At 39.1% G+C, this 60948-nt stretch overlaps 2 protein-coding genes across 6 annotated transcripts; one reads left to right on the top strand and one right to left on the bottom strand.

Moving 5' to 3' along the window:
• Positions 1 to 969: 969 nt before the first annotated feature.
• Positions 970 to 5733, bottom strand: ENY2 (ENY2 transcription and export complex 2 subunit). 4 transcript variants are annotated; one of them, XM_032182023.1, is made up of 5 exons: positions 5670 to 5733; positions 5239 to 5320; positions 4425 to 4495; positions 2468 to 2542; positions 970 to 1229 (listed from the first exon to the last, which is right to left on the bottom strand). In XM_032182023.1, the coding sequence occupies exons 2-5, from the start codon at positions 5304 to 5306 to the stop codon at positions 1153 to 1155; spliced, it is 291 nt and encodes a 96-aa protein (XP_032037914.1). In that variant the 5' UTR covers positions 5307 to 5320; positions 5670 to 5733; the 3' UTR covers positions 970 to 1152. The 4 variants fall into 4 exon arrangements, with proteins under 4 accessions (XP_032037914.1, XP_032037915.1, XP_032037917.1 ...); XM_032182024.1 differs by having other exon boundaries at positions 5649 to 5721; XM_032182026.1 differs by lacking the exon at positions 5670 to 5733 and adding an exon at positions 5644 to 5658.
• Positions 5734 to 5858: 125 nt separating this feature from the next.
• On the top strand, positions 5859 to 42657 carry NUDCD1 (NudC domain containing 1). 2 transcript variants are annotated; one of them, XM_032181418.1, is made up of 10 exons: positions 5859 to 5989; positions 14115 to 14269; positions 20796 to 20981; positions 24729 to 24912; positions 26542 to 26727; positions 30847 to 31054; positions 33840 to 33972; positions 35249 to 35374; positions 37335 to 37494; positions 39845 to 42657. In XM_032181418.1, exons 1-10 carry the CDS (start codon positions 5872 to 5874, stop codon positions 40135 to 40137), a joined length of 1749 nt encoding a protein of 582 aa, XP_032037309.1. In that variant the 5' UTR covers positions 5859 to 5871; the 3' UTR covers positions 40138 to 42657. The 2 variants fall into 2 exon arrangements, with proteins under 2 accessions (XP_032037309.1, XP_032037310.1); XM_032181419.1 differs by lacking the exon at positions 5859 to 5989 and adding an exon at positions 8628 to 8709 and having other exon boundaries at positions 39845 to 42656.
• The last annotated feature ends 18291 nt before the right edge of the window (positions 42658 to 60948 follow it).

Raw genomic sequence — 60948 nt, 5'->3', positions numbered from 1 at the left:
GTGCCACCTCCTGGGCTTCTCCTGCAACCTCTCCTCGGCAATCAGCAAGGCAAAAACCCCGCTGCAACAGGCACACTCGTCTAAGCAACTGCGTGTCGCAACAGCTCTGAGTGGTAGCTTTTCGAGTATTCTTCTAATTAGGAGTATCAAGATTTAGGTTCAGTCAATTCATTATTCATCGCAGCCAAGTCAGTAGCATACAATTGCTCAGTTTCTGCTTATGCTTTCTACAATTCATAACCTATTAAGACACTTACCTCACGTTGAGGTTCCCTCAAACTAAGTATTCTCACTTCAAAGCCAGTTTCCATATCCTCTGTTCATCATTATTCTCTGCATTATTTATAGACTTGGCTGATACTGCTGTTACAGATGCAAGTTTAAAATCTATCATCTTGAAACTTATGTTGCCATATTACTGAATCACACTTAAGTTTCAAAAGGCCCAAACATCCACAAAATTAAAAATTACCAGTGATGTGGCAAAGCTAGAAAAGACATTTTCGTGGATCAGAATAGTGAGTCTTTGTAATTAAAGTAAATGTGAGAAGAATTACTGATGAAAGATAAAAATGCCTTTGTTTGAATAATTCAACCTTTGACCAGTTACTGAGGATGTGCAACATAGGTTAGAGACTTCTAACCACTCGTTCCCCAGCAACAAAGCACTAAAGAGGAAGGGCACCAGGAGCTTCATACAGGCTTTTAATTTCTTCATGCTATCAGGGTACTTAGGGAAAATGAGAAAGACTGTGCTCATTAGCACGTCATATCCCATCTTCCACCAAATTCTTTCCCCTTCCGCATTTTTCGTTAAACATGTTTTTTTTGTTGTGTTTTTGCTGTGTGTGTGTGAGGAGAACCTGAACAGCTCTACACAACTGTACAGTACTGGATTATTAAAAACTAAAAAGTGAAATAGATGATACTGTGTTACAGTATATTGATCAGGAGCCATAGAACCACAAGTCCACTTTTTTTTTTTTTTATTAAAATAACACCAAGAAATTGATTCAGTGCAAGGAAATTTCAACTCATACAAAAAAAAAAAGAAACAAATTTCGATCATTAAGCATGGAAACTGAGTTCCAATCCTGACACAACTGACATAATGCAGAAACAGTAATACTGTATCCAAGACGACTGCTGTAGTTAAAGGTTGGCATGCTGAGCGAGGAAGGTTCTTATTCTTTGTAAGAGTTCTTTCTTCACACTGTCTGGTACCAAGGCTGAAATACATAAGAAAGCAAGAAATTAAAAAGACAAAAGGGAAAATATGCTAATACCAAGCAGGTTTCTGTATGACCATAGTCAAGAAAATTTGAGAACTTGAGGAAAAGGATTATTCAACAGTAGCAAGGACATAATGACCAGAAACTGCTTTGATCATCCTGGATACTTCTTTCATTCAGAAATTTAAGAGCAAAGATCTCAGCCATGACCACTGAGTGAAGGTATTAAGCACATTACCTTGAATATCTACTTTTTAAGACTGAATGAAGTTTCACCCATTAAAACCAAAGCTTATTAGAGAGTCCAAGAAAAACTATATAAAGAAATGTGTTTCCTGGATCTATGTCCCAGTGGAGGCTGGTAATGACTATTTGCTGGTGTCCCTCAGGGGTCTGTCCTGGGACCAGTACTGTTTAATGTCTTCATCAATGACGCAGACAGTGGGATTGAGTGCACCCTCAGCAAGTTTGCAGACAACACCAAGCTGCGTGGTGCAGCTGATACACCCGAAGGAAGGGATGCCATCCAAAGGGACCTGGGCAAGCTGGAGAATTGGCCCCATGAGAGCCTAACGAGGTTCAGCAAGGCCAAATGCAAGGTGCTGCACCTGGCTCAGGGCAATCCCAGAGAGCAGCGCAGACTGGGAAAACTCACTGAGAGTTCTCATTGCAGCCTTTCAGAACTTAAAGGAGGCTTATGGAAAAGATGGAGAGTGACTTACATTTACATAGGCAGATAATGATAGGACAAGGGGGAATGGTTTTAAACTAAAAGAGGGGAGATTTAGATTAGATGATAGGAGGAAATTCTTTACTATGAGGGTGGTGAGGCGTTGGAACAGATTGCCCTTGGAAGTTGTGGATCCCTTATCTCTGGGGGTGTTCAAGGTCAAGATGGATGGGGCTTTGGGAAACAGAAGACATCTTTATAAGACATTTTAATACATCTTTACCTCATACCCAAAATTTTGTTGGGAGCACCAAATCAATCATCAAGTTGAATACAGACTCATGACTAAATAACATAATCTGCAGAAGTAAACACACAGCTCATTACAACTTTTGAATGGCTATTACACAACACCCATTTACATGTCTTATTCATAATTAAAATCAAGGTATTAATGTTTTTCCTTGCATCCAACACAGACAAGTTCATAGTTTCCATATATAATACATTAATGAACATACCTACCTGTACTGCAAGAATAACACCCATTCTTGTGTTTTCTTACCTCTGCCTTTTGGAGTGATTTCTGCCACCAGGTCGTCAACAGTGACATGCTCTAATCCTTTTTCTTTGATGACATCTGGGGAAGACCAAGACAGACATCTGAAGTCTTAATTCATTCAGTAGAAGACAAAACCTCTGTCAATGATTAAGATATAAAGCCTGCAGGTATCAGAGCAGCCTAGAGATTCTGACCTAGATGTAGGTTATTAACTCACTACCTACTACATTGCTCAGTGGATTTAGTCTCCAATTTGTGCCATAGGCTTCAGGATGGAAGCTTACTACTACTGATGTATCTCAGCCAGCTCATAGTTTAAAATCAAATATTGGAAGGTTTAAGTTTATCTGAGCATTACCAGATGATGTGCACATTACTAGAGCATTTTGGAGTTTGCAAGCTAGCCTAAACATCTCTTCAAAATCATTATTTACATTACAGTGAGAAAGATGCAACTGGAAAAAGTTTTTTACTGCACAGAGGCAGTAAACACTTACAACTCTTCCTAAATAGATTATAGAGCTATGTTGCTTAAACTTCAGGACAGTAAAAAAAAACAAGTTTGAAAGGTATAAATCTGCCACAAAATAAAAGCAATGCTTAAGACATCCCATATACACATACCTGCATTTTAACAAATTGCCTACTTATACTACCTAGAGGGCTACTGAAAAAAATGCAGAAGTCAATGCTGAAAAGCCTCAATTCAGAAGCACAAACCCAACACATTTTGTTTAAACATGCACGTTTTAACTGTATGTCAGTATTTTTGAGAAATGGAGAATCCTAGTCTCCAAGGTACCAAATATATTTTCTGAACTGACATCATGATTTGTCAACTATTTTGGGGCGTTAAATTCCTAAAGAAATTTATTTTGGATTGCTCAATTATTGGCCCTTATCCACACAGGTGAGAAGTTGTGGATGCCCCTCCTGGAAAGCGTTCTAAGCCAGGCTGGATGGGACTTAGCAACCTGGTCTGGTGGGAGGTGTCCCTATACCATTCCATGATATAGATCAAGCTACTGAAAACAGACAAACAAAACCCCTCTGTTTTCTACTGGAGGTTATTATGCCCTTAGTAAGGACAACTGAACTTACATCTGCCTTCTCAGCAGCTGCAGTTACAGTTCAAAATACAAACATAAATTCAGTAATTCCAAATAACTTTACTACAGCAGATTACAAAACGTATAGTTGAAAAGGCATATATACATTCCCTTTATTATCCGTACTATTGAAATGAGTAATCTGTGGCACTGGCATCAGGCAGACAGCCATTTCAGCCTTCTCTGCAACTTCACCTATGAAAACAATTTGTCATACACAGCCCCATAAAAATTTCGGCTGATAGACCAAATCAGAATTAAAACGAAAGCTCAAAGGATATGTTATTTACACTAAGCAAATTTGACCATGTAGTAATACTTCTGGAGGCTGAAATACTATTTATAAAATAACAGTTTCATACAAGTCAGTAAACTGTAAAAATGATAGTTAATTCAACGCTGAAATTGTGGGTATGCAGAAGTTCATCAGCTTGTTTTCTCTCAGTTAGGCAGATGATCTTACTTTCATGAATTGTATTCAGAAGTAGTAAAAATGCACATTTTTCACTCCTGTATGCAAATGACACAATTCTTTTATATTTTTAAATTGTGTAAGAAATTGTCTTTCTCAAAAGAAAATGCTGTATGGTCATGAAAATTTAGGGAACTGATTTCATTTTTTTTTTTTCCTCAGGCACTTATTGAATTTCAGATCAGAGAAGAGTTTCAAGATTTTTTTTGGCAAAGATGGCAAGATGCTTTCTTGCACATGAAAACAACTGCCAGGGATATTTTGCTTCCCTAAATACAATTTAAATCAACTGTTAGACAGTAAAAGTTTTCACATGGGACCTTTATTTGACCACAACCTCAGTTGACTACAAAGGATTATTTATTTGACCACCAATTACCTTTGCAATGTGCCTTCAACTGATCCTTCCAGCCACATTCAATTAACTTGGCTCTCAGCAAATCTTTAAGGCTATTAAGACAATAAACAAAATTATTAGGAACAGCACACATTCCCAGCAAGCTCAAATATGCTTCAGCATGAAAAGTAAGCCCACAGTTACTACTCATAGTAGAATTTCCAGACCAGCAGCAGAAATGGTTGAATGGCATGTGAATCCCACCCTGAACGGGTACCAATTTCAGTGTACTATGAGAAGGAGTTGGTTCAGAAGCTATCTTAACTCAATCTTTCTTAAGGTAGCACTGATGCTGCAACCCCAGAGAAGAGGTAGAAGCTCACAAATCACGTGAACTACCTGAGACTACTCTGTTGCAAATGTATGCTGACATTCAAAGCTGGAACATTTAGTTTAAACAAGGCTTTCAACATAAATAAAACCTTCTCCCATCCTTTCTGAAACAACAATTTTGTGCTACTTTTGTCTTCAGCTGTCTCCCCAAATTGGAGCTGAGAAACCTGACCAATTAAACAACAGAAATCTACTTGTTATATATAAGGAATCTTTTCTACTTAATTTTATCAATTAAACTGAAACAAGTTTTGCATGAGCCAGGAGTTCCCCAACACAACCTACCAGACAAAGAAGCTTTGGAGTTCTCAGGCCAACCACCCCATCCTTTATTTGAAGGGTAAAATCAGAAAAGCGGTCAGACGATAATATTTTTATTCAGCCATTTAAAATTTCGGTGTTTTCGTGGTGTTCTGACCAAGGCACCACTCCCGTCTGGCAGCAGCGCCCAACGCCCACTTACCGCTCCCGCTCCCCCGTTTCGATCAGCTTCTGGTTAATGGTGGCTCTCATCTGGGCGTCCTTATTCATGGTGCAAAGCTGACCTAGGCGGGGAAGCAGAAAGTTACGAGGCTACCGACACCGACAGGGCTGCGAGAAGACAACGGGGGGGACACGGGCGGGGGCTGCCCCGAGGAGCTGTGGCTGCCCCATCCCTGATGGGAGGGCAGGCTGGATGGGGCTGTGGGCACCCTGGGCAGGCAGGAGGTGTCCCTGCCCACGGCAGGGCTGGAGTTAGGGCTCGGGTCCCTTCCCACCAGGCCATTTTGTGGCTCCACGCCCGCCCCCTGCCACCGCTCACCCGCAGCCCCCCCCTCCCAGCGCCCCGGCCCCCTCAGCCCCTACCCCGCCCCCCCCACGGCCGGACCGAACCGAGCCGGGCCGGGCGCTCACCACCCGCTCCCTCCTCGCAGGGCCCGCTGGGAAATGTAGTTAGCGCGGCCACGCTGAGCTGGGCGCCCACAGCTCCCGGCGTGCTCCAGGGCTGAGGGCTCCTCCCGGCAGCAGCCTTCGGGGCGGAACTACAGCTCCCAGCGTGCCCCGCGGCGGCGTTGGAGTTGGCGGGCGGTGCTGAGGGGCCCCGCGCAGCCCCGGCATGGCGGCCGCCACCAGCTGCTCGCTGCGCGCCAAGCGGCTGCTGCTGGAGCCCCGCTTCGAGGGCTACAAGCTGTCCCTGGAGCCGCTGGCCTGCTACCGCCTCGGGCTGGCCGACGGTGAGCGGCGGCGCTGCGGGCGGGCGGCCCCTGCCCTCCCCTGGCCTGCCCGGCCCTCCCCTCCGCGCTGTGACAGGGCCCCGGCATGGCGGCCGGCCCCGTCCCGCTCGCTTGGCGGACACGGAGCCGCCCGGACCCGCTGGGGGCTGTGGGGAGGGCCGGGGCCGGGGGTGGGTCGGAGGGATCTGGGGTGTTGTGCCCGGTTCTGGCTCAAAAAGGACGGGGAGATGCTGGAGAGCCCAGGGCAGAGCCACGAGGGGGATGAAGTGAGTAGGGTATCTCCTTTACGAGGAGAGGCTGAGGGAGCTGGGTCTGTTCAGCCTGGGGAAGAGGAGACCGAGGGGAGGCCTTATTAATGTTTATAACATGTGAAGGGTGAGCGTTAGGAGAGCAGAGGCAGGCTCTTCTCAGTGACATCTAATGATAGGACAAGGGGCAATGGGTGCATGCTGGACCATAAGGAGTTTCCACTTAAATGTGAGAAGAAACTTTTCACAGTGAGGGTGATTGAGCACTGGAGCAGGCTGCCCAGGGGGGCTGTGGAGTCTCCTCTGGAGACATTCAAAACCCGCCTGCACGTGTTCTTGCGTGAGCTGATCTACATGCTCCTGCTGCAGCAGGGGGATTGGACTAGGTGATCTTTCGAGGTCCCTTCCAACACCTAACATTCTGTGATTCAGTTAGCGTAGTCTTACACAGTCTTTTGCAAACTGCCATTTTCCTTTGCTTGTTGTTCACAGGTGGATGGTCAGGCTCTTCACTCCATGCTCTGTTTCTTCTACTAAGCAATATCAGTGTTTAAGGTGCTGCTCTGCCAGTGGGTTAATTACCACAGTCCTCAATTTGCTGAGCCATATGGGGTATGGGCCCACATACATACCCATGCCCCCCTGAAATTGCTCAGCATTCTAGCTTTATTGATGTGTGAAATTTGAGTCTGTTGTAAGGTACATGAAGTATCTACTTTTCTTCTTTTTATTTCCTTTCTTTTTTTTTTTAAGGACCAGACAGTAACGTACTATTTGGGCAAGCTGACCTTGTCTGTACATGTACCAGGCAATACACCAGTCTTCCGAGTTATCCATTAAGAATTGCTTTTACTTTTGTCTTAAGTACTTTATTTTAATAGCGGGGCACAAGATGTGTTGTATGTGAATTGTGTATCAAAGGATGAGTGAATGAAAGTTAGACAATACTATATGTAGACCTATGATAGGACTGAAAAACTTAATGACAGTGCCATTTTTGTTATGTAGTTTAACATTTCCACTCTAAGGCTTTACTCTATGGTGTAGGTGCTGCCTTTTAAAATACCATTCAAATGTAAAATTGTGTGTGTGTGTTAGGAGCGTGTTACAGCTCTATCAGCAGTAGCAAGAACTCATGTAATGTAAGTACAGCTTCTTAGTTCTGTGTCTTGGTTTCGAGATTAAAGTTTTGCAAAGCTGGTTTTTAAGATATTTTTGGACTGTCTTGCTAAAATACAAATGTTCTTTTTGAACAAGTGAGGTGTTTCATGTAGAAATTAAGTTGTCCATTTTAATTATATACAAACATATATAAGTATATATAGTTTTATCCTTACTATGATGTTCTGTCTGTAAAAAGGTCAAACAAGCTGTGTGGTTCTCAGATAAGTCTACTGCATACCTGCTCTACACAGATGAGGATTATAGAATTTGATTAGAACATGTGACTGATGGGAGTTCCTAATGGATCTCTCCATTGAGATGTTTTCCATAATAGTTGCAGTAACCTGTGTGATAGAAGTCAGTGTGTTCTTTTTTTTATCTGCTTCCCACAGCACAAAGACCCTGATTTATTTTCAGTTCAACTTATATGGCTGTCCTGCTGAATCATTAATACTAAATTGCTGTCATTAATCATTAATACTACATTCTGATGTGTTTGTGTGTGTGTACAGCTATCAGTCTACTGGAGAATAGAAACCCATTTTCTTTTTTTCTTTTTTTCTTTTTTTCTTTTTTTCTTTTTTTCTTTTTTTCTTTTTTTCTTTTTTTCTTTTTTTCTTTTTTTCTTTTTTTCTTTTTTTCTTTTTTTCTTTTTTTCTTTTCCCCCTTTTAATTAGTAATCTGAAATCTAAACCAATCCAGGCTCTGTATGTGTCTTCTAGATGTTTTGTTTGTCTCATTCAGCCTGTCCTTGGGCCATGCACTGGTTCTTTCTCCCTTTTGTTTTTTTTTCTGCTTACTTCATGGTAGTTTCCTTATACTACAGAGATGGTCTGTACCTGGACTTTGTATTTCCTGCTCTCTGTGGTCTCCATTTGTGTTATACTGAGGGTATCTTCCCATAGCTGGGCTTGCATGTTGGGCAGAAGTAATGGGGTGAGTTGTAAAGACCAGGTATGGCCTGTAGGCCCTGGCTTTTTCGATTCACTGCACGAATCAATTAACACGCAAATTGACATTGTGTGAGAGGGACAGGGAGTTTTATTTCCTCGAATTGGGAGTGAATAATAAAAGATAATAGCTGAAGAAAATGCCAAATAATTAAGAATGCTGTCAGCATGACTAATTTATGATTTTATTTACAATTGTGCGCAGAGATAGGATGGTAGAATCTGGAAGATTAATGGAAAATGGATGCTGAATTTTGTCTTTGTTTTCCAGGAAAGAGCTTCAGCTTGCCTCAAATGACCAGGGATTTGGACTTCTGCCTCTGTGGCATCCCAAATTTCATGGCAGTGAGATGAGCATGTAGGTTTTGGAGCTACTTGGAATATGTGACAATAAATAGGTCTTGTTCTTAAGCAGAACTGAATTACCCCTTCTGTAGCTGACATATGTGCAGTCTTATGACAAACTTGAGCATTAACCATTACCTTCTTTGCTCATTAAAAGAAGTATTTTTTTATTTCTTTGCTCATAAAAAGAATGTCACATTTGCTGTTTTTAAGTTGATCTGTCTTATGAATTTAACTGCCACCTTTACAATCAAATGAGAAAAAACCTTGTTGTATGGAATCAATGCAGATTTGTACTCGTGGAGCAGGTGGCCAGCAGCATGTGGTGTTGCTGGGCACCTTATAGTGTTGTGCTTGTGGCTACAGCAATTTTCAGTATCTGACCATCGTGTCAAACTGAGTTGCAGGTAGACTAGCAGTGAATACTGTCAGGCTCTGGTTGCCGTGAATTTGCTGGTCAGATGTGCAGCTGAAGCTGAAAGAAATGTAAAACCTTGGTTTATTCATTGGATCTAATGGGAGAGCGAAATTTAATTGTGAATTTCTTAAATATATGCTCACAGTGGAAAAGAATGGTGAAATTTCGTTACAAGACATTCCCCTTTAAATACTCTGATGAGTGTGTTCTTTGTCTTCCTTACTGGCCACCCCTTCTGTCTAGTTCATCTCAACTTTCACTGGCTGTTGTCTTTCTTCACCTCACCCTGATAATATGTTTCAACTAGGAATGAGTCACACAGTGGTATGCCTTTAATGCCCAACTCTTCATGCTAAATTTTGTGTATTTTTCTCCTTATTCTCTCTAGTTTGTGTCCATAACTTTTATTCAGGTGCTACCCTTGCACTGAGTTTTGTAATGGCCTTTTGCATTCTTGAACAATGGTGTTAATAAGGTACTGCTCTGCTTGCAGTCTGCTTAGACTAGAAGTTCTGTGCTTCAGTGAAAAGTAGTTCCCCATTCACTGAATTTCACTGGAAAGTACCTGCCCCTTAGCAATGCTACAAGGCAAAATGCATTTGTGTCTTATGGAGACAAGGAAACTGATGGTTTCAAACTTTTATGGAGGTTTCCTTTTGTAGTATATTAGAAAACTGAAAAATTACATGTAGAAAAAAGAACATCTTTAAAGTCATGTTTGGGAAGTAAAGTGTGAAGAAGAAAGTGCGAGGCATGGTTTCCCCAGGCTTTTTACAACTGTAGATCAGAAATCTAGGTTTAGATCTCAGGGATGTGTGACTGTTCTTATGTTTTACTTTAATTTGTTGAGAAAGAAAAAGATAACGTACAGGTGAGTTCTGCTGTACAGCTGCTGTTAATGGAAATGGTTCTCACAATTGGCACGAGTCAGCTTATAAATGAAGGTGTGTTGCCAAAGTGACACTTTGACAAGTGCCTTGCTAGTTTTTGCAGCTTCTTCAGTTTTTATGTTCATTTGAGTGTGCAGTAGAGCACATACATTCCATACCTGTGCAAGTAATTTGATCTGATGAAAATACCTCCTGACAATGACCTATAATGAAAACATGCATGTTTTCAGCGAGCTGTATGCTTGTTAAACAGTAAGCTTGTGTGTTCTGACTATTAACATTTACTACAGTAGACAAAGCAAGCTTTTTACTCAGCAACAACACAATGATGCTGCCATTAACAATAAAAACAGTTTTGTTAATGTTAAAAGAAAAATAACTGATGATGGGTTAGAAAGATCTCTGATAGATCTCTGAAAGATCACTGATACTAGAAAATAAATGAATATTTTCCATCGGTATGAAGTGTATATGAAATACTAAATTGCTTCCACTGGGTGGCACTGCAAAACAAAGAATGACATGGAAGCATGTATGTAGTATTTGATGCCCCAAACGATATGTTAGTATAATTATTTTACAGATTTTCCAGTATTTTAAAGTCATTGTGATGTATTCAGCAATGAACAGTGTGGATTTCACACATTTTCTTCACTTTGTTTTTTCAAATTTGCTTTATGGTGTTTAATGACAGATGCAAGACTCAAGTATTCAGACAAAGTATGATAGTGTTGATATCCTTGATAGTGTTTTTTATTCAGAGGAGATATTTTGCGGTACAGAGGAATAATTATAAGGTGATCTCATTAGGATAGGAAAATCTTGCTGCTTTTGACTCTTATGAGTTGCTTTGTGTTAGTGCTTCTGCTTTTAGGTAAATTAGATATTAGTGATAATCTTGGCTTAATTAGTTTGGACATATTTTGAGTCAAATTACTTTTTTTAAACATTGTGTTGGAAACATACAGTTCTAGACGAGTGGTGTAATTTTCTTCAAGCCAGCCTGAACTGTGACACCTCACTGCAGTTGTATAATAATATTGAAAGCTGAGATTTAACGTATACATTCTGTACATTCTTTCTCATTACTGATGTGACAGTTTGAATTGATGTTCTTGGGTTTCAGCAGTGCAGATTTGGCTATCAGAAACTTAAGTAAGACTGTGTATCATTCTGTGGGAATAGCTGTCATAAACTGCTGCTTGGCAATTGGACCTCAAAGGTTGGTGCTATTGAATCAGTCCATGTTCTTGATCCAGTTCCTTAAGGCTCTTTTTCCTATGTAACTGAATCAGATGATGATCCAATTGAAATAATTATTTTCCCTTTATATTAGCTTCTATTTTGCTGGATTTTTATTTATTTTTTAATTCTTATTTTTTTTCATCTTGTACTTTACTTTTGCACTCTGCTCTGCTGGCTTTCTCCTCATTTTTTCCAAGGACCATCAGGAAAGTTGAACTTGGAAGGCCCTAGAAAGGAAAGAATGTAACTTCATCCTAGTATGAAATCTATAAACTGCCTGAGCACGTGGTATGTGATAGCAGATGGCATTTGTGTGCAGGTTTCACTTGATCACAGAATGAGTTTCAATTAATTAAGGCCAGAATAGTTGCTCTAATTATTTCTTCTTGGCACAGGGATGTATACACAGGGTACATTCTGTGAGCATTTGATAACTGTATTTGAAGCGTTATGTGACAGGACAGTACACACTTGCTTGATTTCCTGGTTTAAAATCACACATTGTATAGTTTCTGACTTGTATTTATGAAGAATTAATTACATAAGGCATCTTAAGGGATTTGGATCTCCTTTAACTGATGTCTTTATTCAGGGCTTGTCAAAACTGCAGCTGGAAAACTTCATCTTCTTTCAGCTTTTGCAAAGCTTATAGCCTCACAATCAGCTAATCAATGGTACATTGTTCCAAAGTTTCTTTTGAAAGTTATAAATTTGTTTAGGAAGCTTTTGATTTGGACTATTTTCAACATGTGTGTATATTTTAGTTAAAATTATGCCCATAACAATGTGCTTAGGGGGGTAGAGGGGAGAAGCGGAGAAACACTTTTTGTAAAGTTCTTTACAAAATGAGCCAGTTTTAGCTTTTCTGTGCTGAAAACGCTTTACATGCTTCAGTGTGTGAGTCGTAATTTCAGAAGATCAGGGAATGGATCTACATAGAAAGTAGGTGATAACTACTTGGTTTTGCTGAAAATAATTGTCTTGAATTAGGTTTGTTTTTGTCTTTGTTTACAGAATATTCATGTCACCTCTTGTCGTGCTGGGAAATATATCTCTGTGATAAAGCTTGATTGTCCAAATGACTTTAAAAGGCATTTTCACAACGCAGCCTTTTAATTTCTTTTACAGTGTCATTTATGGTGAAACATTCAAATTAGTTAAAGCAGAAATCAGAATGGGTAGCATCTTCCCCATTATGAGGTTTTCTTCCTGCTCCTTTTTTTTTTTGCTATTCCAGCTCTTTGTGGAGGGCCGTGCTTCATAGAACAGCAAGCTATGAATTGCAGAGGTGCTGAAATCTCTCCAGTGTGGTGGATGTGAATAATGATGTGAGCTGAGTGGAATTAATGCTGTCGGTTTGCAAATATCAGCAGTGATTAGGAAACTAATTGTACCGTCATTTTACAAACGTTTTCTATTCTGTGACTGGATTTTTTTTTTTTTTTAATCAGGCAGGATATGTTGCATAGTTTCCTATGGAAAAAAATAACTGCTGCTTCAGTAGGCTTTAAATAGATGCTAACGAAAAGTGTAAGAAATCTTGGTTTAAAAAGTGTAAGGTGAGGACTGCTGGATGGAGTTGTGAATGGTCCTTGCTCTGGTAAAGACAGAAGTGAAACTGGCAATTACTTCACTCTTTTTTTTTTGAGCTGAAAAGAGAAGAAAGTGTGGAAACTGGAGAAGTAGAAACTAGAATAACTATTGGGATGGGTTCACTTTGTTAGCCTTGAGGTGCTCTTCCCATGCTGGAGATTTGAAGCCTTTTCATCATGGGCTGACAGAGTTCCCATCTCCTAACTTTCTGAAGGACTTTTCTTGGCATATGAAGGGTGAGAGAGACTTCCCGCAGGGAAATGGAGGATCCTGGGCTGACTGTGGGGGCGGCTGAGCAGTTGCAATCTGTCTGAGACTATTTGGGAAGGATGGGCTAGACGCTTGCTCACGTCTTTGCTAGAACTTGAAGATTTTCTGCACTTGGATACATTGGGAGCAGAGCTGTTCAGTCTCCATATAGACGTGGGATAGCAGGAAGGAGCTGCAGCTAGGTTAAACTAGGTTAGTCTTGCAAAGATAATTCCAGCTGAGATTACTGGTAGCTGAGGGGAGGTTTTTAGTTGGAAACATGTTGCTCAAGGATGCTTTTAAGTAGCACAATTCCTGTCCTCAAGGAGGCATCATTATTAGTGAGCAGCTGTTCTTTGCAGCCTCCTTCAGACAAAACTTACACTGTAATTTTGATGGTGGTATCCTGGAGATTTCTGAAGATTTCTTCAACCTCAGTGGAAGTGCTAGGAACATATTGTTTCAGTAATGACCATGTGCTAATTCTGCTCTGTACTGTATTAATCTTTTGCTTTGCAAGTGTTGGTAGTTTGGTTCAGAATTTGAGATTATAAAATTCACATAGTTGGATGTTTTTTTTTTGTTGTTGTTGTTTGTTGTTTTCTTTGAGTTACAGTAGAGCAGGATTGTTTTCCTTTACTGTAATACCATGTGTTTATCAAGAATGATTTTTCCTCTTTACAAGTAGACTTAAAAGTGAGTTTTACTCGGTGGTTTCTTGGGTATTTCCATGTTGTGAGGATTATTGACAAACTGGAGAGATCCAACACGTGTTGGAATAGGCAGTGTGGGACACCTTTAGTGGTGGTAGTTGATCCATTATCACAGTGAGTGATTGTGGTGACCTTTGGTGTGGATGGCTTGCTTTCCAAATTTATGGTGAAATTTTAAACTATACATAATGTATTTTTCTTCAAATAAACCAAGGCTGTGGGCTAAGGATGGACAAATTATTTTTAAATTCTTAATTGGAACTTTAAATTATTCAATTTTCAATTTTAAAACGTTGTTCTTTTTTCACAGCTGTAGCAGAAGTGAAACTCCGTGATGATCAATATACCCTTGACCACATGCGTGCTTTTGGCATGTATAATTACCTTCACCTTGACTCCTGGTCCCAGGATAATGTCTACTATGTTGATCAGTCTGGAAGGGTTATGAATTTGTCAGTGACTCTGGTAAGAACAAACTTATTTTTAAAATAACTGAATTTGAAATGGTAGGGGTAGAAAAATCAAGTAGAAAATACTTGTCAAGGAGAATCTGGATGCAAAATCAGAGGGAAAGCTAATGCCAGATAGAGAGGTAGATCAGACAAGAATGGTGTTTACCAGGAAGGATGAAGGGGGTTAAGTGAAATTTCTGACATCTTTCATTAAAGGTACTTTACTAGCATTGCGCTGCGTTGGTATTGCAGTCGTACGGCATCGTACTCCGTGATGGGGAAGGCAGACATATGGTGACAAGCTGAAGAAGAGAGCAGACGCTGCTTTTCCAGTTGCCAGCTGTTCCTCCTCTGTTTTTTTTGGATGTTTGTCTGTCTGCTAATGTGCAAATCCAGTCCTTGTAGATATAATTCTAAACTGCACAGCTTCTTTCTCCCTTTATAAATAAAAGCGTGCATAGGCTAATAACTTGATCTGGGCATCACTCATTGCAGGCAAAAAGATGCCAGTGGCCTTGGGCAAACATGAAACAGTGTAAGCTAGACCAAGTCTGGAAAACAGGACAGTTCTTTGTTGTTATATTGATGTTCTTACACAATTGTAAATTGTTTTCCATTTTTTTGAGGCATTTTGATGCATAGATATGCTAATTCTACTGCAAAGACATTCTTTATTCTGAAGGGACATATGGACACTAGGTTTCTGGTATGTGCAGTGGTAGTACTTGTTTATTAAGGGATAAGAGACTTACTGGTGGTGACTTTGGAGCTATCACAATGTCTTGGAGTGTATAATTTAGAGTAAGATTGTATCTCTGACGATTATGACTTGTACCCTGTTAAAGGTGTGCTTACAGTTTTTCATTAGAAAGTAGGGTTTTGTTTGTTTTTGTGACGATTTTGACTCAATCCTTCTGACTCACCAAGTATAGCTTCTTAAATAATCATCTATGCAGAAAGGAAAGTAAAAAGTCCATAATTGTAGACACTTGTTAGCTAATTTGAATAACAATATTTCATTCATCACCAGTTATTTGGTTAACATTTTATGTTGAGAAAGGTCATAACGTGTAGGTACTTCCATTCTCATCCTAAGATGTGTTCTGGCACTAATTGATTCAGAGCTGCTGTTTGATTTTTTATGTTTAAAAAAACTAATTTTATATAACAAGTCAGTTGAGATCTGCTATGGGTTTAATATAATTCTAGAAAATACAGCGTGCATCACATTAGTACTTCCCTCCTTCATAAAGCTGTTCCTGTTTCATTCATGTATGTTGGTGGGGCAGCCTCTTCCAGTTTCTGGATTCTGACTTTTGGAATCATGTTGGTTGACATAAAATTAAATAGATTGTGAGAGTGTGAAATAGAAGGTATCTTTACATCAGTTAGGAGGAGGAGAACATATTTAACCTCTTGTTAATTCACAGTAGTGGTATACTGCTGTGTTGTTTAAGTTTGTGGAGTCTGTTCATGTGGTTCTCTCTAGACTCCACAGAACAGTTTGCTTTGTGTCGTGACCTAAGCTTACTTCCTTGCTGTAGTTGGCTATATGTAATTTTCACATTTGGAAAGGAAAATATCCATTGTCATGCTACCCAGGAGTTTGAGTGTAACTCTGTGGGACAAAAGAAAACCCACGATACTGCCTGGTTTTTAAGAGAACATGGCTTGTTCTGTGCAGGGCCCTAGGGGAAGAATTACAAGGTCAAGGCTAAGCTGAAAGAAATCCTGAGATGGTGGTTGTAGAGTTGGTGGGAAATACAGGTTTTCAGAGTATGGTGGGCTGAGAACTGGAGCTGCAAAATAGCTCCTTCACTTTTCAGAGAATGTACAAGCAGTCTGTGTGTTTGGCAGACTCTCATTGAGATAAAATAATAGAGGACTTCTTCCAAATCTTTGGAAATCATCTGGATTCCCAGCAGAACATCCAAAAGAAAGAAGTTTATCAGGGAAAACCTCCTGTGATCAGTGCCTTGTCACAATCTCATTTTTTGTGCTTTTTTCCCCGTGGTTGGCTAACCTCAACTGGCTGCCATGTGCCCACTGCACTACCCTCTCACTTCTCAGCAGGCCAGGGGAAGAAAGTAAGATGGAAAAGCTCATCGGGTGATGGGCTTCGTGGGCTGCAGGGGGAGAGCCTGCTTCACCATGGTCTCCTCCCCGAGCTGTGTGGGCATCTGTGCTCTGGTGCCTGGAGCACCTCCTCTCCCTTCTTCACTGACCTGCAGGGCTGTTTCACAATGTTCTCACCTCCTCTCTGTCACTGTGCAACACCTTTTTACTACTTCCCAAGTATGTTTTCCCAGAGGTGCCACCAGCCTGAGTGATGGGCTCAGCTGTGTCCTGTGGGGGTTTGTTACACAGCCAGCTGGAACCCGCTGTCCCTGACGTGGGGCACCCTGGCCTTTTCTCACAGAGCCCACCCCACCTGCTGCCAACACCTGCATGTATAAACCCAGCACATCCCGTTACTAGGAGGGAGCTGCATCTGTGCATTTCATTCGTAGCAGATAAACCCAGGTAAAGGATTTTACAACAGGCAACAACTTGCATTTATATGTGCGATACCTTTAAATAGATATTCTTGAAGCTAAAAATCCCTTGGACTGGTGTGTCCCTTGAAGTCTTCAAGGAAATGGCATTTTATTAATATAGTACAGTAGGTTTTAGTTATAGCAGACTGTCAAATTGCCACTGTCTTTTGTCCTAATATGCAGCGAAGTGCTGTTTTGCAGAGCCTATGTATTTGCATATGTATAAAGAGGAACTTGTGTTCAGAAACATCAACAAGGTCTCTCATTACAAATGTGCCTGCCCATATATTAGTCAAATGTATATCATAAATCTCATTACAGCCAAGCGTAGCTTACAAGTGAGCAAAGGCCACAATTCAACTGAATTTCAGTATTTTCTTTAACAGAAGATTCACCGTGTTAGCATGCTTATGCTAAATTCTTACCCAAAGAACGTGTGGGCTTTTTAACAAGTAATTATTTATAGTTCTGATTCCTATTTCTGTTGCAACTTCAGTTTTTGTTTGGAGGCGTGTTGCACTTACCCTTAGATGACAAATTATCCCTGCAACTGAAGTGTTTAGAAAGATGTCATCGCTCAATGCAGGAGGTACAGATAAGACTGTCACTTGCTCAAAATCAAACATAAATTGAAAAAAAAAAAAGTGAGGAACATGAGCAGATTTTGTAAGTTGATGAATGAGTATTCAGATGTTATTTATACCAAGTTGAGAAAGTTGTTACCCTAACTCAGCTAGAAATATATTTTTGGCATTAACACTCATCTGTTGCAGCTATCAAGACTGTCACTCAGTAAGCCAGTATCGATGCTTTGATTTAAAGACCTAATGGCTAGTGCAGTGACAGAATTAGTGAGCTTGGGGAGGTTTGTTTGTTTTTGTTGGCTTTTTGTTTGTTTTTGCATCTGACTTTGCAAACATCACACAACTTAAAAACTGGAATTGAGCTGGAAAATAGTTCAGAGTTTTCTCCTATAGCAGGTAAATGTTTGGAGTTGTTTTCTTGACTGTCAGCTCTTCTTCCAAGGGAGACTTTTTATGTCAATAGAATGGAATTGAGATACTGTAGCAACAGTAACTCCTAATGGCACTCCTAAATCATGGAATGGTTTGGGTTGGAGGATACCTTAAAGTCCATCCAGCTCCACCCCCCTGCCCTGGGCAAGGACACCTCCCACCAGCCCAGGTTGCCCAAAGCCCCATCCAGCCTGGCCTTGAGCACCTGCAGGGATGGGGCATCCACAGCTTCTCTGGGCAGCCTGTGCCAGTGCATCACCACCCTTTGAGCGAAGAATTTCCTCCTAACATCTAATCTAAACCTACTCTCTTTTATTTTAAAGCAATTTCCCCTCGCCCTACCACTATACCCCCTGACCAAGAGTCCCTCCTCAGCTTTCCTGTAGGCCCCTTTAGGCACTGGAAGGCCACTAAAAGGTCTACCTGGAGACTTCTCTTCTCCAGGCTGAACAGCCCCAGCTCCCTCAGCCTGTAGGAGAGGTGCTCCAGCCCCTTATTCATCTTCATGGCCTCCTCTGGACTGACTCCAACAGGTCCATGTACTTTTTGTGCTGGGGGCTCCAGAGCTGAACGCAGCACGCCAGGTGGGGTCTCACAAGAGCAGACTAGAGGGGGAGAATCACAGTATAACTCAGGGCTGATTTTTGTCACTTCTTTTTGTTATGTTTTATGCAATATTGTTTATTTTTACATTATGGGAATTGTTGATAACAATGTGACTTCTTCATAAAACTTACAGAATTTAAATCTTACAGGCATGCTGACAACCCTACATACAATTTCACTGCGTGACTGTATGAGCTGGCATATGCTCATTTAAGTGGAGCCTGGGTGGGGAGGCGTCAGGAAGAGTAGAGGGAATTTTTTAGCTTGTATTTTATAGTTCTTTCTTAAAGGAACTGTTTGTTGATGTTTAAACCTAATTCCAGTGAGTACATCTGACTAGTATCTCAGCATCCCCTCCTACTTCTGAAGCAGGGAATCTAATACATTCCTAAATTTAAATTGCTGAACAGCAAATGAAGAATATTATAAGAGCATTTCCTTTCTTGACTTCTGAGGGGAGGCTTTGTGATTTAAAGATATATATTTTTTTTAAATTTTCCAGATATATTGAGTCCTGACATTCTTCCTTAGTGCTGATAACCTAATGTGAGCTTTAGAGAATTAAATGGCTGATAGCTGATAGTTTTTAAAAACAGAATTGCATCCAGGACTATTTGAAGCTTATTGTCATGATTCGCTTGAAGGCTGACAAAAGCATGGTCCTCTGTAGTGTTACATAGTACAGCCCTGTAAATCACTATTCCAGCGCTGATGCTTTTTGTCTGTGATTTAGTTTCTTTTTCCTAGACGCAATGCTCATACAACTTGTTAGTTACAGTGGAACACCTCTATTGCAGAAAATACTGCCTTTCAGTAAAGCCTTTAAGAAATTGAGTAAAAGATGAGGATGCCTAGAGGTTTTGTTCCTAGTGTTTTGGTTTGGGGTAGCTTTTGTTTGTTTGTTTGTTTTTAATTTTCATCCTCTCCTCCTGAATGTGTTCTAAATTAGTCGAATAGTTGAAGGAGTATTGTGATACAACTGAATCTAGAGAGTGAACCTGAATGCTTCTGGTAATTAAAAATCTAATTTGCATCTTTTCCATTGCAGGTTTCATAATTGCCCTTGTGCCTTCTTGTAGTGCAACTGTAATCTCTGATATGAATTCAAGTAGGCGCAGAAGGCAAGCAGGCTCTCTGTTTGTCATCTGCTCTTTTTTGCTCTTGCTTATTAAAGTGGTACTTACCCAAATCCAGTTTATCTTGCCTGCTTTTGAACATGTTCTAAATACACATGTGATTTTAATAACATCTGGAAAAATATGAAGGATTCAAGATTGTCTTAAATACAGTATTATTAAAAAATGAGGCTTATTTGTACTGCAAATGTGCACTTTCTGTGTTACATATACATGCACAAGTGCAAAGAACTATTCTAAAGATGTTGCTTTGTATTTTTCAGTGCCTTATTTCATGTACAAGAAGGAGTGGGTTTCTTTGGCTAGAAGTAGACATGTACATGCATGATCTCCCCCCTGCCTCTGTTGTGTGCTGCCCATTGCTTAAGTGAAGGCAGAGGGACAGCAGATGCTTAGAACATTTTGTGGCTGAAATTCCAGAGTCTGTAACGAGATGCTGTTTTAATCTGATGTTTTTCCACTGCTGTTTTTTAGTCCCTTTCTCACACTGTAACAGAAGGTGCGTTTGGTATGGCACATAATAGGTAGGTAGTTGGTTCCCTTCCCAGGTTTTCAATATTGGCATAAAAGAAAAAAATAAAGTTGCAGTGTGCCGCTGACATGGTATGCTAAATAAATGTATCTATCCTGATGCACTGTGTAATCATAATGTGATAGAAAAGTTATTTGCAAATATGATGTGAATACAGTTTTTTTTTCTAACTGATCACAATCATTACTTCTCTAATTTTCCGAGTGAGCTAACCACTCTAGGAAAGCTGAGAAATGTTTTATCGACTCAAATGTGCCAGTTGAGTAAGAGTGGGGTAAAATTTGTTTTAATTAGGAGTGAGTGCAAGTGAACAATTCTCTGGTTTTCATTTCACGTACAGTCTTGAGGATTTTATTGGGGCTGGAATTATTTGAGGGAAATGTTTGATTATACAGGAATGCTTGGGGAAAAGAAGTGAAAACCTTTTTTTAATGCAAAACATAACTAGTGCTATAAAATCAAAGAAAAAAATGGAATGCTGAAATACCAATTACAAGACACTTCTGTTTTCAGTAAACAAACTCAATCTGTACTGAAATTCCCTCACCTTTTCCACGTATGTGGAAGTGATTCTTGCTACCCACTTATTTCGGAATATGCTCAACTGCAACAAACAGGGGAATTGCCATTGAGATTTGTTATTCTTAATTTGTCTGTAATACTTGAATTGATAAGTACTTCCTAAAGTCTTGATTCATGACTTTGCTTACAGGACACTTCTCTACAAAAGCCAAGAGAAGTTTTCAGGCTCCCTGCAGACTTGACAGCTTGTGATAATCGCCTTTGTGCCTCTATATACTTCCCATCTTCCACGTGGGTTACCCTTTCTGATGGAACAGGAAGACTCTATTTAATCAAAACAGGCAAGCGTGGAGACAGTGCATCAGAAAAGTGGGAGGTAAGTCTTAAAGAATCATAGAATATCCTGAGTTGGAAGGGACCCATAAGGATCATCAAGTCCAACTCCTGGCACTGCACAGGTCTACCCAAAAGTTTAGACCATGTGACTAAGTGCACAGTCCAATTGCTTTTTAAATTCAGACAGGCTTGGTGCAGTGACTCCATCCCTGGGGAGTCTGTTCCAGTGTGCAACCACCCTCTTGGTGAAGAACCTCTTCCTGATGTCCAGCCTAAACTTCCCCTGCCTCAGCTTAACACCATTCTTGTGGGTCCTATCACTGGTGTTTACAGAGAATAGGTCACCTGCCTCTCCACTCCGCCTCGCGAGGAAGTTGTAGACTGCGATGAGGCCCCCCCTCAGCCTTCTCTTCTCCAGGCTGAACAGGCCCAGTGCGCTCAGCTGCTCCTCATATGTCTTCCCCTCTAGGCCTTTCACCAACTTCATCGCCCTCCTCTGGACACTCTCCAACAGTTTAATGTCCTTTTTGTACTCTGGTGCCCAGAACTTCACACAGTGCTCGAGGTGAGGCCACACCAGAGCAGAGCAGGACAATCACCTCCCTCGACTGACTAGCAATGCCGTGCTTGATGCATCCCAGGATACGGTTGGTCCTCCTGGCTGCCAGGGCACACTGCTGGCTCACATTCAACTTGCAGTCGACCACAACCCCCAGATCCCTCTCTGTGGGGCTGCTCTCCAGCGTCTCATCGCCCAGCCTGTATGTAAAGCCAGGGTTGCCCTGTCCCAGGTGCAGAACCCTGCACTTGCCTTTGTTAACATTGTGGTACAATATGGTAACAATGTGGTAACATTGTTGTACAGTAACATTTTATGAATTTTACAAATACAAAGTAATTCTTATTCTTACCTTTCTTATAATTATTAAAAATTAATCTTTAAATCTGAACTCTATACTGTTGATAAATGGTTGTGTCCAAGCATAAAAATCATTCTACTGATTTCTTTATATGCAAAATATTTATAAAATTAAAATGGTTGAATGGGAACAGCTTCTTGACGGAAAAAGAATCTGTCTAAATAAAAGTGAGTGTTTCTAAATGGGTGGCTTAGTGCTTGTCAAGCTGAACTTCCAAGAACCATTTCCCCTTTGCAATTCATATGGATCTGCCTAGGTTTTTTTCCCACCATCATTTATTGTTTGTTTTTTCAACTGACCTGTGGAATAATAAATATTTTTTTAAGTCCAAAATTACCATCAGTCAAGCTAATAGCTGCTTTTGTTTTTAAGTTAAGAGACTTCTGAATTGCTTGTGCTGATGTAATTCTGCTTGAAATATTCACCATTTAATTTGCCCCATCATAAAAGTGTGTCCATGGAGACTAGAATAAAACTTATACAAAATTGCTCATTAAAAAGCTTTGATAAGTAGCCCTGTGGGTTACCTGCAGAGTAGATACAGTGCAAACAGTAATGTTTCCACATCTCTGGTAGAGAAAAACTTCACATTGTGCACTTAGCTCTGGCAAATATTGGTGCTTAATATTTTTTACTTTAAATTGTTGGTTGTAACTGAAGTTTGTTTTTGTGTTTCTCATGATGAAATAGTTTACAAAATGGATTATTTTAAGAAGCCTTGATAAGGTGCATTTTTTGTATCCACATCAATGTGGTGTTACAATACTAATACTCGTATCAGTTATCTTGCTTGGACACCATGAATGTAGTTGTTACTTTTCTACCTCAGCTGCTGTGAGCTCATTAGTTTGTCTTCTCTTAGTGTGAGAATATTGATCCATAAATAAGTTGCATCAGAGTTGTACTAAAACATCAAATTTTTATGCTGTCACCATTTAAATTCACCTTTTGAGTGTTTAGAACACCCAGTGGTTTACAGTGACTTTAACATCTCAACCTCACAAATCCTTAAACATTATCAGGTTTCAGTAACAACTAGATTGAGCCTATGCTCATTTATCCACTGCAGCTTAAATTCATTTTCCTTTATTCTCTGTGGCTGGCTGAATGGCAGAGCTCAGAGGGCTATGATCAGCGGCACAGTCTGTTTGGAAGCCTTTAGCTAGTGGTGTCCCTTGGGGTCAATACTGGGCCCAGTCTTGTTCAACTTACTCATCAGTGACCTGGTTGAAGGGACACAGCGCACTCTCAGCAAGTCTGCAGGTGACACAAAATGGGGAGGAGTGGCTGATCCACCAGAAAGCTGTGCTGTCATTCAGAGAGATCTGGACAGGCTGGAGAGTTGGGCTGAGAGGAATCTCATGAAGTTCAACAAGGGCAAGTGCAGGGTCCTGCAGCTAGGGAGGAATAACCCCAAACACCAGTACAGGCTGAGTGGTGACCTGCTGGAGAGCAGCTCTGCGGAGAGGGAACATGGGGGTCCTGGTGGACAACAGGCTGACCATGAGCCAGCAGTGTGCCCTTGTGGCCAAGAAGGCCAGTGGGATCTTGGGGTGCATTATGGAGAGCATTTCCAGCAGGTCAAGGGAGGTGATCCTGCCGCTCTACTCAGCCCTGGTGAGATCTTACCTGCAGTGCTGTATCCAGGTCTGGGCTCCCCATTACAGGAGAGACCTGGAGCTCCTGGAGTGAGTCCAGTGTAGGGCTGCAAAGATGATCGGAGGACTGGAGCATCTCTTTTGTGAGAAAAGGCTGAGAGGGCTGGGCATGTTTAGGTGATCCTCCTGGAGTAGGGCAGTTGGACTAGATGATCTTTAGAGGTCTCTTCCAACATCAACCACTCTGTGTCTGTGACTTTGATTTTAATGTATTAATGTTCTAGAAAATAAAGGATGTTTTATTTCTTATTTGCTCTTTGGATTTATTTTGTTTTTCAGCTTCTTGTGATTTATGCTGAATAAGCACCTTTTAAGAAAAAAAGCTGAAACACATAGTCTCTAGAATTAAAACTTCTTGCTGTAGGTAGTTACTTCTAAATGTCTCAAGGTTCGAGATATGCAGGCCTTCGGTATGACATTATTTCATGATTACAGTGATCCTGCCTAGTCACATAAAAATATAGATGGACTTTGCCAAACCCTATAAATAAAAAGTCAGAAAGTTCTGACTTAAACCCCTAATAAATGTGAATATTATACTTCATTTAATGGTAGGTTCTCTGTTTCTTATTCTTATTAGAGAATATTCCTATTAGCAAATAAGAAGTAAATCTCTTATAGTAATCAAATGAAGAGAGCCGCCTCTCTCAGCTTTGGTTGATGATGAAACACTGATAGCAATGTACTGGATCTTTTATCTTCTTGTTTGCATGTGCCAAGGTCCACGATGATTTTTGGGATCTTGGATTGCTTAGGAGAGCAGTGAGGGTATTGGTGAAATGCCTGCATTTTCATCTTGTATGAGACTTTCTTCCCCAGTTGGTATGCCGTGCTTATGGATCCTGTTCTGTATGCTTATTTACTTTAGTACTAAACAGCTGCGATGTAGACACTTTTGTAGATCTTTGTGCTTTGTCTAATGGGCCATTTCAGTGATTCTGTAATAGAAACAACAATAACAAAAAACATTTCAGAACAGTTTATTGATAGCCAAAGAAGGAAGAGCCAGAAATAGAACAGAATAGAATAGTTCAGTTGGAAGGGACCTTTAGGGATCATCTAGTCCAACTGCCTGACTGCTTCAGGGCTATCCAAAAGTTAAAGCAGTTTGTGGCAAGCAAAAATTAACTGATGTTCGATGAAGCCTTTCGCTGCTTTCTGAGGCTGGGTTTTAACTGACTGACTTTTTGCCAATATTGTGTCTTCTAGATTGTGTTTAATGAAGAACTAGGCAGTCCATTTATTGTAGCACACAGTGTTTCATTTGTAAAATCTGGTACTCATTCAGTAGCTGTGCTGCTGCTTAGGGTAGAAAAAGATGAATTGGACACAAAAGGAAGTGGATTTCATGTTACCTTGGAATGGGTTACAATTGCAGAGATGAGCAAAGAGGGTAAGTGTTTTACATTTATGTTACTAGTGGTTAAGGAGAACTAAAACAAACAAAAACTGAAAACAAACAAACAAACAAAAAAACAGCTGTCATGCTTTCATTCTTTGTTTTATAAGTTTATTTTTCTTCCGTTTCTGATATGTCCTTCCCACAAAAGCTCTACTCAGATAGGTAATTTTCTTTTGTTTTCAGATGAAGGTCTCAGTTTTAGACCTTAATTATGACAAATATTTGGAAGATAGGAAGAAGTAGACTTATACATGTGTGGCTAAAGTGATTAGAAAACAAACTAAGAACTTTACTTTGTGACATTATGAAATGAAGTTCCTTTAGCTTGGTCCAGTAAAATCAAGGTTCAAGATACCTATTTCTAATAAATATCTGTTGTACTTCTCATAATGTTGTATGAGTTATTACCTTCCCAGTACAGCACTCCTATTTGTCATCTGTATAGTCTGAGGTGATCTGTTTAAGGATGCTCCCTTGTTGCCTGGGGTTTTCTGAATGCATAGGTCTCTGACTCTGTTTCTGTTTAAAATGGCTATGTCTAGTCCATTAATACCCCTCTGCCCACACTCAAAAAAGGAGGGAGGGGGGCTTTAATTAACACCCCCAAGTACCAGAATTACATTGTAGTCTGGTTATTGTTTTTTATTCCACTTCTGAACTAACTTTTAGCAAGCACAAGTATGATAACTAGTTAAACCAGATCTAATTTGGGTCCCCTTATCTGTTATTCTCTGTATTCTGTGACTGTGATGTTTCCCTAAATGTAGCACTGATGTCAACCTGTCAACCAGGAACACATTAGACTGGAGTGGTATAGATGATTTTTACCTTCATGATGTGGTCTTGTCTAACGTCTCTGCTAATAAGTTCCTTTTTTTTTTTTTTTTTTGGCTGTTGTTGGTTTTCAAGTACAACAATTTCTTATAAAAAAGAGTTGAAGCATAGATGTGAAAAATCAAACAATTCTTGAGGATAATTTTAGCACCTGTGAGAATTTTATGAAGTTATTGGTTAATTCCTAAAAATCCGCTTGCACTATCTATTATTATTCAGAAGTCAATCAAATACTTAGGCATCTGAATCCAGGTAAATTTAAATGGAGGAAGAACACTAGAATGTATCGCCTTACCTGTGTTTTAAGTCATCGTTAGTCATGTGTTTGGGAGCACAGTAGGGAATGGTGTGGTCCTTGGTGCCAGTAGTTAACAATTAGGACCTCCTCAACTCTTGTAAAACACTAGTCATCAACAGGGAAGGTAGGCATTTTCCATCATGAATTGTTGTCACAAGCTATTTCGTTGTTACTCAATTTTTTTTAGCACCTCAAAAATATTTAGAAGAATTATTTGTGCAGAGACTGAGAGTGGTTTTCTGAATTGCCAGGCTAGCTGTGATCAAAGAAGTCATCATAAGGAAAAAAGAGCGATGTTAGATTAATTTTAGGATCTATATGTGTAATAAAATCATTGAAAAACAAAAGAGAAATTTCCTTTGAATCCATAGTACTGTTATTTAACCAGTAGAATTATGTAATGTTTTTAGGTGTAATGAGGTTCTTGAATGAGATTTTGCGCTGTAGAAAAATAGTACTGCTCAGATTTTTTTTTCTTCATTTTACAGGTGATCATCAATATGAAATCTGCAGAAAGAGAGTTTTACAAGGCAAATCAGTCCCCCATTATGCAGCAATAGAGCCAAGTGGGGATGGTCTAATGATTCTTTCCTACAAACCATTCAAATCTATACAACAAGAAGAAGAAAAGTTAGTAGAAAACGATGATGCAAAAACAGCAAATGAAAAGACAGGTAAAACTTAACTGTCAGGTTATGACAGACTGCTCTTTGTTTTGTCAAAGAAAAGAGCTTGTCAGTTTAGAATCTGTTTGGAAACTCCAGCAGTAAATGTTTGTCTTTAATATCTGCCTTCCAGGTTGTTTTTTTTTTTTTTTTTGTAAAGACAGATAGGCTTTTTTTAACGTATTTGTTTTCTTCCTAGGAAGTTGTGTTGGGTATAAACCTATATGAGAAGTCTTTTTGGATAGGAAGCACTTAAAGAATTTCCTTGTCTCAAGAAAAAGAATATTCTGCAAACAACTGTACTCATTATTTGCTAACAGTTAAGACAACAGTTAAGTTACCTAAATGCAGGTATCTAGCTGAAGTGTTCAAATCCAGAAGCTAGATTTAGGTGAGAGAATGGAGCATGACACCCAAACAGTTGTTCAGCAGAAAGGTATCTCTGATATGGAAATCACTCCCGCCTTTCAAACAACAAAAAAAGTTGTTTTTTTTTTTTTTTTTTTTTTTTTTTAAGATGAAAATCTAGTAAAAGACTCCAGTAAGAAAGTAGTTTAGAGGAAAAAAGAATCAACTTCATCAAAATACACTCATACTTTTCTACTTTTCTTCTAGGAGATCAAAGCAAAATGAAGTATATGAACCCCTACTAAGTATTAATCCTAAATGTCACAGAGTTCACAATATGTATATTTATGTAGCTATATTGTGTTATTTAAGATTTGATTTTTGCTTCTGAATATGAGAGAGAGGCTAATGAACCTATCTTAACTGAATGATACTAGCACAATTTTTTCAGCAGTGCAGAAATCTATTAGCCTAACCTGGGCTATAATTTTGGTTCCATGGCTATATGAAATTGCAGGCATAGCAGATACCAAATAGCAAAACAAGATGTGCTGGCAATAATGCTCTAATTTTTATATGAGATTACAACAATACATGAGGAAACATTAAGGTGGTTATGTTGCTTATTGGTATTTTGGCTTTTTCTTTGTCCTTTCAGATTCTACTCCATACATACTTGACAACTAATAAGGTAGTCTAGAAGATAGTGTAGAAAAGAAGGGCCGAAGGTATTTTTGGGTCTCATTCTGTTGTCTTACAAATTAGGACTTTAATATCAGATACAGTCTGTGTCACAATTTAGAATTTTGATGGCCGTTGCATCTCATATAATAATAGTTCTTGGGAAGTGTATTTGTAGCATCTGTGACTGATCCTGTAGCAAACAGGAAACTCACAGTACCAGGCAACAGTGTAAGAGTCCTTCCAGAGTTACAGTTGGTGAGATGATCAGCTAAATCTTGTACTATGACACCTTGAGAGCTTTCAAACCGTTCCAGAGAATGAGCCTGTCCATGCTTTGCTTTCCATCTAACTAGGAAGGTAACATGTAAAAGAAAATGAATACATCTGTGGTTACATTTTCTGTGACCAGCTGTGCGCTACCCAGTCATGCTGTCATAGCCTTTAGATTTTTTTAGATTTAGATTCTCTCCTTGTAGAATAACTTAGCTTCAGTTGTGAGGGAAATACAAAGATCAAGTCCAACTGTCAAGACTACCCTGGGGCTGATGCAAAGCTAGAACATATAGTAAAGAGCATTATCCAAATGCCTCCTAAAAATTGACAGACGTGGGCCATCAACATCCTCTAGGAAGCTGTGGTGGTTTTACCCTGCATGGCAACCAAACTCCGCCACAACCATTCTCTCACTCACCCTCTTCAAAGGAAAGAGGGGAGAAAATATGATGAAAAGGGCTCAAGGGTTGAGATGTGGACAGGGAGATAACAATTATTGTCATGGGCAAAACAGACTCAGCATATGGAGATTAAAATTAAATTATTGCTTGTCACTAGCAGACTAGACTACTGAAAAACTAAAAGCAAAACAAAAACAGCTCCCCCCCCCCATCTACCCTCTTCTGTGTCCTCCCACTGAGCAGGACAGGGGAATGGGGGCTGCGGTCAGACCCTGACGCTTCATCTCTACCTCTCCTTCACAGTCCCTCTCTGCCCCTGCTCCCCATGGGGTCCCTCCCACGGGATGCCGTCCTTCCTGAACTGAGCCTGCGGGGGCTGCCCACAGGCAGCAGCTCTTCAAGCACTGTTCCCACACGGCTCCATCCCATGGGGTCCATCCTCCAGGAGCAAACTGCTCCAGCACGGGTCCCCCACGGGTGCTGGCAGCTCCCCCCAGCCCCCCTGCTCCTGCATGGGCTCATCTCCACGGGCTGCAGCTCCTGTCTGAGGCCTGCTCCTGCGGGGGCTCTCCATGGGCCGCAGCCTCCTCCAGGCCACATCCACCTGCTCCACCGGGGGCTCCTCCACCCATGGGGGGGCTGCAGCGTGGAGATCTGCTCCATGTGGGACCCATGGGCTGCAGGGGGACAGCCTGCTCCACCAGGGGCCTCTCCCTGCACAGGCCGCAGGGGAACTGCTGCTGCCTGCCTGGAGCACCTCCTGCCCTCCTGCTGCACTGACCTTGGGGTCTGCAGGACTGGTTCTCACTCCTCTCTCTCCCAGCTGCTGCTGCACAGCGGTTTTCCCTTTCTTAACTCCGCTCTCCCAGAGGCCCAAACAGCATCACTCACTGGCTCAGCTCTGGCCAGCAACAGGTCCCTTTGGAGCCATCTGGAGCTGGCTCTGCTCTGATGTAGGGCAGCTGCTGGGCTCTGCTCACAGAGTCCTCAACTGCAGCCCCTGCTACCAAAACCTTTCCATGTAAACCCACTACAGAAGCTTATCCAGAGGACTAACTACTGTCTCAGTAATAAGCTTTTTCTTATGTCCAGTCTGAACTTACCCTGTCACAGATTTGAGCCATTCCTGCATGTCCTGTCACAAGAAGAACACCTCGCTCCCAGCTTGTCCTTCTCAGAAAGCTTATAGGGAGCAATAAGGTCACCCTCCTCCTTTTCTCCAAGTTTAACAATCTTAGTGTCCTCATCTGCTCCTTACAGTGCATGCCTTCTAGCCCTTTAACCAGCTTTGTTGCCGTCCTGTGTACAAGTATTTCTTATAGAAGTACAGTTCTTCTAGCAGTATAATACAGATAGGTATGAGGCAGATTCTAGGCCCAGGAGCAAAGGTCAAACATTACCCCTTGGCAGGCAGTTTTATTTCATCTCTGTCTTCTGAGGCAGATGAAGACTACTTGGTGTTTTAAAACCATTTCTGTTGAATAGTCAGTGTAACTTCTAGCGAAGTAGATTAGAGGAAAACGTTCACATTTCTGAACGGCATATACTTCAGAGTATGGAGTAGCTTATCATAACCACTGCACCTGGTGTCTTTTTAACCAAGTTACTGATCATTAATGCTTCAGTGCATTTGAATGTTTTGGAGCATGTCTGGAGAAGGGCTACGAAGCTGGGGAAGGACACAAGTCCTATGAGGAGTGGCTGAGGGAGCTGGGGTTGTTTAGTCTGGAGAAGAGGAGGCTCAGGGGAAACCTTATTGCTGTCTACAGCTACCTGAAAGGAAGTTGTGGGGAGCTGGGGGTCAGCCTCTTCTCGCAGATAACTAGTGATAGGACTAGAGGGAATGGCCTCAAGTTGTGCCAGGGGAGGTTCAGGTTGGAAATGAGAAGACATTTCTTCTCAGAAAGAGCAGTCAGGCACTGGGATGGGTTGCCCAGGGAGGCGGTGGAGTTACCATCCCTGGGGGTGTTTAAGGAAAAGTCAGATGTGGTGCTCAGGGACAGGGTTTAGTGGGTGACATTGGTGGTAGGGTGATGGTTGGACCAGAAGATACTGGAGGTCTTTTCTAACCTTTATGATTCTACGATACATTTTGGCTATCCATTCTGTAACATCTTTCACAATAAGTTTCCCAATTAACTTTAGAGTAATATTTAATGCCCATTGGATAACTCTGTCAGCATATTTGAGTATAGTTATGAATACAAGATGCTTTCCAACCGAGGGACTTGAAATGAACTTGATTGCTTTAAAAAAAAGTTTTTCTATTTTATAATCAGAATATATTTTAAGGAAGTTGTTCAGATTAGAAGCTTATTTCTGCCCTTCCCCAACCATGGCTCCCAGCAGCATTGCATGCTGTGGAAACCAGGACAGCATTTTTTAATCTGGTTGACGTTTTTCTGTACGTTTTCAATTGTAGACCCTCTCTATTACTGGCAGCAGACTGAAGATGATGTGACAATAACAATTCACATTCCTCAAGACATCACTAAGGATGACATAAAAGTACACTTTTCCCCTGAGAACATACGTGTTACACTGAAAGACCAGCCTCCTTTGATGGAAGGAAAACTACATTCTTCTGTGGACCATGAAAGCTGCACATGGATAATTAAAGAGAATAAAAGGTGTTGTATATGGTTTTTAGATTTACTACTGCTGGGAATTGATTTCAGAGTGTGTATCATATCTGACTTCTGGGCCCTCTGGGAATGGACTCATTTAATGCTAGACCCTGAACTCCTCCTTACAAGGTTGTATCTCCTCTGCTGAAAGTAGCTCACTGGCTTCTGCAATTCTGTCTTAGAGTACTGTTTCTTTAACTAATTGTGAAAGTAGTTCCCTCTTCTTACAGTTACTTGCTTATGAGGTTATATGACAAGCTATTTTTTACAATGACACAGAACAGCCTTTTCAAGCTAAAAATTTATTTTTCACACAAAAAAATGTATATGGTACTGACAGCTATCCTCGTGTCAGACCAGGAAATTCGTTTTCCACTACTGAGCTGTGAAGCAGAATTCTTCACAGTGTTGGGATACATCAATGCTCATGCCTTTTCACTATTTTCGTATGCTTTGCCTGTGCTTATTGGCAACCAGAGATAATGTGATGTTTTAAAACCTTTGGTTGTCTTTCTATAACAGTATTCGGTGGTGTGCTCTACTGAAACTTAACCCATACGTGTCTGTGTTTTTTTTATTCTCTTTGAGAATATCTTGTCCATTCACTTCTAGTTGGTCACAGTGCAAAAGTGAAAAGGTTAAACTGTTAAATGATTCTCACAAAGACCGTTTATCATAAAATCGGGAAACTTTTGGTGATAAATTCAGTAAGGAAATTTAGTAATATTTTGAAGTACTAAAAATGTCCAGGGGAAAAAAAAAAGGTATACAAACATAAAAAAAAAAAAAAAAAAAAAAAAAAAGGCTTTGTATCAAAGTAAGGTTAATCGATTATTTTTTTCCTTTTTTTGTTATTTTTTTTCTTCTCATGACAATTCAGGATTGATTAACTGGACTTTCACCCTGTTTTTCACAGACACTTATTTTTTTTTTTAATAACAAGAAATTTGATAGAATAGATGGAATTTGTCTTGGATCTTCAACAAGTATAAGAAAAGTAACAAACTGACAGTATATCATATATATTTGAACATTTACTACTTTTGCTCTTAGGATAAAGTAATGAGCCACTATGCACTGAAACAAGCACGTTTGGTTTAATGGTTTCTTAAAGAGTAATTTCCATGTATGGTATCATCAGATGAAAAAAAAAAAAAAAAGAAGAAAGTTGTTTTGAAGTAAAGAGTTTTTTTTTTTTTTTCCTTTAAAGAAGGTAAAATGAAGTTTTTTCTCTGGAACAGTTTTGGAAGTAAGGTTCCCAGACCTGATGGTGCAGAAATTAAGGACTAATGTTTGGGAAGACTGAATTCTTGCCATTATAATGCTCTAAAATACTAAATGAAAGAAGATATGCTAGGAATGATGACTTTGAGGTGTTTGGGCAAGCTTGACGTTAATCTTGATGCACTGTGTGGACTTGCACGTGTAGTATGTGAAGTACAGTGAAGCCTGTACTTTGTGAGAATTGGTTGTAGTAGGAAAACAACAATTGAAATTGAAAACTACTGGAAAGACATTCCCAGTTAAATTTTTTTTTTTTTTTTCTAAATTTAATTTGATAAGTTTGTTTTCCTTGAGTTTTCTTTCATAAAAATCTTTGCTTTTTCCCAAAAGGTAGCTAATGAAAGTTTATGTAATTCCTCTGGAGAATAGCTAAAAGACTAATATTTATATGCAGATTATGCTAATGCTGTATACTGAAATGTGAGTGCGTAGTAGTTGATCATTAGACAAATAGCTAAATGATTCAAGTTTGAGCTAATTATCAAGTGGTTAATACTGCATGACTCTCAGGTGTCTGTTTTAATATGAAATAGTATTTACGCATTTGAATGTTGTAAGTAGTACTTGATTTTTAATAGCGACACTGCAATTCCACTTTAAATTTTTTGATTAAAAAAACTTGCTCCAAATTATCTTCTATAAAATAATTGTATTTCTGATAACCAATGTAGTGGTTTCAGTTATAAAATTAAGGTAATTCAGAGGTCACCAAATACTCTGATGCAGTACTTAGTAACTTAGAAAGTTTTCTTGTTGTGTCAGGTAAACAACTGATGTTCTAGACCTTGTAGGTGTGTCTAAAAAGCATGTCTATTGAAACTGTATTTGTTGTTCTACCCATGTGTAATTAAATAGAATTACACTGCTGACACATCCGGTTTTCTTCATTATTTACTTATGTATTTATTTATTCCTTATACCAAGTTCTTAAGTGTTTTTTTTTTTTCCTCACAAGTTAAAGTAATTGTACATTTTTATGTAGAATTTTATGTAGACAGCGTAGGTAACAGTTGTACTATTTCTGAGGCTTATAAAATACAAATATTTTTGTTCTACACATTATACAAAGGTAGCGTGCGCTTGAGGGGTGGCATTTAGTACCTGTTAGGTTTCAAATAAACTTCTGCAGTGAAATTTTCTCTCTCTGAATTGATTTACTTATAGGTGATCTCCTGCAGTATTTAAAAACTAACAAAACTACTTCAGAGGAAACCACAGTTGAATTGAAAACTCTGAGGGCACTTCCATGAATACATTTTATTCATTATTAAACTTTTAGAAATCACTTGTCTTTCATCTTATTTTCTTTGGGATATTTTGGGATATTTTCCATTAGAATAGTTTATTTTATAAGTTGGTTCCTTGTGTTTTCTGTTACGAGGTTTGCATTATCAGTTTGTAGAGGAGAAGCTCTCAAATCTATATTCAGAGCTTTCTGACTGTCATCTGAAAAAAGGATGCAGTGTGTTCATCTACTACTCATTGTCTTCTATTTGCATTTTAGCTTGGAAATTTCTCTAATTAAGAAAAATGAGGGTCTCCGGTGGCCAGAGCTAATAATTGGCGACACAAATGGGGAATTCATTATGGACACTGAAATGAGTGAATGTCTGATGCATCTGACCTCCGAAGAAATGGTAAGAAGTTGAAAAATAAAATATTTAAAATTCTTGCACATTTGTATGTTGTCTTTTCTTGATACCCTAATTCGCACATCATTGATAGACCTTCAGTTCATTTACTATTCAGAATCCTAACACCAGATTCATTGTTATCTGAAATTGGTAACAAACTAATGGCACTAGAGTTCTGAACATGTTTAGAACTGTACTGTTTTCATCTGGGACTGAATTTAGCTTACATTATAGTGTCTGTGCAACAAAACAAGTCTGATTAATTCAAAAAATAGATTTTGTTCCCATGATGGGCCAATTTTAAAGCAGTTGATTGAAGTAAATTTTAAGTATGTCCATTCCTTGTTTATCAGTAGGTTAGCAACAACTGTATGCTGTCTTTTTAGGGTTGCTGTACTTGGCTTATATTGACTGTGAGTGTTAATGAAATGGTTTCCTAGGCTTGCCTTTTAAAATAAGCATGACTCACAAACTTTCTGGCATTGTTATACAGGGAGTCTTTACTTGAAATGTAATTTTAAAGTACTGTTTGTTTGATACTTCACCTTTTGGTTTGATTAGAAAGTGGTATCTCATCTAAAACTTGTGAAATATGACTCCCTGTGGATCTTAATATATTAGTTGTGGATTACTGCTTTTTTGAAGAGGGCTGAAAAAAGTTATACTACAATAAATTCTGGTTAGTGCTTAAAATTGATTTCACTCCTCTCTCCCCCACTGTTCATGGGCAAGATACTGTAGCACATCTAAACATATTTTCATTGGGAACTTCAAATGTCTTTGCTTTTGCAACTCATACTGAGGATAAGGGGATTTTTTTGTCACAAGTTTTCAGTTCTTGTGCAGTAATTACCATGATGAGGGTAATTAGGGCTACTTAGACAATAAATCAATCCAATTTTTTTTGTAGCATTTTCAGTAGCAATCTGAAAGAATTTTACAGTGATGTAAATTTACTTTTACCTACTTAGGTTGTTTTCAGGATCATATACTCTTGCTACTTATGGGGGAGAAATATTGTCCATGTTTTGCTGGTATATGTTCCTTTCCTTAAGCTGAAATACATTTTGTTGTACCTGCCACCCATGCTATCTTCCACAACAGAAATGGTGGCTTTCATTTTGGTTAAGTACATCGTAATTTGATCTTTAAGTATAAAGGGATATGCAAATGATTCTTATAGTTCCATGGATTGTTTTTGTTTTAGAAAGGGATTGATACATATACAGCTGTATTTAAAGCTCAGTTTTTCAGAGTTTTCATTGTCTTTCTGTTTCAGAATCCAAACCCCGAAAAGGAAAACCCACCTTGTAATGCACAAGAATTAGAAGAATGTGATGCTTTTCTTGAAGACAGTGCAACTTTATGCAGATTTGATGGTGATACCCTAAAGGTCACTCATGTAGTAAGTACTGTAGATTATTACAGAAATATTTTTAAATATTGTTTTTCTGATATGAACATTAAATTCTGTTATCAGAACAAAAATCTGTGCAAGTCCTTGAAACCACATACATTTCTTCCATAACATAAAATCACAGCAACAATAAAAAATTATCTACCCATGTGTCCTTCAGTAGCACTTTGATGTAAAAGTAAGGCTGCTCTTATCTCGTTTTTACAATATGTATGTGTATGTATATATGCATTTAAATCTGTGTATATCTGTATAGATATATCTACATAGGCACACTTTCACTCAAAGTGAGTCAATTGAAAAAGCAAAGGTATGTCAGAATAATGACATGAATGGAGTCTTCTTCAGGGACAAATTTTTTGTAGGTTCCATAGCTTTTATTTTTTTCACTAACTTTTCAGATAGCCTGGTAGGAAGCTGCACCTTTTTTACTACAAAAATAAAGCATAGATCCATTTTTTTTTGTGATCACTGTTGGTCAGTCACATTGGAAATAGCAGTGAGCAAAATGCTTAATCTAGATTTTGAGCAATGTCCCCCACTATCAGTAAGTTAGAACTTGGTCTGGTTTATTCCCTAAAGGAACAAACAAAATAATCATCTGAGAGCATCACAGATTGTGGTTGTCATTATTATTATTATTATTATACTTTTTTTTTTTTTCAAGATACCTCTACTAAGCTTGTAATAAATGTTGGTGTTCTACTCAAAGCACATTTAGAACAACCTTTGTTCTGCAGAACACGTCATGGTTACAGAGCAAGATCCTGAATCCTAATTTCCCATTTCCTTAGAAAAGCTCTAGAAAAAGTCTTGAGGATATATTTTTCAGCTTGTGGTTTACTGTCTGTTTAGGTAGTGTTCATCCATTTCTAGATCTCAAAAATATATGTGCTTGCTACTTTATTATGTATGAGAATATATAAAGTTCAACACTAGCACATTGTAGTAGACCTTTTATTTTCACTTACAAAACCAGTTATTGCAGCAAGCTCAGTATTTGTCAAAACTAGTTTTACTCTTTTATGATAGCAAATTCCAAAATTTCTACGTGCTTGGAAATAAAATTATTTTTATTAATTAATAACATTAATAATAAATACAAGAGCTGTTTTTTTGTTGTTGTTGTTTTTTAATAATTTGCATCTGTACATGTAAGAGATTTTGAATTGTAGGCTGGGAAGGCAGAATATCATGGTATTCAGGCTGAACATGGGGTCTCCCAAATCTGCTTTTTGGAAAGCAGTTGACTATAAAGGTCATCAGTGTCACAGAGAAGGAACTTTTGTTTCCTTGATCATTCACTGAAAGAAGTTTTTATTTATTTTGGAGGTAATCGGGATTGGCAGGATATGCCTGTCTCACTTTTCTTATGATCATTCCTGATGTATAGAAGTAGTTGTTGAATGGTTTTGGTCATCTAGACACTTGATGAACAGAGTGCTAGTCTGGAACTTAGTAATTACTTCATTGTGAGAAAATACAAAACTGTTGACATTTCATCATTTTAGTATTCTAACTAATCCTTTTTCCAGTGCTCACCAACTTTTATTTTTGCATAGGGACAGTATTTCCTTCCCTATTGGCATGGCAGAAAAACAGCACTAATTTTTTAAGTAGAGAGAATCTTTTCCTAACATCAGGTGTTGTAGATTAGGATCCTCCATCCTAGAAAATCATTTCTATACAAAAGCATTTATTCCTGTGTGCTCGTGTAATGGGCATAATCCTTCCCTAAATATTATCCCAAGAAACTACATTGCACGTGTTTGAAATGTGTTAGCCACCTGTTGTGTACTGAGATCAGTTTGAACACATCATCATAATGTGTTCAAACATTTTATCAACTGACAAACATTAATCTGTTAAACATCCAACTGTGGCAGCATGTGACAGAATCCGTTATTCGTGCTTTGTATCAGTATTTTGTATTTCTTTTTGTTTTCAGATTAATCTTGGAAGCAACCAGTATCTTTTCTCAGCTGTTGTGGATCCCAGAGAAATGCCTTGCTTCTGCCTGAGGCACGATGTTGATGCTCTTCTTTGGCAGCCCCACCCTGACCAGCCAGAAAACATGTGGGAACACATTGCAACTTTTAATGCTTTAGGTAGGATATTGACTCTGTGTCACATTTCTGAGACATTCCTGCCTGAATTCTCTCAGTATGGCTTCTGTTGATATTTCACTTAATTAAATTTGAATTGAAAGGCACTGTAATTCTGTAGGTAACAGAATGCTAGCTTAATTCTAGAAATACCAGAACGTGAGAGATAAGATGTTTATGCCTTGAGAAAAATGAACCTATTCAGACTATATACATGACGCAAGCGCAGTACTGCACAGCAAAAAGGAGAGTTCATTGGATAAGTGAACTTGATTTAAAGACTTCTAAAAGCACAGTAAACACCTTAAAAGACAGAAAAAAAACAGGGCAACAGTTGAGGTTCGCTGATGATGTTCATGTCTAATTTTGTATGTGCTTATGGTAAGGTATTTTAGTAAGAGACCATTAAACTTTTCCTATCTCATTGTCCCAGGTGGCAGGTCTGAGGAACTGGAAATGATTGTTCAATGTTTATTCTGTTACAAGAGCTAGCAACATCAAATTATGTTGGTACATAGTAGGTTCAAAAGAAACTAAAATAAATACTTAGCAAAGGCATATTTATGCTGTGGAACTTTCTTCTATAAAACCTTGTGGATGGGAAAAGTTTTAATGAATTTAAAATAAACAAACATGACAGGAAAAATAAAGAGCATAACTGTGCCAGCTATGGCTACAGAAACCACTTTACCTCTGAGATTAGACTGCCAGAAATGTAGGAAAATGTGACTGTGAAAACCCTTAGTTATTGCTGTATTCTTGCACTCAAGTGTAGGATTTTTTTTTAGTGAAAGCTGGAAGCAGAATTCATAAGCTAAGAAGCAGAAAATACTTAAAATAAATAGATAAAAGAGTAAGTAAGAATTGATGTATCAGGTAAAGCAGAATGGTCTACATAGCACAGTGTTGTACCTATAACTTAATAAAGATAAATCAGGTTTCGTTTAATCTAGTGCACCATTTACTATTTATTTATTATAGTGTTCATGTTCTCTAAGTGTGGTCTGGACCTACTCCTTTAACAGTGCCGTGTGACAATTTATTCCCTCTGTCCCCTAAATACATTTGTTTGACCACTCCACTCTGTCTGCATATAAAATGAAATGGAAGGCACGAGCTGTTTTATAGAGCTCATGTAGGTTTCCATAATGCATAATTGATTTTGGTCTGGATTTTTGCAGTTTATTTGGTTTTGTATATGAATGCTCTTTTTTTATAGCCTGTTATTTTCACTTATGGTCATATTAAGCAGTAAGTATCTTAAAAGTTCTCTAACAAAAGAGATTAATTCCACAATTTGTTCTTTGCTCATTTCAACTTTCATTATACTAGGAAAAAAATGGATGATAAGGATTAAGGTGATTTTTTTTTTTCAAATTATTGCTAGTTTCAATTTCTATGCTGACTTTGTAGTACTCTTTTTATAATGTGTTTCAATTGTTTTGAAAATAACAGGAAGGAAATCAGGATATCTTTGATGTTTTTATACCTATGGTGATAAAACAAAATGTTTCTCCAATTCTTTCTCCCTATAGTCCTATCATTTTACAATACTATATTGAAGTTTGTACATCTGTACTAACCTAGTACACTTTTTTTGTGCTATGTATGATATAAGACCTCAACTTGTTCATCTGTAGCCAAATCTTGAAGTACTGTAGAAGAGCTAGAAATAAAAATGAGTATTTTATTGGTTAACAAACTAAATTTCTAAAACTTGTTACTTTGGACAAAACTGTGCTATTAGTGCTAATTCCATCTTTATTTGCTTGAACTTTTGGGATTACTTTTTAACAAGCAATACAATGATGAAGATTGCAAAATTGTTACTTTTCAGTCCAAGTTTTAGACTGAAACCTAAGGAAGGAATCGAAGGGCAACTGAAGCGACCAAGAGTTTTCTTGCTCTGTGTATCTTTCCTAACAGCTTTCTCTTGAAAAGGGGGATAATTTTGAATAAACACTGGTCAGATTACAAGTAAATTCTAATGTTTTGCTGCTGGTTAAAGGAGCAATACTTGATCTTGCCCCTTCTTACTGCAGTTTTCTGAAGGAGCCTCTCCATCCCTCTGATGAGTTTGGTCAGCTGTCTCCTCCCAAGTTCTTGAGCATTCTAAACCTATTGGCTGTGTGGGGCAAAGAGTTGGAAAAAGAGGAAGCCTTAACACTGTGCAAGTCTGGCCATAGACAAACTATTCATGTTTTATCAACCCTGTTTTAGTCACAGATTCAAAATTTTGTTAGTAATTGCTTATTATTTTTGAAGCTAAGCTTGATTTTGACTTAGCCGTTTAAAGTGCTCTTGAAGCTAATATATTGCATCTTCTTCCTATATATCTTTTTGGGCTGTGCAGGTTACGTACAAGCATCAAAACAAGACAAGAAGTTCATGGCTTGTGCCCCAGACTACTCCTATTCTGCTCTTTGTGAGTGCTTGCGGCGAGTTTTCATCTACCGCCAGCCAGCTCCTCTGTCCACAGTTCTCTACAACAGGAAGGAAGGAAGACAAGTAGGACAGGTTGCCAAGCAGCTGGTAGCAACCCTGGAAGCCAATGATCCCATCCTAGGCTTTCAAGCTACAAATGAGAGATTATTTGTTCTCACAGCAAAGACCTTGTTTTTAATAAAGGTGAACACTGGAAATTAATTACTGAGTATATTCTGCTGCAGTTATGTTTATGTTTGAGGAATTGGTAGGTAAAGGATCTGAAGAGTTCAGTATGTTTTGCTGAAACTTAAAGGGATTTTACAGGGGAATCATTATTTTTGTTAGAACTTGTCTGTAAGTCAGTGGGAAAGTTTTTCAACTTTGCTGTCACTGAACCAAGCTTTTTCAGAGACACAGAAAAATACCTTTTGTGCTAGCAGCTTACTCAAAGCAATCTTCAGAGGCTGCTGTTTACATAGGTGAAACAGATTTATGCATTGGTTTTTCCAAATGACTCTTTGCCGCACTTCTAAAATTTGAGAATTCACTTCTGTTTTTAATCGACACTGTTTACCTCTGAAAGAAGTAATCAGGTATAGAAAATAAAGCCTTGAGTTACAAATGTATGGTGTGCGAAATAAAGAAGTGTGTATCATAAAGAAAAAACTAGAAATTCAAATAGTATTGGCCAAAAAATGATTGAATATTATGATATTCAATACCATTGAATTGAATGTGAGTGGAATGAATGGAGTATTGTTTCTTATACAGTTATTTAATCCAAGTGGAATGATTTCATTGTATATCCAATATGTAAAGTCTGTGACTTACTCATGCTTGCAGTGGAATCTAGTCACATTTTAAGAGATGTTGGATAGCTTCTGGTAGATTTTTCTTGAAAGAGAATCCAGGATGACTGCATAGCTGGTGACAACGTAGTGAAAGGTACAAGGCAAACTCTCATACTCTCAATTGTTATTTTAATTGGAAGAACTTAAGTGACTAATTTGCAATTAGAAAACTGCTAACAGGAAATGTACCTGTCTTGTAAAATGAGATGGGAAACTCAAAGGTTCTGCTTCTGCCTTAAATAATGTCATACCACCCTAAATAATGTGTTACTTGATAACTATTTTGTCCCTGATGTACAAGTCCAAAAGTGGTGTATTTCCAATGTGAGAGTATGAATATGGATGCTTTAAAGATGCTGTTTACCAAACAGGCATGGTTAATTTTGTTGAAAAGCTGTATTTAAAGATTTTATTTTTTTTTTAATTTAAAGTGACCATGTCAATACAGTTAAACCAAAAAGGGTCAGTTGTGTAAGTCCTGCTCCCCACCTTTTTTTTTTTTTTTTTCTCCATAATTTGCTTATAACTCCATAGGAATGAATGCCTAATGAATACATTGTGTACTAAAGCTGCCATGGCCTGGGCTACTGGAGTACTGAGACAAACAGTGTGTGTCCCCTGGTAGTCTGCATCTCTGTCAATATTATTTCGGACCTCTGTAAGAATCTATTGAGAAGAAAATGTGTTCTTTTTTTATGGACTATCAAGTTTTTGGCTGTGGTTCTTTTGACTATTCCATAAATTCTGCAGACTTGTATCAGTGAAATGATTAAATGATATGGTGGCAATTTAAGAGGGAGACAAGCAGTTGTCTTGGGAAAAAAAATAAATCCAAATTTAGCAGCTTTTCCTCAAAAGCAAATTCAGCCTGATTTTCCTTCTCTTTACTGCAAACCTTCACTTCTTTTATTTTTTAAACTGGCTTGAAAATACTTTTTAATAAGTCTCAGTGAATGTATTACTGTTTCATGACTTTGCTTCTAAATTTCCGTATTGGGCAATAATGCCAACAGCGTGGTGGAAATCATGTAGTGGCCCATGCAGTCAATTACTTTGCAGCATAAAGTAAGTGCATTGAGATTTATTTGAATATTACTTAGTAACCTGAATATAGATGAGACTTTCAGCTCTTTTTCAAATTCCCCCTTGCTGTGGCGTGCACATCTGGGAACATACTTCTGTTGTTTTCTGGAACAGATAAAAAACAAAGTCAAGTAAAATGGTCCCCTTTTCAGAGACTGTATTATCATATGTAGTGACTTAAAATATTCTGCTCCAATGTGTGTCTGTTTCAAGGGAGTTATTGTTTTCTCATGGGAACAACTGAACATGGTGAAGAGGTTCATTCATGTTCTCTGTTACTTGTCTATCTGCAATCATGGGGTTCTCAGAAAAGATGTCAGTTTCTTTTATTTTGCTTTCCCTGTGAATTAAGGACACTATTATTTAAAATATTTGCTGCCTTCAGGAACCTTGCATGCTGTCGCACAGCAAGCTATTATAATTAAATGGCTGCAAGCCGCAGGGAGGCACTTAGTAGCAGCATTTCCAATTCTGTGTTCAGTTAATTGTAAGGCTTATTTGTTTAGTGTATTATTGCGGGCTTATACAAAGTATTGGGTGTATTTAAGAGGTGGTTTTCTGAGAACCACACTTCAATTTTTCTAGAATTTTACTTCTTGAAATCTAACATTTTAAGACAGTACTTCCTGAAAAGTCCCAATCACAGTCTGTTTACAGAATTTCTGAGAAACGACTTGGCTATTACAGACTTGCATTATTTATTTCAAATATTCTCGTTAGTGTTTCCCTTGGTTGGCTGCACATTTGGAATGTATCATGTATTCTTCTACAAGTTTAAATAAATGGAAACAAAATGTTACATTTATTAATAAAGTTTTTTAAATTATTTTAATGGATTTTTATTCCTTTCAAATGTACATCCGTCCTACGTTACTGAAACAAAATATAGAAATAGAAACAAGCAGTTTCTTAAAATAAGAGTGGTTATGTTAAGGACTGTTCTGTTGGGGCAAAGTTCTGATGGTTGTCAGCACAGCAAGGTCATGTCTTGGTCAAGGACATACGCCGTATGTCAAAGACTGGCTCTTCATTAATGAAACAGCAGATGCTGAGAGAGTAACAGGTAATATTGAAGGTTATATTTCATTTCAGTTTGCTGTGCTTTGTTTCAATAATAGTCATTATTCCCACTAACTTTTGAATTTCCTTGCTTTCTGTTAGTTTATAAATTCTGTTCTCATCATGCAGATTAGATGGACTTAAAACCTGCAGCCAATTGCACATTAGCAAGTAATAAGAATCTTATTATATACTGGAATTATTGCTGTCTGATTCTGCCACACAAAATATTTTGGGTGTAGTACTCAGTACTGTTTTGCTTGGAGAAGTAGCAAAGTATTTTTTTTGGCCTTTAAAAGTAGCTTAAATCACTTAAAAATAAATAAATAAATAAATAAATAAAATATTTACCATGATGTGGTAGTTGGATATTAATATATTAAAATATAATGATAAATTAACAAGTTTGGATTTAGACTTGGAAAACTCCATAATCATTACTGGTCTAATGCTATAGGCAAAATATTGTTTAAAAACTATTCCAGTGTGGTTTTGTAATCTATAATTGGCACTTGCAAGCAATTGCCAAGATCAATGCAAGGAATCCAAATTCTAAAAATGAATTATCTTAGGGGGTGTTGGAGAACAGTCAGACTTGTTAGTGTCACTGATAAGAATGGGGCTTGGGCGAAGGGGAGCTGAGCAGCTTGCTGCTGCTCATCTCTTGCACCAACTTTGTGCGTTGAGGTCTGCAAGCTTGGCATGAGGGGATGCCGAGGCATGTATGTAAGTAGATTCTTTGAGATACATTTCTATACCAGATGTGGTTTATACCATAACAAATTGTTTATGTGTTTTCAACTTTGAGTTGATTAATGTTTACAATTAATGGATTCCCACAACTCAGATTTTCTAGCGGAATTATTCTCAGAACTTTATGTAAACATATGAGAACATTAATTCAGAGCTTGTGATAATTAGCACTTCTCATTAGTATTTCATTTTCAGTCAGTTACTCAATCTTCATTATGTAAACTAAATTTCTTGAAACCTATAAAAAATAGAGATTAATGAGTACTTTATGATGCTTTAGAAGCACGCTTAAAAGCACACTGCCAATGCAAAGGGAGAACAACTGCTAAAATCCTACCCTTTCTCAATGTTCCCTGAGCTTGGTAGCCCTCATTTATATCTAAATGAGACTACAGTCTAGGAAGAAGCAACTCGCTGTGAATCACGTCCTCTTTTTCTATTTAAGCCAAGCTCATCTCAAGTAGTGATCGCAGTTCCTAACTTTCTGGTTCCCAGCACAGGACCCATCTGGCAGTTTTAGCTGCAGTCCCTGGGAACCCAGCCCTTGCCGCCATGTAGCGCTGCGAAGACTCTCACTGTGCAAAATTGGTAACATGTGGAGCTGCGGAATACCACTGATGTCCAGCTGTGCCCATCTGCAAAGGGTTTTCCTCTGAAATGCACTGCATATGTGTGGTTGAGTTTGAAATAAAAATCTATAACTAGGTGGTCAGATCAAAGAATCGTAGAATATCCTGAGTGGGAAGGGACCCACAAGGATCTTCAAGTCCAATGCCTGGCTGCACACAGGACCACACAAAATTCAGACCACATGTCTGAGAGCATTGTCCAAACACTCTCTTGAACTCCAGCAGGCTCGGTGCTGTGACCACTGCCCTGTGGAGCCTGTCCCAGTGCCTGACCACCCTCTGGGTGCAGAACCTTTCCCTAACCCCCAGCCTGACCCTCCCCTGTCCCAGCTCCATGCTGTCCCCTCGGGTCCTGTCGCTGTCCCCAGAGAGCAGAGCTCAGCGCCTGCCCCTCTGCTCCCCTCGTGAGGGAGCTGCAGGCCGCCATGAGGCCTCCCCTCACCCTGCTCTGCTCGGGGCTGAACAAACCAAAGGACCTCAGCTGCTCCTTAAATGTCTTGCCCTCTAGACCCTTTACCATCTTTGTGGCACTCCTTTGGACACTCTCTAACATTTTTATGTACTTTTTATTCTGTGGTGCCCAAAACTGCACACAGTGCTCGAGGTGAGGCTGCACCATGTCTGCAGACATAAGAATTATTTCTTCAAGAAATCTGGTCAATAATATGCTTTGTATGTCAAGGTTGTTCCTAAATCAAATGTGTATACCATTCTTAAGACTTATCAGGTAGCCACTATTAGGAAAAAAAGCAAATTCCTTTTGAAGTAGAATGGGGCAGTCACTTCTGAAACTCGGCCTCTTCCTGTCTTGTGGCCCTGTAGAACTGCTCACATGTTCCTTCCTGGGGACATTGCTCAGTCCCTTCATGGGACTGAAGTGTTGCCAGAAGCCGAGTCTAGCAGCTGTGTGAAAGGCAATGAGCTCCTGGGGGGGGACGGTCTGTGTCTCTGAACCCTGGCTAAAATGTCTTCTTGCTCTGCCCTCCCCAGGCTAGCACTCTCCTCTGTCTGTTTCAACTGAGGCCACTTCCATTGTGGCATGAGTTACAGTGCCTGCAGTGACAGGACAGAACTAAAATTCAGCGAAACTGTTCCAAAGCAAGGTAAGGGAGGGTGCATTGCTTTTTATGCTGTTTTGATACCCCTCCTCCCTTCATTAAAATACTTGAGAGAAAACAGGATATATGATTGCTGCCAATTGAGAAAAACATTCACAGAAAGCTGAGGGTATATTTTAAACAAATTGAGCATCATATGTGTTTATATGTATGAAAGCGTGCGCAGAAGATGAGGAGAGAAATGAGCCATATGGCAGTGGGTTACCAACGGCTGCACTGCTTAGGGAAATTAATAACTCTGAGCATTGATATATATGAGCCTGCTGGGGTTCAGATGTTCATGTCCTGGTGCTTCAAGAAACTAGGTGAATCAATAAACAAATACTTGAAAGACAAAAAACAAGCCAGCATCCAGCTGAAGATATCTGAAAATAAGCCCTTAAAAAAACTTTTTTAAAAAAATAAATCTGCACTTCTACTAAGATTCTGAAATATGCTGTCTTTAGCTACTTAGAAAGCATCTGTTTTCTGATGTTTGCTGATATTTTCTCACTCAAAGTATTCTATTAACATCAATATAACTTCTGTAATTACTGAAGCAGAATTGAAGATACCTTTAAAGCCAGCAGTCTTAACCATGGACTCCAAAATACATGCTTTTTTCCTTCATAAAAGAGAGAAATGTATTTATACAATACTTCATTTATATATACTTCCTCTTCCTTCCTCTGTCTTTTATTTGGCAGAAATATAGTCCTTTAGAAAATAAATGTTCTGTAAGCCCCGTAAAAAACATGAAGTTTGAAGCAAAGCTGTCAGCAACTTTTTCTTCACCGATCCACAGCAGCAGCAGGGTGTCTAAGGATCATTTAGGTTGGATTTGGGCATTCTTCTAACAACACTTTGGTTTCCTCTTTGAGCCCGAAGAAGTAGATTGAAAACTTGATTCTCTCTTTGACCTAAAGTACTCCATGTCGGCTGCTTTCCACAGACTCCTGTGAAGAGTTAGCCTCACCATGCACCTTATGAGGGATATAGCTGACTCTACTGTCGAGGCTTATATTCTCCCTGGCGTAAAAGTTGAAATTCGTTGTTATAGCACCTGGATGGGAGCTGTATGAGGAACACGATGTCTTCATAACAGACCATAAGTGGCCTGGCAAAACTGTGTGATAGCATGCTGGTTTTCTCTTCAGCCAAGGCCTGCTTGCCCTAACCTGCATGAATCAGACTTTTTAATGTTGTAATTTCCTAGAAAGAAAATAAATATAAATAGTTAACAGTGCCACATTGTTTATTTAGATTTATAAATATAAATTTATATTATGAATATAAGGCAATATAAAAATCACTTTATATTCATATGAGAGTAGTATCACTTGATTTATAAGGAAGTAAGACAATCAGATTGTAGTTAAATAAAATTAACTGACAGCCAGCAGCATTCAGTGTCTCCATTAACTCAAACAAGCAGCTTTAGTAAGTGCATTGATGAGCTATCAGTGAAATTAGTTTTCACATGTAGCATAAGCCAAGTGGATGGAGTGACACAGTGGGGGTCTCTCCTGGCCCCAGGCTGCCCTGCAAGGTGATGCAGAGGCTGCCTGAGGCTGTCTGAGGGCTGGCACCTGGTTTGAAAGCCAACCGAGAGGCACATCAACTAGCTTCTGTTGTACCTCTGAAAACAGACTACGATTTATAAACTCTTGTCTCTGCCTATCAACATCTCTCTTCAAAAAAGTAAATGTGAGTAAAGCCAATGAAAAGAAGGTGTCATGTGCTTTTATGTGTTTATTTTCTGACAAAGACATAACCCTGGCTGCCCAAAGTCCAAGGCAATTCATTTATTTGATCCCTTTGTAGAGAAAACTCTAGTAAAACAAAGCAATATGCTGATAAGAGGTTTATATTTTTAACTCCTTTAGTTTTACATAGCTTGTAGTTTCTAATTTATAGTTGATCCTTTTAGTTACAGAAGGATTTAAAGAAATAAACCAGTGTTACATTCATGTATTCCTTGACTTTTTTTTTTTTTTTTTTCTTTAACCTGTTTCCCATTTTCTGTGAATCTCTGTGTTTAAACCCTGGGAATGGTTCTCCAGCTTTTGCTACCACTTCTAAGGTTACTCTGTGTCTTTGTTCAAACTGGGCACCAGAACATTAAGTTTTTACATTTTTACACAGTTTTTATGAGAGAATGGATTACTTTCTATAACTCTTATATATTAGGAGGTAATGTTTTTATTTTCAGAAAAATCTTGTCCTAGTGAACAGAACTACTGTGTGACTATACTGAAATGCACAGGAAGAGAGCAAAAGGCCATAGATTTGTAGTGTTAAACTGCAGGTCTGATGTGCTCTGCGGTGGCAGGAACTGATAAAACTTTGACTAATAAAACTTTTATAGTATCTGACTTTCTATGTAAAATTTTGCTCCAGTTTTACTATAAATTAAAGTATCCTGGTCTCCAGAAAATCTCATATTGTGAACCAGACCTGTGGCCATGTTATAATATATTTCAAGCTTAAAAACCTGTTACCTAAGTGAGATCATGGCAATGTCCTGTTTTGAAAGCTAGAACAACTGATGCATATTAGAAGCAGCCTGCTGGTTCTGCTTGCTGTTTTTACTGAACACACCCTGACTGTATATACTAATATGTATAATTTCTCTACCCCTCCATTCCAGGCAGGATAAGAAAAGCTTAGCTTACCACTAAGGCTATGTACTAATATACTTCAAGATCCTGATTGTTTTGGATAATTGTGAAATGCCTTCTTTTGGTCATATTCATTGCAGATAATCTCCCTAAATTTCCCTAAGTCTTTGGTGTACATGATGAGCACTTATTACAAGAACAGGTCTGTGTTTACTAAGCACATTGTGTTGGTTGAGGTACTCTCTGCTACCCCACAGACCTAAGAAAGCAGAAGACACACATGAAGTCTTGGGCTAAGCAAAATGCATTTCTTCTTAGCTGCCAGGCAGAGAAGGACCTGGGAGTGATGGTGGATAGTCGGCTGAATATGAGCCAGCAGTGTGCTCAGGTGGCCAAGAAGTCCAACGGCATCCTGGCTTGTATCAGGAACAGTGTGACCAGCAGGGCTAGGGAGGTGATCGTCCCCCTGTACTCAGCTCTGGTGAGGCCTCACCTCGAGTACTGTGTTCAGTTTTGGGCCCCTTGCTACAAGAAGGACATCGAGGTGCTTGAGCGGGTGCAGAGAAGGGCGACAAAGCTGGTGAGGGGCCTGGAGAACAAGTCCTACAAGGAGCGGCTGAGGGAGCTGGGCTTGTTCAGCCTGGAGAAGAGGAGGCTCAGGGGCGACCTTATCGCTCTCTATAGGTACCTCAAGGGAGGCTGTAGAGAGGTGGGGGTTCGTCTGTTCTCCCATGTGCCTGGTGACAGGACGAGGGGGAATGGGCTTAAGTTGAGCCAGGGGAGTTTTAGGTTAGATGTTAGGAAGAACTTCTTTACTGAAAGGGTTGTGAGGCACTGGAACAGGCTGCCCAGGGAAGTGGTGGAGTCACCATCCCTGGAAGTCTTCAAAAGACGTTTAGATGTAGAGCTTAGGGATATGGTTTAGTGGAGGACTGCTAGTGTTAGGTCAGAGGTTGGACTCGATGATCTTGAGGTCTCTTCCAACCTAGAAATTCTGTGATTCTGTGATTCTGGTACAAATCCATTGCTCTGAGAAATGGCTGATGTGATTGTCACCTACTCATCTTGTCTGTTTCTCCTTTGACTGCCAAACAATCTGTTATTCTGCACATACTGCTCATCCCACAAACCTTTCACCTTCAGCGGGCCAGTTGGCTCAGCTCAGTTGCATTCTTGTCTCTCTCCTGTGTCTCCAAAACAGCTTATTTCTTTCTGATCCACTCCTATTCTTCCCTGCAGCCGCTGTGCCCTCTGAAGCACAATTCTCCCGAGCCTCAAGGCCCTCACTGCACTTTCCCAGTCCTTGTGTGACAAGAGGGACAAAAGACCACTATAGCTTGTTCACTGGGTGAATACTGGGTCTAAGTTTACGTTAGAATAGGTTAGGTTCACAAGTGCTTTTTTACACATGTAAATGATCTGGCTTTTTAATATTTTGGTTTCCCCCTCAGGATATGGGATGCATTTATCTGCAGATGAAACAGTTATGCATATCCACCATAATTCTATTTGTATTCTTTTCTATCAACTTCTTAGTTGATCTGTCTGCAATCAGCATTTTTAGTAATCACCCTGTCCAGATGTAATTTCCTGGATTATGGTTGGGACCTTAATTTTTCTGCCCATGACATTACTGGTCAGCTTCATTTTTTTGAACTGCTTTGTTGACCCTGAAGCCCAGGATGTTAATAATCCAGTTATCTCCACAGCAAACTGTAAAGACTCAAAATCCATTAGGAGTCTGTCAGGTTAGCAGTGTGAAAATACAGGTCAAAATTCAAATTGAGCTGAGAGTTTTATCAGTTGTGTGGTTAAACTACAGGATTTATTGGTTCGTATTTATGCATAGCTGTTTATTTATGATACTTACTGATAAATAAGAAATAGGCATGTTACTTGACAATTTTTTTCCATTTGCTTTTTTTTTTTTTTTTTTTTTTTTGTCCTTTTTTTTCAGGCTTTAAACAAACGCACATGGAACTGTGACAAGTTTTCACTGCTGGTATGGGTGGAAAGAAGGGGAAAAAAAAGCCATACACCTGTTTGGCTATATCATATTAAATTGTATTAGGTGGGATTTTTCCCTTGGGCTCAAATATGACTGACACGGGATTACAAAATGGTCCCAAAGGGGATTGCTGATGTTTCCTCTTTTTCAGGTTGCTCTGGTGTTGACTTAGATGAGCAACGCTTATGTGCTAGTGTGTCAGCTGGTGAAATGGTAGGAGTTGCCATTTCCCTGACATATGCTGGCTCAGACACACCTGGCACAGGTTTTTGTGTTTTTGTGCCAGATTATGGCACTTCGCAGGTGCTAAAATTTCTCCTTCCTGGAAAGGGTTCAACCTTATTTATTTATAGATGGATTTAGTCGCTCTAGGAGAAGGCAAAAGGAGAACTGAGGAACAGGATACAAGCCAGCATCACTAACAGATGAGCTCTGGAGTTCATCACTGCAGGCATATGTGAAAGAAACAGGAAGGGCTGTTTGACAAATGCCATGAAAAGTACATTAGTGGTTTGCTTTCTCAATAAATTACATTTAAAAAGCTAATCGATTTACAGTATTAAACATTTCTTAGTGAAACAGTTGTTCTTGTGGAGAATACCCAATTCCACCATAACTGAAGATATACTAAATTTAGGTTATGCACAGGGACTGGAGACTTTCTTTCTACCCCATCTGGCTCTCCTTTTGGGGTTTAAAGTTAATTAAGTGTTTCTTTCTGGTAACTCCTCTCATTCAGTAGCTGAAGAGAAGTTGGTGTTCTACTAAAAAGACCTGGAACCTCTCATCTAAGGTATGAATAGTGCTTTAAAACCTCCTTGCATTTAGTTTCAAAGCTGAAAATACAGTTCTTCCGTAAGGTTTTTTCTTTCAGCACATAGGACTCCACACACAAATCTGGCCCGTGAGTATTGCTGTTTGCTGCGGATCCTGGGACATCCCTGCCTTCTCCACTCTGTCCTCTGACACCCTCACCTCGACCAGAAAGTGGATTCACCCAGAGGGAAAACTTTCAGATAAGAGAGAGTTTTCTTTTTCTGCTGTCAGAGCAAAACAAAATATTAAAAATAGTCAAAATTGAGACATAACTTTTCATGCATCTTTACTGCACATACCAACTCACTGGAGCTCACTAGAAAGACCTGAGGGGAGAAAGATAAAAGACCAATCCAAACCTAAGAAGAAGCACAAAAGAGAGAAGACCTTTTATGTCCTAGAAGTATCACAACTGTAGGGATAAAACCCATCAGTCTTCTTTTTGTGACTCTTGGAAAGGCTCAAGTTGACAGTTTTTCTCTTGTTACATCAAAAAATATGGATCTTAGTAAGCTGGTTTATTCTCTTCTTTCTTTTCATCTTTTTCTCCCCCAAAAAGAAACTTGGCTTGTTTTCTGTGGTGTGCTCAGTGACACAAAGACTACACCTAGTGCTGTGCATACTAGCTATTCATTTTCTGTAACAGCAATCTTTGATCCTGTGGCATGACATGGCTTTTGAGTACCATTTGCAAATTATTGCTCATTGAATTTTTGGGAGATAAATATTTTTCTGGAAGAGTAGAGGACACTTCCAGCTGAATTTAAAGATGTACGTTCTTACTGAATGAAAACTTAGTTTACATTTGCCTTTTTTTTGTTGTGGTTTTATCCTGCTGGGCAGCTGAACTCCACCATCTTCTCACCCACCTCTTCTCAGAGGAAGAGGGAGAGAAAATACAATGGAACAGGCTCAAGGGTTGAGATAAGGACAGAGAGATCACTAATTATTTTCACGTCCAAAACAGACTCAGCATAGGGAGATTAATATAATTTATTGCCTATGATCAGCAGAATAGAACAGTAAGAAACTAAAAGCAAACCAAAATCACCTTCTCCCTCAACTACCTTCTTTAACCTCCTCCTCCTAAGAGGTGCAGGGGAACAGGGAATGGGGGCTGCAGTCAGTCCCTAACAGTTCATCTCTGCCACTCCTTCACGGTCCCTCTCTGCCCCTGCTCCCCGTGGGGTCCCTCCCACGGGATGCCGTCCTTCCAGAACTGAGCCTGCGGGGGCTGCCCACAGGCAGTAGCTCTTCAAGCACTGCTCCCACACGGCTCCATCCCACGGGGTCCATCCTCCAGGAGCAAACTGCTCCAGCACGGGTCCCCCATGGGTGGGTGGCAGCTCCCCCCAGCCCCCCTGCTCCTGCGTGGGCTCCTCTCCACGGGCTGCAGCTCTGGCCCGGGACCTGCTCCTGCGGGGGCTCTCCATGGGCCGCAGCCTCCTCCAGGCCACATCCACCTGCTCCACTGGGGGCTCCTCCACCCATGGGGGGGCTGCAGCGTGGAGATCTGCTCCATGTGGGACCCATGGGCTGCAGGGGGACAGCCTGCTCCACCAGGGGCCTCTCCCTGCACAGGCCGCAGGGGAACTGCTGCTGCCTGCCTGGAGCACCTCCTGCCCTCCTGCTGCACTGACCTTGGGGTCTCAGGGCTGCTTCTCACTCCTCTCCCAGCTTTTTTTTTTTTTTTTTTTTCCTTTTCTTAACTCCGCTCTCCCAGAGGCCCAACCAGCATCACACACTTGCTAAGCTCTGGCAAGGAGCAGGTCTGTTTGGAGCCATCTGCAGCTGGCAGTGCTCCGACATGGGGCAGCTGCTGGGCTCTGCTCACAGAGTCCTCAACTGCAGCTCCTGCTACCAAAACCTTTCCATGTAAATCCAGTACAGTTTGCTATAGTGACTGATTTCTACCCAGTCAGCAGAAATGTTTATATTCCACCAAATAAGATTCCTGTAAATTTCATTAAAATGATTTGCTGGGAAGAGGAAAGAAACCTTAAAAATATCACAGCTAAGGCAAAGGCATCAGTCAGAGCTTCTTTTCTTTCATACTGGTATCAGGAAGTCCCTAGAAGAATTTTTTTAGGAAACAGGACTAATTTTCTAGTTCACAATACCTGTGGAAAAACTTGTTTCCAGGAGTGTGCATATCATTGATTAAATCCTTAAAAGCAAAGGGGCACAGTTTGAGTCCAGTGTTGAATATGACCAAACTGCAGAGACAGCATGAAAATGCCTGAGGATAGAAAGGATGCTGGGTTATTGAACAATATGGATTTATACTGGAGGCAAGTTTCTAAAAAGGATGATGATGCAGATTAGCTGTAACTGGCCTTGAATATCAGCCTGTAATGTGGAAATCTTAGAAGCTCCACATTTCATAGAATAGCCTGAGGCCCAGTCTATCCTGGGAAGCTGATCTCACTGCATGGAATGTGCACCTCCTGTGTGCTGCAGCCCGGGAGGGACAGGTACAGGTTCTGTAATGCTGGGTGCAAGAAGGGGAATAACACGAGCAGAAGCACTATTATACAGATAGATTATACATCTGCGTTGTCCCCCTTGGTATATATACCAGCATGTGTGAAATGCAAGAGGATTTTCAGACTAGATACTGACTAGGGAATAGTAGTGTCTCTGCTCCGGTTAATGGCTTGGCTAAACCTAACGAAGTGGAAAAGCATACTGAAACACTTGAGCACTCTTTGTTTAGATAGCTTGCCTTTATTTACTGACTGAGAGAGTGTTTTTTTTCAGGCTCACTTTTAGCAGTGATGACAGGAAGACATCACAAATTACACTCTAAATTATCATGACTAAAAATCTAGCCAATTAGCTAGGTCTGAAGTTAATTAAACTTCTGCCTTTTCGGGTCCTGACTAAGTTGCCTGCTATTTTTTTTTCCTTCCCTGCTGTTCATGTCTGTTTTCTGTCACTACAGTTCTGGATATTGTGTGCTTTGCCCTGCAGGTCTTTGATGATAAGCTGGTGTCCAACTGCTGAAGCCTGGTCTTTCCTGGAGCTTCACTTCACTATGCATCTCTGCTCTGTCTGGCAAATGTTTGGAGTCTGAAGTGCATATTTGCAGACCAACTGCAATTCACAAAGTTGTCTTAACACTTCCAGAGATGGCAGGAAGTCTTTCAGGAATATTTCCCCAGAGCCCAATACACTTTTAGCTACCATGGCCCAAGCAGTGTGACTTGTACTGTGGCTTGAAATGCTAAACTTGCTTCACTCCTCTGTTTTCATTCTGACCTGTGAAGGAATGCAGTGGTGAAATCAGTATAGACACAGTGCTATATGTCCAGTATTAATGCTTTCTGAGGCAGAGCTCACCCCTCCTATAGTGTGATGCTCATTGGAAAAGCTTGCTACCCTTCTGCTCCCAGCCAACCACCCAGAGAACTGGCACCCAGGGGTGGGCACCAGGGCTGCAGCTTCTTTCAGCTGCCCAAAATGTGGGATCCAGCTGCTCTGCCTAACATACATGTTTGAAGGGCACCTGAGAGGCAGTTCAGCTTAAAGAGAATTAAGGCTGACTAGTAGTTGTGCTGTATCAGTTCTAAAACAGAGCTTCCCATTTTTGTAAGATATTCCTATCTTTATTATAAAGAGAATAAAGGCAGCTATTACTCATTTTATTTTATTTTATTTTATTTTATTTTATTTTATTTTATTTTATTTTATTTTATTTTATTTTATTTTATTTTATTTTATTTTATTATTTTATTTTATTTTATTTTATTATTTTATTTTATTTTATTTTATTTTATTCTTGCTAATGTTTTTACTTTCCTTGTGTAGTATGTAGGAAAGGAAGATAAATCATTTTAAGGAGAGAAGAGAGAACAGACATTTTATAGCAAAGTCCTTCTTGAAAGCAAGCTACCAGGGAAGCAATTTTCATAAATAATAGCACCAGATAACAAAATTTATTTTGAACTAAAGTTATTAAAAGTGTGTGTTTCTTTTCTCTTTCAAAGTTAAGATGTGGTGCTGCCTATCTTAGAAAATACAAGATTGCTAGGTGGTAAGTGAGAATTTTATAAAGAGGTTTATCAGCTGCTATGCAGTTAGCACTGTTAATGCCTTCCAGAGCTGAAAGACAGGGAAGCATGCCAAAGAACCAATTGTCATGCACAAATTTAACTTTAAGGCAGACAGCAAAGTCCACCTTCTGAGAAGCACACAGCAATTGAATTAGGAAATCTGAAGAACTATCATGCATCCGTTTAGAAATGTTTCTATTCCTTTCAATTGGACGTGTTTCAAAGAATAAGTATTCCAGTTTTCTTAATACAGCAAGATTTGTTTTCAAGCCTCAGATCTGCAAAATTTTCTGAAATTTTAGGCAGATATTAAATTTCTCCATGCCTGTTCCCTCTGGGTGATTCCTGTTTCTGAATCCTGAATTAACATCACCTCTTCTAGGTGAGGAGAAATTTATCACTCTTGTGGGAATAAATGTGGCTACCACTTTTCAGGCAACTAGACTATTCCCTTACAAACTATATTATGCTGTTTAAACAAACAAACAAACAAACAAAAAACTTATCTTGAAATAATGCACAACTGTCACTCTTTGGGACATTTGATGGCACTTGGATTTAATGGATCCCTATTTTTCTCTGATTTGATGAAATCAGGAGCAATCAAAGCAGCCTGTAGAGTTACTACACCCTGACTATATCTATATAAAAGATCTTTACAAACTGTGCAAGAAGTTCTATTTAAAAAATGTAAAATAATCTTAATATTTTAAATCGTGAGCTTCTTGAGGCTTGTTATGCAAGCTGACAATATGAAATCAGTCTCATAAAGGTTTTGCGCTAATTAGTATGTGGATAACCACTTCCAGATTATTATTATTATTTTTTTTTTACTTTGTTAAAACCACACAGAACAGGTTTCTTTAAAGCATAACATTGATATGAATTTTTAAGCATTTAGGGCTTTCCTTGTAGTACCAGATGGGATATCTGGCAGAAAATAGCTGGAAATTGTTGACTTCTTTTTCTGGGTGTTTAATTCAGAATCCACAGGACTTCTAGTCTTTCTATTTCTATATATAGTTTCTAACAACTATTTGGGTAGCTGTTGCTGCCTTCCCATTGCCATCACAGCATTCTGGGGTCAGAGATGCACACAGGTGTGTTTGCATACACCTGACATGTCATCACAGTATATAACTGCATAATGAGAAGATGCGAGCATACATAGAAGGCAAGAAGAATAGTGAGATTCAGGAACACCTTAAGATGGACTGTCTTCTCAATAGCCTCAGGACAGTGTGCTCTTTTGGGGCTTGTTAGGTAAACACTGAAGATGAGAAAGTACTATGATGTAGGTCTGGGATGAATTAATCCAACTTTGGGGTGTAAAGGAGAACCCAAGAATGCAGAACACTCAGATGCAATGTACTAGGCAGATTAACATGACTCATGTAACAAAAGGGCTTCGTAGAGCATACTTCATGATAAAATGCTAACTGAAATGGTTAAATTTAGTGTGAATTGGATTGATCTTCCATCTCTGGAGGTGTTCAAGGCCAGGTTGGATGGGGGCTTTGGGCAACCTGGTCTGGTGGAAGGTGTCCCTTTCCATGGCAGGAGGGTGGAACTAGATAGTATTTCCCAACCCAAATCATTCTGTGACGCTATGATTTCAATTAGATTTGCAGAAGTGCTGTCTTAGGATTCTTTCTGCTAAAATAGGAGGTTCTTTTCATATTGATGGATAAAATGACTATTCATGAACCTGACACTGGGACCTGACAGCACAAATGGTGCAGACCAGCAAGTCTGGAAATCTGGGAGATAAAATAGTTGATGCTGAGTACCTGAGGTTCACACACTATATATATATATATATATATTTTATTTTATTTTATTTTTATTATTTTTTTTTTCTTCTTGTTTTTGGACTGGCATTGTTTGCAGCCTTGGATCAGCCTGAGTAGTGGTTGCAGTTCATTATGAGTTCTTCTGGTTGCATTTTTCTAGGTTAGTTTTATGCAAAAGGATTTAGATTGCATTGTCCAGGATGGAAACGCCCAGGATGGAAACCATTGTGAAGACAATTGGGAGATTTGCCTCTAAAGGAATTTCTAATCCAAATTAAAACTTATTTAATGGACTATATTTGTTTCCTGAAATTGACATTAAAGTGCCTGAATTGACATCTACATTTAAGTTCCTGTGCTTTTCTCTGTCTTTTTACAGTGTAAGTGAAATGAGTAATTTACTGAAAAATCATTTATATTCACGTACAGTTTTTTCACTCCTTATTTTCTTTCTGTGCGAAAAGATCAAATAATTGTTTGTCAATGACATTTTGAACCCAAAGGAATAAACCTGACCCTGCCATATTTCTTGGTAGTTTAAATTTTGGTTAGCAGATCATCTGTCCTTATGATATTTTGTCTTTGAAAACAGTGTCATAAACTGAGGAAAAAAAGAGGATCATTCTGTTCAAAAGCTAATATAAGGGCACTCCTCCATGGTTATAGTTGGTGAAAGTTTCATTTCCAGCCCTGTGAAAATGACCTGTACTTTCAGCTGAGCTATTATGGTCCTACTTGTGTTTGTAGTATAATAGAAGTGATGTGGGGAATCACCTACTACAAACATATCAAATATGTGGGTCATGCTGCGCGCTATGTTTTAAAACTCTTATCATTGCTAGTTGTCCACTTCATGTTCTTGTCTGCATTTTTCTTAAAGTTCAGCATCCAAAATCAGACAGATTGATTTAGCTGAGGCATTCCTAATGCCACTGAGATGCTGAAAATTACTCAGTGAGGAAGAAGCTTTTTAAAAAATTTGTATCATGGACTGTTATTTTTTCTAGAATCTAATTCCTTGGCTGACTGATAAGGATATCATTCCAGGCAGTGTTAAAACTCTTCTGAATTTTAGATATAAAGGTAAGTCTTTTTTTTTTTTTTTCCTTATGACTGAATTTTGACAAACACATAAAGACATTTGACTCCTGTTTTGTTAACCTTTCTTGATCTAAAATTTCCAATGCTGCCTTCTTCCCCTACCAAGAGATAGGCATTGTATCTGGTTTTCCCTGTTTCTCTTAGAATTTCTAACAATAGAAATTCTCAAAGATATTCAGCGACGGTTGAAACAGAGAGAAGAAGAAGTAAAAATTCTGTCTTTTAAAAATGCTAAACTGTTCCAAAGTAACCAATGACTATTCTCTATAGAGGGATCCTTATAACTGCATTAGATTGATTTTTTTTTATTCATAATTGGTAGTTCTGCTACTTTTGTATTTATTCACAAACCCATTCCCTAGTCTGTTTTCTGAGGTTAGTGAAAGTCAAATGACACTGCCATGGGAAAAATCCTGATCCTATCAGCATCTGTAGGAATTCTGCCACATCAATGCTTTACTCCTTCAGCTTAAGATACACACAGCATGTACCTTTCCTTTCTTCCTGTACCTAAAGCTCCATATATTTAGCTTTGACAAGTCTTGTTTTGAAATCAGCTTTGCATACCTTTCAGAAATGCTCATTGATGGGGCACTCTTCCCACAAGGGTGTAAAATCTAAGGGGAAGTGCCTTAATTAAGCTTGCTCCAGCAAACTGACTTGGAAATCTGAGGAACTTCAGCTTTCTGAAGTTCAAGGGATAAGGGATAAGGCATAACAGATTAGTACTGCCTTACTGCTTAGGATAACAACATATAGTTCATCTTCTACAAATCTGAAAGGCTTTTTTTTGGTAGTTTTAAATTTCAATCACTTTGTTTATGTCAACACAGAGGCTAGTGCCAGGCATAGACAGCCAAGCTAACTTCAAATATCTAATTCTAGAACTAAAGGCACCCCAATATGCATGTTAACTCACATGCAGTTCTACAATAACAACCTTCCCCAAACCCAAATTATTGTTTGGGCAATGTCTGAATGTCATTTTCTACAATTTTGGATATTTTAGCACTGTATTCTAGTATTATTTGACTCCATGCAGCCTATGAAGTTGCTTAAGTGATATGGAAATGATAAATGTTAGCTGCAGAAAATTCCCCATGAAGTCTTGGGATTCAGATATTTAGGACTTGTTCTTCTGATATAAATCTCACTGCCTGTTCAAATGTGAACATGTCACTCAAAATCCTTGTACTTTCAGATGGAAAATCAGAGGGGGGTTGTGGTGGAGTCATCTATGTTCAGACTCTAAAAGGAAGCCACGTTGAGAGCCTTGTCTATAACATAACCTTAACACCTGCCTTTATTCCTAGGATAAATTAATACTTGCAAAAGACTTTGAATTTAAAAGCACTCCACAAGTACTATGCATCAATGATAAAATGTACTGAGTCCTCCATTACATTGTTATTTACTGTGACTGAACCAGGTGCACCTGTTCTTATAGATTTATTTTTAATCTTTCCTGGCTGACACAGATGGGATCTCTAAGGAGCAAAGTCAGTGTTTAAGAGACATCTTATCCCAACTTTGCTTAATTTGAAAACCTAAACTTCTGATGGAGGAAAACAAACCTAATTCAAAGTTTAGATACTTATGGGGCTCTTTAGCTCTTATTGGTTTCTATCTTGACAGTCTTCAAGCTGCTAATACTTAAATGTTTTGCAAATGAGGTCCTGAGTATCTTGTTTTCCCCAGAAAAACATTGAATTCTAATTAGTCAGCTGAACATGAAAGTGTGTCTAGCTCTAAGCAATGAGAGAGTCTGCAATTCTGATTAGCCATCCAAGCATAAGCATTTTGCAACTTTGATTACTCATCCAGTTAGGAAGAGTTTCTAGTTCTAATACAACCAGATGATATTTAGCAGTAAAATTAAGGCAAAACTGATGGAGATGGAGACTTGTTTTCTCAAGAGACATGATGCTACATCATGAAGAATTAAATATATTGACTCTGTCAAGCTACAGTAGTTTTTTTCCTGTAGAAGATTAATCTGTTAAGGTTACATTTGTTATAGGCAACCTCAACATAGCTCTAAAAGCTCTACAAAAAGGTCTACAGCAAAACACAATGTGCCTTCTTTTTCAGGGAATTCAGTATCTTCCCTGGCTCAGTGATGCTGCCTTTTTTTGAATAGGAGGTTTCGTCCAAGATGAGACTACTAAGCAGATAACAAACCGAGGACATTTTACATTATAACTGTGTTGAATTAAGAACCGTAATATTTGGCTAAAAAGCATTTTACTCTAGGACAAAAAGTGGATAATGTAAAAGATAAATTGTGATCATGAAACACGAACAGGATAGTAAACAAGTGAAGAATGGACAAACAGCTAGATATGGGATGAAATCTTAAGAATATTGACATTAATCATTAGAATGCTATGTTAAACACTGCCTTCATCAAGAAAATGTTTGTTACCCCTTGGCTGTTACTATTGTTTCTAGACAGCACTGTTACAAGTAAGGTAGAGTTATGTCTCTGATTTGGCTTTAATTTGAACCTTTAAAAAATATATTTGATGCTTCCTATAGTCAACTAATTCCTTGCTTTCTATTGGTAGTTTTCTGCTTCTAGCAGCATGTGTGGCAATATTTTTGAGTGTTATCTTCAGCCTACCAGAAATATAGGCAACGACTTCCTCTTGTATATAACCTTACTTTACAGACCTTGAAATCATGGCAGAGCTCTCTGAACACAATGGAGGGAGGTGCTGAGAACTTCAGACAGGACTTGCACCTCCAGTCACAGAAAAGTATATATAGTTTGCCTTTGTACCAAACAAGGAGGTTGGGTCATGTACTCAATAACGCACATTAACTGCTTGAAAAATTAGTTTCAAAATTAAAGCAATCTTCATTTTCCTCTGAATTTAGGAAAGACCCTCTTTTTTTCCAAGTACCTGGCCACAGAGTTTTGAGCATAAATATGAACAACTGTTCATCTAGAAAATATATGAAACAATCACTGAAGAATATCAGTTGTTATCGGCATCAGTTTTGTGTGATTTATGATTCCTCTGACATCGTCAGAGGGTACACCTCCAACAGCCATAGAATCAAAATTAGATTGTCATGCTCTTCTATGAGAAACTTGATTTGTTGTTGAGATGGTACACGTTGCAGTTATCAAATCCAGCATCTTTCCAGCCTCTGAAAGT

Source organism: Aythya fuligula, chromosome 2, assembly GCF_009819795.1.
Source record: "Aythya fuligula isolate bAytFul2 chromosome 2, bAytFul2.pri, whole genome shotgun sequence".
In the NCBI taxonomy this organism is placed as follows: domain Eukaryota; kingdom Metazoa; phylum Chordata; class Aves; order Anseriformes; family Anatidae; genus Aythya; species Aythya fuligula.
This window is presented reverse-complemented; position numbering and strand designations above follow the sequence as displayed.

Excerpts from the sequence above, each read along its gene's own strand:
- ENY2 (XM_032182023.1), bottom strand. The coding sequence starts at position 5,306 with ATGAATAAGGACGCCCAGATGAGAGCCACCATTAACCAGAAGCTGATC. Across the intron at positions 4,496-5,238 it reads GAAACGGGGGAGCGGGAGCG|CCTTAAAGATTTGCTGAGAG; the intron begins GTAAGTGGGCGT and ends TTGTCTTAATAG. Across the intron at positions 2,543-4,424 it reads GTTGAAGGCACATTGCAAAG|ATGTCATCAAAGAAAAAGGA; the intron begins GTAATTGGTGGT and ends GGTCTTCCCCAG.
- NUDCD1 (XM_032181418.1), top strand. The coding sequence starts at position 5,872 with ATGGCGGCCGCCACCAGCTGCTCGCTGCGCGCCAAGCGGCTGCTGCTG. Across the intron at positions 14,270-20,795 it reads TGAATTTGTCAGTGACTCTG|GACACTTCTCTACAAAAGCC; the intron begins GTAAGAACAAAC and ends CTTTGCTTACAG. Across the intron at positions 26,728-30,846 it reads AACAGCAAATGAAAAGACAG|ACCCTCTCTATTACTGGCAG; the intron begins GTAAAACTTAAC and ends TTTCAATTGTAG.